General features: G+C 42.6%; 1 protein-coding gene and 1 long non-coding RNA gene across 4 annotated transcripts; one reads left to right on the top strand and one right to left on the bottom strand.

Moving 5' to 3' along the window:
- Positions 1–23,426: 23,426 nt before the first annotated feature.
- Positions 23,427–62,509, bottom strand: Il33 (interleukin 33). 2 transcript variants are annotated; one of them, XM_038329201.1, is made up of 8 exons: positions 62,342–62,509; positions 34,410–34,517; positions 31,780–31,905; positions 31,171–31,290; positions 29,198–29,326; positions 28,635–28,685; positions 27,092–27,189; positions 23,427–25,502 (listed from the first exon to the last, which is right to left on the bottom strand). In XM_038329201.1, the coding sequence occupies exons 2-8, from the start codon at positions 34,504–34,506 to the stop codon at positions 25,314–25,316; spliced, it is 810 nt and encodes a 269-aa protein (XP_038185129.1). In that variant the 5' UTR covers positions 34,507–34,517; positions 62,342–62,509; the 3' UTR covers positions 23,427–25,313. The 2 variants fall into 2 exon arrangements, with proteins under 2 accessions (XP_038185129.1, XP_038185128.1); XM_038329200.1 differs by lacking the exon at positions 62,342–62,509 and adding an exon at positions 38,403–38,555.
- LOC119813980 lies at positions 35,383–51,346 on the top strand. Of its 2 annotated transcripts, XR_005285345.1 has the most exons (3): positions 35,383–35,521; positions 46,440–49,722; positions 50,992–51,346. It is a non-coding gene; the product is annotated as an uncharacterized LOC119813980 (long non-coding RNA). The 2 variants fall into 2 exon arrangements; XR_005285344.1 differs by lacking the exon at positions 50,992–51,346 and having other exon boundaries at positions 46,440–50,694.
- Positions 62,510–72,089: the final 9,580 nt, after the last annotated feature.

Raw genomic sequence — 72,089 nt, 5'->3', positions numbered from 1 at the left:
ATTGTCAAAGAAGGAATGTTTCTGTGCTTTTTTTTTTTTTTAAATAAAGACCACTAGAAAGAAACATCATTTAAAAAACTAAGGTAGGTTGCCAAATGGCTCAACAGGTAAAAACACTTGCTGCCAAGCCTGAAGACCTGAGTTTGATCTCTGAGCCCTACATAATGGAAGGAGAGATTTGACTCCAGTGAGTTATCCTCTGACACCACCCCCCATGCTGTGGCACATGCCACCCTCCACAAAGTAAATAGATAAAATGTAGCCGGGCGGTGGTGGCGCACACCTTTAATCCCAGCACTCAGGAGGCAGAGGCAGGCGGATCTCTGAGTTCGAGGCCAGCCTGAGCTACAAGAGCTAGTTCCAGGACAGGCTCTAGAAACTGCAGGGAAACCCTGTCTCGAAGAAACCAAAAAAAAAAAAAAAAAGATAAAATGTAATGTTAGTGATAATAATAAAAAATGAAAGGGGGCTGGAGAGGTGGCTCAATGGATAAGATCTTTTGCTACTTAAGTATGAGGAACTGAATTTGAATTCCTGGCTCACACATAAAAAGCCAGATATGATGTGCAAGCCTGTAACCAGCTCTGTCGACGGCAGGGGCAGGAAGATTGTTGAGGCTTGCTGCTACCAGCCTATCTCTGAGAGACCCTGTCTCTTGGGAATAGAGTGGAGAGCCATAGAATTGCCTTCCTCTGGCTTCTGTGTGCACTCTCATGGGGGTGCACACCTGGACACGCATGTGAGCATACCACACACACACAGAATGAAAAGTGCTAGAAGCTGTATCAAAGGTTTAAAAAAAAGTCTTCCTGAATGGTAAAGTGAAAGTTATTAAATAATCCTCTCTTTTTGCTAAACCATAGCCTGCATCTGCCCTCATGCCTCCTGCCTTCTCAATGCATCTTGGTGCTTGACTGAAATAAAAGTTTCCTGAACATGAGGAGTTCAATAACTCAAAGCTGTTTTGTTCACAGTTACGTACGTACCTTCCCAGTGCCTGCGACAAAGCATTTGAAAAACTAATGGTGCCTGGAGAGAGATGAGCTGCCCAGGACAGGCAGCAGTCCTGTAATTCCTCTTGTGCTATAAGCAAGCTATGAATCAAGAGAGAGCTCAGGCCACCCAACAGTGTCAGGTGGAAGTCAAGTGGGTCCCAGCCAGTGGAGCCCTGAACTAGAGCTTCTTGTGGTTTTAGCATCTGGGGCCTAGGAAGAGGGCTCAGGTAGGAACCGCACAAGTGCTGGAGTGCTGTCAGAGTGGAGAGAAGGGTCCTCAGGCATGCCTCCCTGTAGGGAACTGGGAAAAGCTGCTGTTGGTTGAGGTGCCCCCCACTGCAAAAGAGGTGTCTACAAAAGAGGTGTCTGAGCAAGGAAGGATTTGCAGAAGGGGCCCAGCTGGCCAATGGGAGCCGAGTCCTTTGATGTGAGAGGTCCTTCTGTCTATGTGTTGCTTTTATTGGTTAATGAATAAAGAAACTGTCTTGGCCTGTGATGGGGTAAAAGAATAGAGCTGGGTGGGGAAAACTAAAGTGAATGCTGGGAGGAAGGAGGCAGGGTCAGGGAGACACCATGGAGCTACCACCAGAATCAGACATGCTGAAACTTTGCTGGTAAGCCACTGCCACGTGGCGACACACAGATTAATGGAGATGGATTAAATTAAGATGTAAGAGTTAGCCAATAAGAAGCTAGAACTAATGGGCCAAGCAGTGATTTAATTAATACAGTTTCTTTGTGGTTATTTCAGTTCCGGGCAGCTAGGACGAACTGGCGGCTCCTTGCAACATCCTTGACAGTGACTCCTGTCTGAGATCACAGTACCTTGGCTGTGCTCCAGATCTGGCGTGGGAGGCCAGATATTTTCCCATATGTTCTGTAATTGCCTGTGGTCAGGCCTGAGAGCTCACACACAGGTTTCTGGGTAGAGGTCAACCTCCTCCCTAAGATTAGAAACAAATGTTCTCACTAGGGTATTGACTATGGCAAACCCGTGCAGTGTTTTACAGTATAGTAGAGAAACCTGAGTCTGTGACGCATGGTCAGGAGCCTCGCCAGAAATAGATGATTTACTTGAAATGAGTGATTGAAGAGAGGGTCCAAGGGCTTAAGGGATGCGGTGTCAGCAGGGCTAGCAGCGTGGAGGCCGTTACTGTTCCTAGATTGAACTTGAGCCAGGAGAGACGGACTGGTGAGAGAAGTTTCTTAAGGGGTGTGTGGTTCAGTAGATGAAGGTAACTGCTTCCCAGCTACAGCCCAACAAGGTGCCTGGGCTGTGAGTACTCAGAGGGGAGACTCCACAAAGAAACCATCTGTCCTTTGCTCGTGCTGTTTATCTGCTTCACCCCACTGAAACCAGAGGGCCAGGAAACCTGTTTGATGTGGTCTGTAATGAAGTAGGACATAAGAAGTGGAGGAAGAAGAGATGGTTGAAGTTGCAGGGCAAACAGACTGTCCAGTTCAGCGGTGCCACTATATGCACGCTCAATTTGGTATCTGTTATGCATTTAGTTTGCTTGCACATATACCTTTTGCTCACTATTAAGCCATTTGATTAATTATCCTCATGCCTTTTCTACTTTCCATAAGGTGGATGGAGAAGAGTGGCTAATAGAACCTCCAAAAAGCTAACACTAACTGCATGTGGACCAGCTTGTCTTCCTGTGCCTTCGTTAACTCGAAGTATAATTATTGATCTTTGCCATTTTAATAGAGGGAAATCCTGACTTGCTGTTTTAACCAGCATGTCTTTGACTTCAAGTTTTACATAAAAAATACAAGAACAAGTTGTTTTTGGCATACCGCATCCCATATAACACTGGAGCATCTCAGCTGAAAAGGGCCTCCTGATATATCTAATGGGGAAGCCTACGGCTCACCTAATATCTAATGGGGAAGCCCACAGCTCAGAGCTTTGCATAAATGTTCTAGATTCTCACTTTTATTTGAGGAAAGCTGTATGAAAAGAAAGGTAACAAAACACAGAGACAAAAAATAGTTTTGAGGGTTGGAAATACGCTGAGTGAACAGAGGCTCTTGTCACCAAGTCTAAGGACCTGAATTTAACCCTCAATACCAACATGGTAGAAGGAGCTAAAGCGCTGACCTCCACACATGTGAGTTGTCTATCCCAAAATAAATAAATAAATAGACAGACATTTAAAATGACTTGGAGTAGACATCGCACGGGACTGACGAGATGATAGCTCAGTTGGTATGTAAGCATGAGGACTTGAGTTTGATCCCCAGCACCCGTGTAAAAAGTCAGGAATGATAGGACATTCCTGTAATTCCAGTATTGATGAGGCAGAGTCAGGTGGTTCCTGGAACTCCCTGGCCACCCAGCTTAGCCTTCCTAGTGGGCTCCAGGTCCCGGTGAAAAACTCCATCTCAAAACAGACAAACAAAGAAGATAAAAGCAAAGTAGCTGGCTCTCCAGGAATGGTTGACTTCTGGCATCCACAAGCACACACACACACATGCATGTGATGCATATGTACCCATATGTGCATCCCACATACATGCAAACTTACCTTCATGTATCCATCCCATTCCCTCACCAAAGACAATTCGAACCTTGCATTTTCATCTCTGTATTAGGGTTGAGTCCTTGAGACCTGTGCAAAGGAGTGCTGTAGTTGGGATGTAACGGAAGATCTACGCTTAGCTTTTCTGAGGATTCTTCATGCTGACTTCCATCATGACTGCACCAGTTTGCAATTAAAACAAGAGTGAGTAAGGGTTCTTTCTAGGCCTCCTCTCCAGCATTTGTTGTTATTTGTCTTCTTGACCCTAGCCATTCTGACTGGGGTGAGATGGAATCTCAAAGTGCTTTTAATTTCCATTACTCTAATTGCTAAGGATAGTAAACACTATTTTTTCCCAAACATGTCACATAATTTATTGTACTTTCCAGAGAATGGAGAGCTATTTTCATTCTTTTTTCAATTAATTAATTAAAAATGATTTTTTTCTGATTTCACATACCTATCCCAGTCCCACTTTTTTCCCTCCTCCAGCTCCCCTTGCCTTCCCCCACCCCACTCCCTACTCACTCCTCAGACAGTAGGGAAGGTCTCCCATGGGGAGCCAATAAAGTCTGACACATCACTTTGAGGCAGGACCAAGGCCCTCCCCTCTATATTTAGACTGAGCAAGGTATCCCTCCAAAAAGAATGGGCTCCAAAAAGCCAGTTCATGTACTAGGGATAAATCCTGGTACTACTGCCAGTGGCCCCACAGACTGTCCCAGCCATACAACTGTTACCCACATTCAGAGGGCCTAGTTTGGTCCTATGTAGGTTCCTCCACTGTCAGTCTGGAGTCAGTGAGCTCCCACTAGCCCAGGTAAGCTGTTTCTGTGGGTATCCACATCATGGTCTTGACCCCTTGCTCATATTATCTCTCCTCCCTCACAGACTGATCTCTGGAAGATGTACATCTGAAGATGGTGACAGTTTGCTTCTTGGTGAAAACCTCCCTGCTGGCTTGGTGCCCTCTCATCGTGTCCTCGTACGGCCAGAGTTCCCTGGTGTCTCTTCCCCACCCCTATGACCTCATGTGTAAGTCAAACTTTTCAACACCGTGACAAAAACTGGGAGAACAATTTTAGACGAAGAAAGCTAGCCGGTTGGTGGTGGTGCTCACCTTTAATTCCAGCACTCGGGAAGCAGAGGCAGGCGAATCTCTGTGAGTTCAAGGCTAGCCTGGTCTACAAGAGTTAGTTCCAGGTCAGCTAGGGCTGTTACACAGAGAAACCCTGTCTTGAAAAAGACAAACAAAAAACAGATGGAGTAGAGGAAGAAGAAAGCTTTATTTGGGGTCATGGCTTCAGAGGTTTCTAAGGTTGCCCAGATTCTTTGTTTTAGACCCGAGACAAGGGAGCACAGCAGGAAAGTAGGGGCACATGGCAGGGAAGGTTGCCACCTTCTAGAAACAAGGAAGCAGACAGTGATAGGAAGGGACCTTCAAAAGTGTGCCACCAGAAACTCATTTTCTCTTATTATACCTTACCTCCTAAATATGCTGCCACATCCCACAGTAGTGCACCAGCTGGGGGCTAAACCTCAAATACATGATGAACATATCAGGAACATTTCATACTAAGACAGTAATGCTTTATTGAAATGAAAAGAAAGAAGCCATTAAACTGAGCTCCTTAAGGCTCTGCGTCCAAAGACATTACAAAAAAGGGGTTTCGACTTAGTAATTTGGGGAGCTCATTGAAGTCCTTGCCCAGCCTAAGTTCCATGCGAAACTTCAGTCACTGGCCAATTATTTCATGTCTAACATTTGTAAAACATTTGAAGAGCGATATCTCTTAAACACTAACATACATGCAGCCAGCCTGGGAGCAGCATCTGTGTGATGAAGATAACTCAGATCTTACGTAGAGCTTAAGAAGACCACCCTCCTGTCTTCCTCGCATGCGGCTGAGAGCAAACAATGGGCCTTACAAGCACTCTACCTCTGAGTATCTCTTTTGAGATAGAGTCCCAGACTGACCAGGAACTTGCTTTATAGTCTCGAAGGGCCTCAACTTCACGACCCTCTTGTCTGCACTACTGGAGTACTCAAACACTGGGATTACAAGTATGAACTGCCATGGCTGGGGAGAATCTGTTTCTAACCTTCTGTGATAAGGACTGTCTAAGGGCTGTGTTTCCAGTAGCTATGGTACAGACCTGGAATACTCAGAAGCATTGATTTGGAAATTTAGTAGAAAAAAGTTTTGGGCTTTGTTTATAAACACCACTTCATACATATACATAAATTACATATCTCAGAGGTAGAGTGTAAAAAAGTAATGACTGTTAAATATGACTTAATATGTTAAGGAATCATAATTGGGTTCAAATAGAATGCCAGGTGTTGTAGATCTTAGTCCCAAACATCCCAAGCACTTCCGCTGCCTGATTCTCTTTAGATATTCTAGCGCTATCCTCCTGAGATGGGAATGAACAAAGATTCTCTCTTTAGGGAAGAAGCTCGGAGCTAGAAGATAAAGACAGATGTCGGTAGGCATGGATCAGCCTCACTTTTTTTCAAAAACTGTATTGTGCCAGATATGGTAGTACATGCCTGTGATCCACGCACTTGGAAGGTTCAGATTCAAGGTCATCCTTGGCTATGTAGTGAGTCTGGGCTACATAAGACATCGTCTCAAAAACCAAACATTCTGAACAGTGAAAATACTTCTCATGCTCTAGCATCTATAACAACCTCATAGGACGCTTGCGGACACTGCAGATGACTGGGCTGTGCTCTGATGTGTTAGGACTAGCAATGGCAGAGGCAAAAGACTAAGGGGGCACTCCAGGTGAGTCTGACAAGTTGGCCCTGGACCCTGTTTTGAGAAACATGGATTTTCCAGACTGGCAGTCACCTCTGGAGAAGTATAAGAAAACTGGCAAATATTCCCATCTGGTCAATTGTAGTTTTTGAGTTTTAGTAAGAGAAAAATAAAAGAGCCCCCCCCCCCAACATCAGCAGACAGACTGCCAGTCATCTCTCTGTAAACTTTCCAAATGCAAATCAACATCACCCCAAATCCACAAGAACCCAGGACTATAGATCTGTAGCCTCCAATGTTTCCTCCCTCATTTCTGTATGATCCATGTAAATGAGCACGTTCTACATGGGGTCCCAGGAAGTATACACCTAGAGGGCACGTTCCTAGTGTACACACCACACACATACACACACACACCACATATATACAGATACACAAACACCACATACATATACACACACACCACATATACACACATACAATACACCACATACACATATATATATATAATATATATACACATCACACACACACGCCACGCCACCCCCCACACCACATACACATATATACACACATACATCATACCCACACATAACACACGTCTCTCTCACACACACAGAAGCAGAGGTTTAATCAGAAATTGTAACACTGACTTTGTGGTGGTTACACTCAGATGTTTCACTGCCAGGAAATGAGCCATGACATGGGGTCTGTGACTAGTGTGCTGAACTCATTCCTTCGGAAGCACTAACGTCACAATGTCACAAGCTCAGGGCAGTAATAAGACTCATCTAAGACCATGTAGCGTTAAATAGTGGACCTCTAAGCTAGCACTCAGACATTATACTCTTTATTCAGTGGTAAGTCCACCATGGCCTGATTCTGTAACAAAATGTTTGTTTCATAGAGCCCAGCCAGTTTTCTCCCAGGTCAGGGGATCTATTTGTAGTGGCTTGCCTCTTGAATTATTTTGAAGGGCACAAACGTCTTTTCCCTAAACAAGCCACTAGATGGTGGTGTAAACCTCCAGACAGTGGGCCTATTAGTTGAGTTTAGCTGGGATAAATTCAGGTTTGGATTCTGTATTTGTACCCATGTTCCGTGGCTTTCCAAATTGGTAGTCCTTTGCGGGGAAGCTGAGAATCATTCCCACCCAGAGAGACAGTGACATAATAATTTCTTTTAGCATAGAAAGTCCAAGGAGTTAAACACATTCGTAGTAGCTTTATACTTATCATCTTCAAAGAAATACTCTGCTTAGGAGAAATAACCCAATTTTAAAAATGGGCTACAGAATTCAGCAGAGAGTTCTCAAAAGTTAAAACACAAATGGCTGAGAAACACATAAAGAAATGATCAATATGCTTAGACATCAGGGAAATTCAAATAAAAACTACTTTGCGATTTTTATCTTACACCAGTCAGAATGACTAACATCAGCAAATGACAGCTCATGCTGGAGAAGATGTAGGGAAGGGAGAGCACTTACTCATTGCTGGTGGGAGTGCAAACTTGTCCAGCTACTATGGAATGTTGGTTCCCTGGGAAACTGGAAATAGAGCTACTTCAAGATCCAGCTATACCGCTTTGGGCCTGTACTCAAAGGACTCTACATCCTGCTACAGAGACACTTGCTCATCCATTTTTTGATGCTTTATTCACAATAGCCAGAAATTGGAAACAACTTAGATGTCCATCAGCTGATGAATGGATAATGAAAATGTGGTACATTTGCATAATGAACTATTACTCAGCTGTTACAAAAATTATAATATTTGAAATTTGCAGGCAATTGGATGGAGTTAGAATCATTCTGAGTGAGATGAACCCAGACATAAAAAGACATGATTTCCCTTATATCTGGATATTAGCTATCTACATGTAGCATGCTGCAGTCTATATAACCGTAGAAGTTAGGTAACTAGTAAGGAACTAGGGGAGGGGGTCTTCTAAAGAAGGAGAAATAGAATATAGTGTTATAAAAAGACAGGAGTGGGGGCTGGAGTGGGAGGATTAAATGGGGAAGGGAGAGAAAGGAGATTTGTTGGTTTGAATGAGAATGATCCCCATAGGCTCATATGTTTGAATGAATGGTCTTTTGGGGAAAGATTAGGAGGTATGGCCTTGTTGGAGTAAGTATGGCCTTGTTGGAAGAAGTGTGTCACTGGGAGTGAGTTTTGAGGTTTCGAAAGCCCATGGCAGGTCCAATTCCTATTTCTATGCCTGATACCTGTGGATCAGGATGTAAAACTCTCAACTACTGCTCCAGTGCCATGCGTGTTGCCATGATGCTCATGGACTAACCCTCAAAACTCGTAAGTAAGCCCCCAATGAAAGGTTTTCCTGTTTAAGAGTTGCTTTGGTTATGGTATCTCTTCACAGCAATAGAACAATAACTAAGATTGGGTGGGGTAAAAGAGGGACTATAGGGAGGGACAACTAACACTAAGGATTATTTGAGGACCATATGAAAACCTACTATTGTAGATGCATCCTAAAATATATACATATATAAAAGAAATCTAAATGGAGTCACCAAACAATGTCAGAGACAATGCACCAAGTGAAGCCTCCACTGCCATGAATAGGTGCATCTAGTTAGATTTTATACCAAAAGGGCATCAGGAAAACCCCAAATATCTTGGGCATTTGCCAAGACTCTTGGTTGTGCTCTACAAACTGATGGTAATGCCCTATTGCTGAAGACAACATTTGCATATCTCACTGAATACAGAGAGGTCAAGCTGGCATGTAACTAGGGACTTTGCCCCTGCTGACTGTTGTTCACTGTACTGTAAGGAACCCTGCACCCGATCAGAGGAGAAAGGTAACCATCAACTCAGCTTCAAACCCCGAGATGTACAGTGGTGACCTTCCTGCAAGGGATGGTGCTGGTGGAATACTGGCACACTGGGAGTAACCAACTACTCTCTGATTGGATTTGAGACCCACTCTATGAGGTAGAACCTATCCCAGACACTGCTCTAGTGGCTAAAAACTTGAGACTAGGTAGGCCATGGATCTAGGGGAAACCAAGTACTACTGTTTCACTAGAGGAACATAGCAACAAGATGACTCCTGATGATATTCTGTTAGACCCACAGATCAATGCCTCACTCAGCCATTCTCAAAGACGCTCCTTCTCGTGGTAGGTGGGAATTAGCCCAGAGGCCCACAACAGGACAACACACACACACAGTGTATTCTGAACTACTCAGTCCTAAAGGGGATGTTCCGGGGAACTCTGCAGAAGAGGAGTCAAAGAGATTTTAAGAGTGAGAGAGGCCGGGCGGTGGTGGCGCACGCCTTTAATCCCAGCACTCGGGAGGCAGAGGCAGGCGGATCTCTGTGAGTTCGAGACCAGCCTGGTCTACAAGAGCTAGCTCCAGGACAGGCTCTACAAACTACAGGGAAACCCTGTCTCGAAAAACAAAACAAAACAAAACAAAAAAAAAGAGTGGGAGAGGGTGGCTGACACCAAGGAAACAGTGTTCTTCCAACACAACAGGGCTGATGCACACTTGAACTCACAGAGACTGTGGCAGCATGCACAGATCTTGCACATGTTCAAGCCAGATGGGGTACCAGCCCTCAGATGGGGAACCAAGAATAAGCTATTTGCAATTGATGCCCTCTTTCAGAGGAAAATTAGTTTCTCCAATGGAATCTGACTGGGTATGTTAGCCACATTTCAGATGGGCCCTGTGCTAAGCAGTAGATAGTCAACACAAAATGAACTCAATGATATTTTTGTCAATTTTTTGGTCTCATATTGCTTTATTTGGAAATTTTTGTCTTATTGGACTTCTGCTTATGTATTTCGGTTTTCCTTTTGTGGGGAGTCATGAGTTTCTTATTATTTTTGTTATTTTTTAAACACATGAAGGCATGGAGTTGGGTGTCTAGGGAGGTAGATAAATAGGAGGAGTTGGGGGAAGGGGAAAGTTTGATCACAATATATTGTATGAAAATTTTCTTCAATTAAGATTTTTTTAAAGAATAATAAAAAGAGAAATGTTCTGCTTTGTATTATTTTTTTCTTAGCTGCATTAAGGGTAGAAGCATGACCTATGCATGTACCACTAGCTAGTGATCCCTCTCTCTCTGTCTGTTGCTCTCTTCTATTTCTTTATTTCTATCTCCTTTCCTCATTCTCTCTTCCTCTCTCTTTCTCCATATACTGTTCACTCCTTTTCTTTGAAGAAACCTGATAAATACAACTAACAAGGGGATAGGTACAATAGGCTACTTTAAAACAATCGATTTAGCATACGAAAAAGGAACTGAGTTAAGGTAAATGGAAAGATAACTAGGAAGCAGTGCTGCATTCCCCACCCCAGCCGCACTTCTCTGACGCCTTGTGAAAGGAGGTGCCCATCTGTGACCCGCACTGTTGTGTGTCTGCTGCTGCCACAGCTTTACCGCATCTGTGACCTGCACTGTTGTCTCTACTGCTGGCCACAGCTTTACCACATCTGTGACCTGCACTGTTGTCTCTACTGCTGGCCACAGCTTTACCACATCTGTGACCTGCACTGTTGTGTGTCTGCTGCTGACCACAGCTTTACCGCATCTGTGACCCACACTGTTGTGTGTCTGCTGCTGACCACAGCTTTTACTACATCATGAGCACTTGATAATAGTTTTTAGTTGAATGAGTGAGCACTTTTGAAGTCTTACGAACAGAAGAAAAGATGAGCACATAGTGTCATAGGATCAGGAAAAAGTTATGACAACCATATACTCAGCAAAAGGTCAGTATCCAAGATCTGCACATGAGTTCTACATCCTAGCTTTAAAAAGTTCAATAGAAAGATAAACATGGCGACAGGACAATACCAGCACAGGAAAGCTAATCAGCTCATTAACCCCTTAAACTTTATTAAAACAGGAACAGAATGACATGAGACTGTCAAAAAAGTTGCTATCCTAACAATAAAGTATGACTAAGAATATGAAGTAAAAGAATTCATACATTATGCGTGTGAGTGTAAATTGGTACAACCACTTTAGAAAAACAATGTAGCATAAAAGACTCTTCTACCCAGGAGTCTTCAGCCCCACTATATTAGTTCCATTGGCAAAAGCAACATCAGGGAGAAAGATTTAATTTTGGTTCACAGTCCATCATGACAAGAAGATTTGGCAGCAAGAGTGGCGCAGGGCTGGAACAGTGGAAGCATGAGGTGGCTACTTACATGGTAGCAACCTGGAAGCCACATGTTCATCTCGAATGGAACCCTATCTTTATGCCCTTGTGAAGATGGAAGTTTTTGTCTTGCCTGGTTCCATAGCTGTTCAGTCCCGTAGAAAAACACAGAGGCATATATTAATTATAAACTTATATATATATATATATATATATATATATATATACATACATATATATATATATAACTGTTTGTTAATTATAAACTATTTGCTCAAGCTTATTATTAACTAGCCCTTACAACTTAAATTAACCCATGATTCTTGTCTATGTTCAGCCACATGGCTTGGTACCTTTTCTCAGTAAGGCATTCTCATCCTGCTTCCTCTGCATCTGGTTGGTTACTGTGTCACTACCTTTCCCCTTCCCAGAATTCTCCTAGTGTGGTAGCCCTGCCGATACTTCTTACCTTGCTACCGGCCAATCAACATTTTATTAAACCAATATAAGTGACAAATCTTTATAGTGTACAAGATCATTATCCCACAGTACCCCTGCAGCTCAGTCCCATATCCAAAAGGTTCTACTACCTCCAAACAACACCAAATGGGGACCAGGTATTCAGATCCACTAATCCATGGAGGACATTTTTATAAAAACCACAGCGTATTCCTAGAGAAACCCTTGCACATCCATCATGGGAAACATGAGAAAAGTATGGGAATGTTCAGAGCAGTACAGCTTAGCATGCAAAGAGACAGAAACTTGATCAGATATCTATCGGCAGGTATGTCTAATTATTGATGAGCAAAGAAGGAAGGTGGCGTGACAATGCCAACTATGGTATAGTCCCTGAACAATATCTTTTATGCTATCCAACCAGAAAATGCAGAATAAATAATTTCTTAAACTCAAGCAATGTAGTTCAGCATGTCCTTTCATTTTCCTTCCACTTTCAAAATGATTTATAAGGCAGATGTGGTGACTTTAATCCTTGCTTTAAGTCCCTTGGAAGGCAGGCAAAAGCTGTGAGTTCCAGGCCAACCTGGTCTACTTAGAGAGGGTGATATAGTGAGACCCTGTCTACAAACAAACTAAAAAATCAAACCCAAACAAAAACTCACAGTAGGAAGTATGGCTGTAAAAGAGAAATAATTTGCCAAGTTGAAACTCTGACTTTAGAAAGTCTGCAGTGCGAGCGTACAAAAAAAAAAATACTTTAAAAAACAATTTCATGACCAACTTTGGAATGTTTGTTAGTCTCTGACTTGCACACTGCCTTTGTTTTCATTTTGAAACCTACTTATACCCTAATAAAATGATTCAGAAAAGCCATGGGGAGGGTGTGGTCAGTTCCTTTTGCAATAGTAATGACCTAATGCCTGAGAGAACTGCCCTTTCCTCATAGCTGAGGCCACTTCAGCCACTGATGAGAACAGCAGATGCTGCAGGCCGTGTCCCCTCCTGCTCAGCAGATGCTAATGGCTCTCTCATTGAAGGCAGCAGTGCCAAGGAATCTGTTTACTCTGCTAAGCCCAGTTATGAGAATCCCAAATGTGCCCTCAAGAAAAGCAACAGCAGGGTTAAGAATTGAATTCCATCTCTCAGGAACAGAAGGAGGGGGTGGAGGAAGAAGAAAAACCCTCTCAGAAAGCAATAGACTCAGTTGATATGCTACGAGAGGAAAATGTTATTGAATTCATATATAATCTTATTATATAAAACAATAAGCTCCGAGCAAAGAGTGAGAAGATTAGAGGGGTCAGACACATTTAGCTCCTAGTGCTGGTTATTGCTAACTAGTCAAACTCTGTTATATAGTTTGAGAAAGCGGCCTAAAATGTTAAGTCCTGGCTCCTTTATTTGTAGACTAGACAAAATAGAAGAGTCACCTTGCGGATTTCTGAGAACATAATAATGTCCATTTCTTTTGTAGCTTTTTCCGTGGAAGGCACACAACGGCCTTAAGAGGGACTTCTGGGTTGATTTCAGTGGCTTGTTTTATTTATCAAAGGTTGCTTTAGAAGTCTCTTAAGGGGTCTTTATACTGACAAGTTCATGTGTTGTATTTAAGCCACAAGTTCAAGATGCCTATCCTGAAGGTACAATGACAATGTAAATCTACCACTAGAAGTGGATTAGGTAGCAGATTTTATCTCTGTGAGTGACACCTCGAGGCGCCACGGTCCTACCCAGAAGAACTTGTTTGACATCTACATGTGGTGTGTTAGGCCTTTCTAGCCTAACTCGTTCAAACTGGAGCTCTTCCATCGATGAGTTGGTTCTCTCCATCTCAGTAAACTATGTTGTACATCCAGATGCTCAAGCCGGAAATCTTTGAATTATTTCCAAGTCATGCCATCCCTTCTAAAAATAATATTTTTTAAATCTTTGAGAATGTCTAACAATGTATTTTGATCACATACACTCATCCCCCAACTCCTAGATCCATCCTTACCCCATCCACCCAATTTCTAGTTTTCTTCTTTTCTTTTTGTTTTTTTTTTTAACTCCTGATTTCAGTTTGTGTTACCCAACTACTCTTGCGAGTGGGACCTGCCTTGGAATGTGGTCAATCCTATCATGGATCACACCATCTAAGAAAACTGACTCTCCTTATTCCAGCAACTATCAAATGCCAATAGTTTTTAAGTTAGTGGTGAAATTCCATGTCCACCCTAACCCTTCCCACAATGGTATTTTGGGTCTTGTGTATGCTGTCACAATCGCTGTGAGTTTTTATGTGCAATTGCCCTGTGTGTCCAGAAAGTAGTTTTCTTGAAGTTATCTATCACCTCTGGCTAGTGCAGTCTTTCCATTCGCTTTCCTTTGGAGATCCTTGAGCTTGAGTGGAGGGGTCTGATATGTAAATCCCATTTCGGGCTGAACACTGCAGGGTTTCTTATTGTCTGCATGATGACCAGTTGAGGGTCCCAGTCTCCTGCTAATTGTCATCTACTACAAGCAAAAACTTCCCTATATTTATCTCTTTTTTAAAACAGTTTTTCATATTAGAAAGTCAGTGGTATATAAACAAATCCTAACTAAAGAAGTTCGATAATGAAGGTAACTTTATTTACAGGTGAATTTCCCATCTGGTCTTTGCTTTCTCTTGATTTGTTTTGTGTGTCACTTAATGAGTCTACTTCCCTGAGAGTTCTCTATAAGCCCTTCTTCCCCTGTATATGCCCATGCATGGCTTCCAGGGTCGTTTCTTCTATTCCATTCTTCGCTGGAGCTAGGTGCATCTCCCTTTGTTTAGCATTCCCAGGACCTCTGCTCTGGCGTCTCTACATCATGATAAAGCTTCTGCTCTTCCTTCTTCTTCCAGGTCCCTTCTTCTCCAGGCCATGCTGATGGCTTCCAATAGTTGATGGCTCTCATAGTAAGAATGGCTCCATCCCTTATTCTCCCCAGAACTGTCTTAGTTTTTGAAACCTAGACTTGGGGCAATGGAGATGTAGTTTAGTGGTAGAACACTTCCCTAGCATGGGTGAGGCCTTGTGTTGAGCCCTTGGTACTAAGAAGGGAAGGGGGCATAGTGAGGGAAGAATTTTCCTTGGTTCTTCTATTCCTTACCTCTAGAAAGTTCTTTATAAAGATTTCTTTCTTACAAACTTGTCCTCTTCAGAGTCACTGTTATTTCCTGAATAGTTGTTTTTCTTTCCTTTCTTCAGTTCTGTATTTTCTTTGTGTCCTGAAATCTCAGAAGAGAAAGAGGGAGGAAGGAAGAGAAGGATTTTTTAAATGAGTATTGTGTGAGTTTAATTCTGCTGCTTTGCAAACTTTTCTTTTTAATATACCTCCTTTCCCCTCCACCCTCTCCCTTCCTCTCCTCTCCCTTTTCCTTTCCTCCCTTCCCATCCCCGCTCCTCTCCTGTCCCCTCCTCTTTTCTTTCCAAGTTTATCCAATTTACTGAGAAGTTCTGCATTTGTCTGGTTGATAGTAGCTTTAAGAATCCAACTAGGCAGGTCCTCGTCACCCTAGTGGCAACGTTCTCCTGTAATGAGCCTTTTGTAGCCCTTTATCTCTGCTAATGCAGTACAAACCCACTGTTTCTCCTCTCTCCCATCGAGCTGTGTTGACATGACACATCTGGGACAGGAATGTGCTGCCCATTTTGAACCTGAACGATTAACTAAGTGCCAATCCCAGATGTCTGTGTTACCTATGGCATATTTTTGGGGGGAATTTCCATTCTGCCCTTCTAATTTGTTTTATGTTTTAGTTCCTGATAGGGCTTCAGACAGGAAATTTAGGCCATTCTTTCCTTATTCATCTCCCAGGAGCTTGATAATCATGAGATGGTTCTTATTCATCAAACAACAGCTGCACCACTTTTTTTTTTATCCTTCAGTATTTTCTGTTCTGCCATCTACATCGTTCTGATTCTGATTTTTCAGATAGGATGAAAGTCCTTTTTGTCCATGGGACTGATGATGGCATTTTCCATCCTGGGGTCAGAGCTGGGAAGGGCAGTGGCTATGACCACTGTGAGCAACATGACCAAATCCTACTGCCCATCAGAACTTCCTGTCCATCACTTCTTAACCTGGCATGGTATTTGGGAATTTCCAAGAATTTGGAGCATACTTCCTCAGAACTGTGAATAAAGGCCAACCAAATCCCCCATCTCTGTTTATGTATCCTGAGATGAAATCATGCTTTTAAATATTTTAATAGCATAAACATCTGCTTTTCTGCATTCCAGAGCATGCTGGTGTTCAGAAGGGTGGTTTACAGCTAGGGGAACTTGAAATCTGTCAACAAATCTCATCTGAAACCCTGACGTGAGACGAATGGGATAAGGGTGCAAGTGAAATTAGAGAGCTGCTCATAGCAGACGCACAGTGGAAGCAGTCTTCCTATGTAACCCTGGTGAAACCTTAACACACCGCTGAAAACCAAAATGAACTCTCTCCTTCTTGTATTATGTATATATGTAAACACACACACACTCTCACACACTTAGTCTCACTGTATGGCCCTGGCTAGCCAAACTTGCTATCTAGACTAGGCTGGCCTTGAACTTACAGAGATTGTCCTCCTGTCTCTGTCTTTTGGGTGCTTAGATTTAGTTTATAAATGCCCAGCTTGTATAATATTTTTCATGAAGTGCTTCACCCAGTTAGCCAAGCGCCTTTACATATATAATCATATGTGGGATTTACAAGAGATGTATGTAGGCTAAAATGAGCAGTCTCCCGTTTTACAAAGCAGGTAAGGTAAGCAAGGTTGAGAGCAGTTAGTGATTTGCCACTGGGTGGAACCCACAAGACAAACTCTGCTGTCCACTTTGACGGACTGCTTTAACCTTCTTCAGTACTCTATGCCAGCACGGATGCCACTGACCCAGTAATAGCGTGACTTAAAGTGGATTTATAAACATTAGTGATGAATGCCTAAAATTTATCTCTACCCTGAGGCAAGAGTTATTGTGAAATAAGAGTTAAGAAACTGTTACGTAATGAAAATAAATATCCGGGCTTCTACCATAGTTATTGTGCATAGCTCCTTAAACACTTGGTAAGAGTATCTTTTGTATGCTAACAAAAGAGTTGGTGCCTTAAAGGGCTCTTAGGGAACTTCCGATGAAAGGAAAAGACTAGATCCTAAGTGGGCACCTGGCACTCGCTCACTAGTGCCTCAGACCGTGTGCCTAACCCACAGGACAGGGTGAAGGGGTGAAGTAGGGTCAGCCACTAGTGGCAATGATTATTCGGTATCTCTGTAATGGCATCAGCCTGAAAAATCTCTGAGAGACCTCAAAGGGCTTCCTAGTGGGTGAACACACATGAAAAGTGGCATTCCCAGAGAGATGGGTAACCTCAATACCCCTGCCCATACCTCTTTCTTCTTACTGTTCCCAGGCCATATCCTTTATAATAAAATGGCAATGGCAGGCAGAGTGGTTTTTGACTTCTGTGGATCACTATAGCAATTATCACAGGGTGTTCCAGGAACCCCTGAAATTAACCAGATTGGAGGACCAAGGATGGGGTTTAGGATATAGCTCAGTTGGCAAGGCATTTGCTTGGTATACACAAGACCCTGGGCTCCGTTTTGAGGACTTGGGGTAGAGGAAGATAAGGAGAGTGCCGGCATTAACTGTGGACTTGTGTGTAGAATATATGAGGTAGGGGTGGTTTTGTAAATCTGAGCTTCTATGTCAGAATTAAACTGTAGAATAGACACTCAGTATCTGGAGAGCTGGAGAAGCGGCTGGTGAGAGAATGCATTATCAGCAGCATTGTGGGTCGCAGCAGTTGGGGATGCTGCTTGTGCTTGTGGGTAGAGAGAAATTCCGTGGTTTACATAGGTCCTGGAACCTTGGTCTTATTTAGACCTCCGTTGTTATCACACAATCTCCTATAAGATAAAGACCCTCAACAATAATAAGAAATCATGAGGAAAGTAAACTTGGGTATTGAAGTGTTATATGTTGAAAACAGGGAGCCAAAAGATGAAATAAGTAAACACCTGTCTTACTTTAATTGAATTTCCACCACACACACGCACACACACACACACACACACACACACACACAGACAGACAGGGTTTTTCTGTGTAGCTTTAGAGCCTGTCCTAGAACTTGCTCAGTATAGCAGGCTGGTCTCAAACTCGCAGAGGTCTGCTTACCTCCACCTCCCGAGTACTGGGGTTGAAGGTGTGTGCCACTACCGCCCGACTTCATTTAAATTTGTTATGGAGTATTTTCTTTCTCTCAGGAAAACACTGACAAATATTTATATTCGAGCACTGTATTTGTAGCCTACTGTGCTGATAACGTATGACCCATGGTGCCCCGCACCGCACCCCCGTGTCTGTGCTCTGTGCGCTTGAACCCTGTTACCGAGCTTCGGGCAAGGGGGCTGGAGGTTAAAATACACAGACACACACAGACAGAGAGACAGCGACATGGGTTATCCTTGAATTCCCCAAGAATGCCCCCTTTATTGTGTTCAGGGGCAGATTATATAGAGATAGCCATCCCCCCCCCCCCCCAACCCACCAGAAACCACTCTCCTGCCATCAGGAACTCCTGAAGGTTTCGTGCTCAGAGCAGCTGTAGGCCCTCAGATCAGGGGAAAACAAGTTGTTAACAAGAAATTCAGGATCTGGGGGCTCACTGCTCCCAACACCATGGGGTCCTTGGTGTCTCAGAGGAACAAAGGATCAGTACAGTTACTAAGAAAACAAACCGAAGGGCTAGGGAGATGGCCCAGCAGTTAAGAGCATTAACTGTTCTTGCCGAGGACCTGGGTTTTGTTTCCAGCACCCACAGGATGGCTCACAACCATCTGCAGCTCCAACTCCAGGAGTTTATCTGGCCTTCACAGGCACTGGGCAGGCGCATGGTGTACGTACATGCACACATCTGAAAAAAAGTAAATGAACTGAAAATCCGCAGATTCTCTTATGACGCGGAGACGGACTGGAGGGAAGGGGTCATCCGTGTCACCCCCCCCCCTTGCCTGATACATGTGGATGTTTCTGTTGTCCGCCTGAGCGGGAGTGTCTTAGATGTTGTCTCAAATGAATTCTTCAAGAGAGGGACTTCCTGAAGGACTCAAAGGAATGTTACAGCTCTAGATGCAGTGCAGTGGAGCCTGGTCAGGGTGAGGGGCTTCAGAAGCTCTTAAAGGTGGAAAAGGAAACAGGAGCTGGAGTTAGTTACCTGCTGGTAGGTAGATCTGCCACACAAGCATGGGGACCTGAGCTTGGGTCCCCAGCACCGACATAAAAAGATGGTCATGATGGTGTAAATTTGTTAACCGGGCGTGGGGGTGGGGGATAAGTGGATCCCTGGAGCTCACTGACCAGCCTACCCAATTAATGAGCTCCAGGTTCAGTAAGCAATTCTGTTCCCCAAAATGCGGAGAGTGGTTGAGAAGGACACCTCATGATGACCTCTGACCTCCATATGTATGTGCTCATATGCACACACATGAATACATAAACATACACATGAAGATGAAGACAGAAGAAAAGGAGGAGGAGAAGAATGTCAGTCATGACCCAAATGTGAACCAAGGTTCTGAGACACTTTATTCTAGAGCTGGACCATTTTCACCCATGAATTTAACCATGCTGTTAATGCTTTCTTTGTGTTCCTGGAAGAGATAGTAATAATAATAAATAATAATAGGATGAGAGCACAGTTTATACCTCAGGGCATTTGATAATTAGCTGACCTTCAGGGAAGCATCTTAAACTGCAGCTTTGTTATGGTTTTGCAGTAGATACTTAAATTAGATTCTTATGTACGGAAAACACTGGTTCCAGAAATTGTTGCTACATACACCGAAGATAGATTTATTTTATTTATATATCACTATATTTCTTAAACAGATACATTTGGACTGTCTTCTACATTCTTAAGTTCTGCTGAGTACTAAGGATAAAATGATAAATATGATCGCCTCAGGGTCAGAGAGAAATGCCTTCTGGCGAGGAAGAGGCAGCACACTGTCCCGCTGATAGGTGGGTGCCCAATCAAGGTGAGAGGGCAGTGAGGATGGTCAGGATTCTTGGCCTTTGCTGGTAATTTTCCTTAAAGACATGATACCTTAAAAAAAATCAGTGACAAATATAATCCTCAAAGTTGACCTTTACTGGTTGTGACTCGGGCAGAATTTCTTGCCGAATTTCTCCAGAAGTAGAGGAAGTGACTTGGGTGACAAATGACAGATTCTGCAGAGTCACAGTCCAGCTAAGGATTTAGCTTGGTGTTAAGGGTTGGGCCCAGTGTCCCTTCAAAGCTTGCCAAATTTCTTCCTTCCAAGAATCACACAGAGGAAACGGGAGGACCTACTAGGGAGTCATGGGGCAAGTCAAAGGTGCCATTAGCCATGTTAGTTTATTATTTACATATTTACATAGTAAACAGTTGAACAAAACAGCTCAGTTTAGCAACAGCAGCCTAAGACCAAGGCTAAATTTTTTTAGAAGTTTTTAAGTAATGGCAGCATAGCTTTGTTTTAACACATTATTTTTTCATTAATTTTTAGTGAGCACAGACAACAATAAGTTTTTTATGACTTTTTTCTGTGTGTGTATGCGCGCTCGCGTGCTGGCACTCATGTGTGTGCATCGTGCACAGAGGTCAGAGATCAGCCTCAAGTGTCGCTCTTCATGAGTCAGTCACACAGCTTGTTTTTGGAGACAGGATCTTTCACATGTGTGTTTCAATAGGAATAAGCACAGAGGCTAGGTAGCTCAGAAAGGACCAGTGGGGAGGAGAAGACCTTCAGTGAAGGGGGTGTAGAATCTCGTGCTGCAAAGAGAGACAGGGGAACCTAGGAAAGGAGGAGTAAATGCAAAAGAGAACAAGAGGGCAGGTAAGGGAGAGAATATGAAGATAGACAACTAACAGTAAAGAATTTTTGGAAAAACCATGTGGAAACTGACTGCCATGGGCACTTCCTAAAACTTATACACATGTGAAAGGAATTTAAATGGAGTCACAGTATCATGAGGCAGACAGTGTCCCAAGAGGACATCTTATACCACCAAGTAAAGCCTCCACTGACAAGAAAGAGTTAAATCTTGCTGAGCGGTTGACCAAAGGTGTTCCATAGGTTACTCCCAAACCTCAGAAGCTCTTGCTAAGGCTATTGGTTACTCTCTATAACCTGAGAGTAAGGCCCTACTACTGAAGACACAGTTTCTTTATGTCATCAAATGTGGAGAAATTCAGCTGGTGCCCAACTGAAAGTTTCACCCCTACTGTCTAGGTCCTTCTGTCCACGTGCAGCTTTCATTGATTAATGAATAAAGAAACTCCCCTGGCCTGTTGATAGGGCAGAACTTAGGTAGGCAGGAAAGATGGAACTGAATTCTGGGAGGAAGAAAGCGGAGTCAGAGAGACACCATAGATCCACTGAAAACAGATGCTAGGAATTTTACCCGGTAAGCCACTGCCACGTGGTGTTACACAGATTAATAAAAATTGGTTAAATTAAAATGTAAGAATTAGCCAATAGGAAACTAGAGCTAATGGGCCAAGCAGTGATTTAATTAATACAGCTTCTGTGTCGTTATTTAGGGGCTAAGCTAGTCAGGCAGCCAGGATGAACAAGTAGGCCCTTTCTCCCTGCAACAACTGTCAAGTACTCATGGTTCTGGAAGGTACTTTGCAGACTAGAGGGGGAAAGTGATTATCAAGTTTCACCCACTGCAAGATGTACTGGTATAATAGTGGCACAAATGTTACAGAGTAACCAACCGCTTTTTCAAATTTGATTTAAGGCATGCTCCATGAGATGGAACCCAGCCCTGATACTGCTAAGGTGGCCAAAGACCTAGGAATAGAGAGGTCATAGGCCTAGGGGAAAACCTACTGTTTTCTGCTAAGGGAACATAGCAATAAAATTATTCTTAATGACATATTGCTATACCCATAGAGCGGAATATCACTTAGCCTTCGTCAGAGATGCATCTTCTTGCAAGTAGATGGGAATTAACAAAGAAATCCACAGTAAGACAGATTGCATAGTGGGAGACTTTGGAGCACTTAGCCCTAAAGGGGTGTCTTTATCAAACTCCTCCCGTCAAAGGCTAGGGATCTACATGGAAGAGGAGAGAGAAAGATTGTAAAAGCCAGAGGTGGTGGATGACTCCAAGGAAACGTCTTTCAGACACAACAGTGCTGATAGGCATGCGGACCCACAGAGATGGTGACAGCATGTCCCAGACCTGCACTGGTTCAACCCATACAGAATCCCAGCATTTAGAGGGGAAGTGGACATAAAGTACTGCCTCTAGCCAAGAAGCTATTCATAACTGATACCTGCTGGGAGGGGACAATCAGTTTGTCCCCCAGTGGAGTGTCACTGGGTATGTCAATCACACTCCAGGGCAGGACCCATGCCCAGGAGCAGCGGGGGCAACACAAAATAGACACTGTGCCTTTATGTACCCTTTTGGTTTGGATTTGAAATATTTTTTTTTGCCCTAGCTTCTTTTTTTAGTTTGTTTTGATTTTCATTTTTTTTTTTTGCTGTTTTGTTGATTCCTTTTTTTTTTTCTTTAGAGAAAGAGATCAAGAAAAAAAGGAAGTGGAGTGTAGGGAGGTATGGGGGAATCTGAGAGGAGTCAGGGAAGGGAAAATAAAAAATTGTAATTGGAAAACAAAACCCCCCAAATACACAGAAACATAAAGAATATAAATAAAATTACACAATTGTAAATTTTGAGATGGCTATCAAATAAAATTATCATTTCTGATATAATTGAATGGACAAATTACTTTCAGTAACATGTATTAAGAGCCATCAAAGCAATGCAAGTAAGACAAAATGTCAGTACACATTTGAATATTTTAAGCATGTAACACTGATTGTAATAATGTGGGAAATATGTATGTGTGTGAGAAGTGTGCATGTGTACGTGTGTAGAGGCCAGAGGTCAACATCAGGTTTCCTCCCCTATTGCTCCTGTGTATTTGAAAACAGTCTCAGAATCAGGAGCGCATCCATTTGGCTGGGCCAGCAGGCCAGCAGCACTCCAGGATGAGCCTGTCTCTGCCCTTCTCCTAGCACTAGGGTTTACAGTCACTCTTGGCTTCCATGTGGGTGCTGAAGATCTGGACTCTGTTCCTCTTGCTTGCTTAAAAGTCTCCTCAGCTCTGAAAATATCTTTTAAAAGAAAACAAAACAGAAAATCAGACAACCGAGAGAAAGACACCTGAGTAAGGAGTTGGAAATTTTAGGTTAATTTCTGATGCAGGAACTTGCGGGTGTGTGTTTGGGATGGAGCAAAAGTCAAAAGTCACTTGGGGGAGGGGAGGAGGTCTACCACAGTGGACACTAGGATGATGAAGCAAAGCAGACATAATCCTTTGCTGGGAAATTTGAGTTTTAAATAACCTGATTTGTGAAACAACCTGCTCAGTTCCCTTGTCAATAGTGATGGACTGGAGCATGCCCGTTTTCATTTAAGACTCAGAACACTGGAACATTCTGTGATAAAGTCATGGTCACACGTGATTTTGATAAATAGTTTATTCAAGGTTATAAACAATGTCATGGACATATCTGACTACTTAATTATTATTTTAAGTATATTGTACAAAGTCATATAGTTAATATGGAGGTTTACAGGGAGATGACATAGATTCTGGTTTCACTTTCGTCTCTATAGTAAAACAGTAAAAAATTAATGAAGCAGTTATATCATGCTCTAATTGTATGATCGTATACAGCAATCCCCAGCCTCTTTTTTCATACATCCAACCAGGTATTATATATAATAGCTTTCATCACTTGAAATTAAAAGCTTGTACTTTTAGAAGTATGTTTTCTGTTATTATCTTTTGCATTTACTGTAAATTTTAAGCCAATAAAAATGTAGTAGAAATTGCTATTGTCTAAATAATCCAGCTACTCCTTTAGTATCTTAAAACATTACTGTATGGTTGAATATAAATCTCACTACTTCAGTAACAGTAAAACACACAAAAATGTTTAGTGAACAACTTTGTAACTAGTCAGTATATATAAAATTCTAGAGCGTAAAGTAGAAAAGCAGGATCAAAGTGTTCGTACATAGGCGTCAGAGAAAACAAAAATGAAGTTTAGGGAGTAGGAGATATGTTAAAGATACGTTGGTCAAAAGAACCAGAGAAAGGGAGAAAGTTAAGCTAACATATCCTCCAGTGAACAGTGCTACTGTGAACCCAAGCAACAAAAGAATTTGTGTGTGAGAAAAGCAAGCCATAGAGAAATTCCCTCCAAGTTGATGCGCACATTTATAGTGATAGCTCTTTGGAAACAGGCGAGAAGGACACAGCGTGCCACAAACCATAGGCCATAGCCAGCTATTGAGAATGTGAAGTCAGTTCGGTGTCTTCCTAGTAGGAGGACTTCTGACTGCCCTGTGAGGTCCCATCCTACGTGGATGCCCTAATTCATGGCCTGGTCAGTACTCAAAGAAGAGTTTAAGTTTATTAAAGGTAGCCAATGATTTCAACCACAGTTGTGAACTAAAATGTGTTCCTTTCTTTAACATAAACTTGGCTTGCTCAAACTTAAACTGTGTTACCTTAAAAAGATATCAGAATTTTCAAAAGGAAACAGAGCTGGGTGGTGGTGGCACACACCTTTAATCCCAGCACTTGGGAGGCAGAGGCAGGTGGATCTCTGTGAGTTCGAGGCCAGCCTGATCTACAAAGCAAGTTCCAGGACAGCCAGGGCTACACAGAGAAACCCTGTCCCCAACCCCCTGCCCCAAGGAAAGAAGTAGAGGTAACATTATTCCATTTTACAAATACTGGCTTTCTTTTTCTTTATTTTTTTTTTCAGTTATCCTGCGTTTTCACAGATTTATCTTAACCTGTCTAGGTAGGTAGGCATTTGGAGCACTGGGTTTCTTGACAGAAAGAGCTGGTCTGAGGGTTGCCCCAGGGGCAGCTGCCGATACATTTGGTGTTCTGTTCTAATTGAGACATGGTCAGTTTGTGCAGCAGCTGGTCCTCCACTGGCTACGCTAGGATTTCAACCTTCTGTTTAGAACCAGGGAGAAACCACGTATTCTTTTTAACGCTTTTAAAATGAACCCTTGTCGAAAGCATAGCATGAGCTATGGTGCTTGCTCGTCTGAAGAAATCTGGAAGTGTGAATTCGTTCAGGTCTTGGAGCAGACAAACGTAGAAGCCAAGGCTGAATGTCTCTCAGTTTCTTTACCAATGCCCTGTGCTACATATGCACGTTCTTATTGAATGTGTAGTGGTACAGAGAAAAAGAAAAGAATTTTTATATATAAAAGATAACATTCCACAGCATCTTAAGCCATTCCCTTAGATGTCTATTGCTTTCTCTCATCCTTTCTTTGATGGTAACATTAAGTCGTTCGACCCAGGACCTACAAGCTTCTTATTTAGAAAGCTTAAACATAATATTTTCATCGTCATTTTTCTCTCCTTCTAGTAGAGCCAGCTGGTTATCTTTCACTCCTATGTATGTCCCAGGCTGATTCTTACATTCAAATGAGACATAGTCGGAGGTCTTTTGGTGAACGACGAAAAAGACTGCTGGTGGCAGTGGAGCTTGACACTTTTCAAGCTGAGGAAAGGAGAGAAAAAGCCAATATGTAAATAGGAAGTCCAGGGCTAACGCTGCCCCCCAGGTTAGAACCCATGGGAGAAGTGTCATTTATAGCTTGGTCTGTCTAGCAGGTCTGTTTACTGAGTTGAGGAGGGAGGGGGGAACGGCAGAGGGCAAAGGATGTGTGTGGCACCAGTGGAAGTGATTGACAGGGGGCTGATGCATTTAGAGAAGCTGCTTGGTGTAGACTGAGCAGATCTGTATGCGGCCCCTCTGGATTTGTGCCGCTCTTCCGCTATGCATTGTCTCTAATACAAAGAACATGCTGCTTTATCTAGCAAACCTTGACTTTTCAGTCGAACCACCGCTCCCTACAGATTGGTTCATTTCCACTTTAACTACAGGCATATTTTTATTTAATTTTAATTAGATTAACTTCTTTAATCAAATCATTAATGACAGACAAATTATGTTTATTATTTATGTTATCTTTAAGGGTTTATCTTATTTTAAATTATAGACGTGGATACGTCTCTGTGTGGGTGTGTGCACATGAATGTCGATGCCCAGGGGGGGCAGAGGCATTTGACCATCTTGGTGCTGGAGTTACGGGTGGTTGTGAGTCACCTGACAGTTAATACTGGGGACCCAACTCAGGTCTTCAGTATAAGCTCTCAATCACTATGGACCTATGAACAATTATTATTTTAATCCATTGAGTTTTGAGACAGTTTGTTGCACAACAGCAATAGATGACCAGTGTAATTATTCCATTACGAACTTGCTTTAGGGGTTAAAAGAGGCAGGGCTGGTGGGCATCAAGCAAGGACGTGAGATGCCATGGCACTCTGCTTTTATTTTTTATCATATATGCTAGAGCTTGCATTATATACACACGAGAATATTCTCTGGAGCAGAATGCTGACCACTGCCCACTGTTTATGTTGATGTTATGTTTATGTGATGAGTGAATCACTTAAATTTTGTCTGTTTATAGAAACTGTCTTCTTTATTATGCTGTTCTGTTTTCCTCCTAACTTATTGCTCTGGCTCCTTTTGCTCTTTGACCTGCTCATAATTTTTTTGTCATGACCGATGTACACCTGCCATTGACTAAATAAGAATGGATCAGATGCAGAATTTTGTGCTGTTAATAACTGGTGATGTATGAACACGCTTGCTGTCCTCTCCCTGACAGACTTGGAGCCAGAAGTTATTATACACACAGAAAACAATTTCTGGAAGAACAGAGGCAAACGGAAAGGATGTGAGATCATTCTGTGTTATCTCTCAAACTGGAGTGAAGTGGTGAAGCTCCCGAGGGACTGTTCAGAGCTTAGTTCTGATCCAGTTGTGGGGGAGTCTGAAATCCTGCTTTCTAGCAAGTTCCCCGGTATTCTGTGCTGTTATTGGAGACCAGACTTGTGGTACAAGGCCACACATCACACTTCTCTCCTTTCCTCCCTCCCGAGCAAGTGCTTAGAAGTAACTGGCTGTGTTTCCTTTACAATAGTATGCACACAACTCTGTCTTCACAATTCCCCTAACATCTAACTACACATAAACAGAATAAGTGCACGGCCGTTACCCAGTTATAGTTCTGTTACCTTCACACAGTGGTTCTGCTTATTGGCATGCAGCCTGATGTCTGTGTCTTTCGCAGGACTCATGTCCACCATCAGCAACTTACCATCCACACCATCACCTTGCAATGAAAAACGATAGCATGTGAGGCAATGCATTTGCCATTTGGCTGCATTCTACCATTCTACAAGACAGAGAGACAACAGCTACTTCAAAAGCTCCTGGTGGGGGCTGGAGAGATGCTTCTGTGGTTAAGAGCACCTGATGATACTCTTGCAGAGGACCTGGATTCAGTTCCCAGAACCCATAGAGTGGCTCACTTACAAAAGGTTCATTGCTCCCTGCTGCCTTCCTCAAATACTGCACATACATGGTATACTTACATACATACACATAAAATAAAAATAAAAAATTTTAAAAGTCCCCTATTGTACATGATTAATACAATTTACCTGTCAATTAAAAAGAACAAAACAAATTATAAATAAAAAACCCTAAGTCTTGTAACTCATCTTAATTTAATTTAACCCAAAGAATCCAGAAAAATAGTTCATTAATTTCCTTCCTTCCTTCCTTCCTTCCTTCCTTCCTTCCTCCCTCCCTCCCTCCCTCCCTCTCTCCCTCCCTCCTTTCCTTTCCTTCCCTTCTCATCCCTCCCCTCCCCTCTCCTCCCCTCTCTCCTCCTCCTCCTCCTCCCTCCCTCCCTCCCTCCCTCCCTCCCTCCATCCTTCTCTCCCTCCTTCCCTTCCTTCCTTCCTTCCTTCTTCTCCTCTTTCTTTTCTTATTTTTTTTTTTTTTTTTGAGGCAAGGTTTCTTCGTTTAACAGCCCTGGCTATCCTGGAACTTTTTCAGGTCAGGCTGGTCTTGAATTTAGAGATTGGCCTGCCTCTGCCCACTGAGTGCTGGGATTAAAGGTGTGTGCCACCAAGCCTGACCCAAGGGTCTTTCTAAATTCCTCAGAGGAGGAGCTTAGGTTTTAAATTTCTGTTGTTGCTTTGATCTATTCTAATTGAATTGATTCCAGTGGACACTGCTCTGAACATCAGCTTCCCTGTGTGCATGTGAAGCCACTGAGTTGTCTTTTAATAGCTGTCATTTTCCTGCCTGTGTTCTCATGGTTTAGTGTTGCTTTTAGGCTAAGTTCTGACCAACTGAAGATGAGCAGACATGTGATGTGTAGCTTCTAGCTGTGCCCTCAAAGGAAAAAGGAATGTATTACCTGTCTTCCTCTCTCTTGCTGATTGGGCATAATGATAAAGCATTCAACACAGACAGAAAGATGATAGAGAAGGAACTGCCTCTGGACAACCTTTGAGCACAATCTTTCTAGCTGTGTCTGAGGAGGGCTGTATTATTATAAGTACTATATGTATCTAAGCCTTTATCCTATTAATTCAGAAAGAGATGAGGTGGAATAAGTGCTCTAAGAAACTAAGATCTTACATTACAGTGAGCATGGGGTTGAAGATAATCTTTTGAGCCTCTCTTTATTATGGGCTATTTTAGATTCATCTTTGTTCTGAATGAGAATTCAAACAACACCCCTCCACCCTGCCTCCACAATACCTGATTCACTTGAGGACTCCGTAGACTCATAGTAACGTAGCAGCATCTTGTCTGAAAGACAGCAGGGTATCACTTGGTGAGAGGCAATTGTATCTGAAGGTTTCAGTTCCATCATACACAGGGCCAGAAAACCTTGCCCTAAACCTTGTCATATTTCAATAAAAGCAAAACTTTGAAAGTTCCTACAAAAATCTCAAAATATATCATTATGCTCTGATGAGTTCCCTAATATGGCTGTTGTTGTTTATGGCAGAGAAATACTCTTTCACATAAGACTTATGCTATGGTGGCAATGAAAATGTTGGAAAGATCTAGTGAGTACTCAGCATTAATACACACATATGGCTTCTCTGTCCATATTTTTCAATAGTTGTTTCTCAACATCTGACTATGTTGAATTCTTCTTAACACCAGAAGGACTGGAATTAGTAGAGATGATTAAACCCATTGCTGTTGAATATCTCAGTTCATCATCCATTGCTGATAATTTGGTAGATTTTTTTTAACCTTGCTAGTCATCATTACTAAATATAGACATGAAGAAATAGTCTTGAATTGTCTACCGTTTTCTTGGAGCTTTCCGGAATCTTCAACATTGATCACATAGCGTCCGTCCTTCAAAACTTTGAAACTAACAGATTGGTCATTGAATGTGCTCAGGGAGGCATGAGATTGTGTAACAGGTGAAATCCCTGTCAACAAGACAACACACAAATTTGTCAGTAAACATATTATCCTATGAACAAATTTCTTGGCTATGTTTTGAAGTAATTCCTCAGAAGAATTTTGTTTTTTAACAAAACATATACTTCGTCATTGTAACATAAGCAAAACTCATGTACCATAGTTGGTACCAGGGTGGGATTAAAGGTGCTAGCTTCCTGCCATGGTGAATCTGGGAGTGAGGTAGAGGACAACTCCATATTTGCCTTCCTACAGTCTAGGGGACTGTGGAAAAGAATGGTCATATATTGGAAGACATAGGTAAACGTATGTCCCTTTATAAAGCATGCCTGCTTCTTGATTTCCAACATGCTAGGGCAGTGGTTCTCAACCTGTGGGTGGCAACCCTTTTGGGAATTGAATAATTCTTTCACAGGGGTCAAATATAAAATATCCTGCACATCAGATATTTACACTACAATCCATAACAGTAGCAAATTTATAATTATGAAGTAGCAACAAGAATAATTTTATGGCTGGGGGTCAGCACAACATGAAGAACTATATTAAAAGGTCATGGCATCAGTAAGGTTGAGAACAATGGCTCTAGGGGGATGCAGAGGTCATACCTTTGCCTGAGACACAAACAGAGCTCATGATAATGTTTAGAAAGCATATGTGGAGAAATTGAAGCAGGCTTGGACCATATGAGGATCCTACTTTAAAATTTATCTTCTATAGGTTATTGAGTTTTGCAACTAAAAATAATATACAAAATAAGCATTTGTATGTGAACATCTAAAGCAAAGTAATTTAAAAAGTTTGTGAGAAATGAATATTAATTAGAAGCTTAATATTATTTGTATTAAATATATACTAAATACATACTATATATGATACATACTAAATTGCTTCATATAATATCCTTTATATAGAAAATAAAACATATTAAAATAACAACATGTGATTCTTAATCAAGTTTCCTTACTGGTGGGGTTTTCACTTATTAAATTAATTGATTAATTTGGGGTTTGTTTATTTGTTTGTATGGTTTTTTTTTTTTTTGTTTTTTGAGACAGGGTTTCCTTGTAGTTTCTAGAGGCTGTCCTGGAACTAGCTCTTGTAGACCAGGCTGGCCTCGAACTCATAAAGATCCACCTGCCCCTGCCTCCGGAGTGCTGGGATTAAAGGCGTGTGCCACCACCGCCCGGCTGTATGTTTGTTTCTGAGACACCGTCTGACTATACAGTTCTGGCTGCCCTGGGACTCACTATGGAGCCCAGACAAACCCGAGCCCACAGAAATTCACCTGCTTCCCAAACGCTGGGATTAAAGGCACATGCCGCTATGGCCAGGACTCACTTTTATTTTTCTCCCACATTGGTAGAGATTAAACGCAGAGCCTTGCACGCGAGGCCAGTGTTCTACCACTAACCCACATTTCCTGGATTCTCTTCTGTTCTCGATTACCGCCATTTTATTTGGAACTTTGCACAAATGGCAAAAACTTAAGACGAGACTACCCTTCAAGCCATATCGTACTAAAAGGTACTTTAAAAGATAATAGTTCTTTATCCTCTTTTATGGTCAACATTTTGAAATTTGGGGATTCATGCAGTTTTTTTTCCTCTCGAAGGATAATTCCTCTAGCAGGATTAATGCGGACATGATTGCAAGCTACAGCAAATATTCTAAAAATATCAGTGGAGCGCTAACCAGAGATGGCATGGGCACAGCTACGCGGCACCCAATTTGGATGCCACTGAGCCGGCACACGGCACACGAGCAGGAAACAAGTTTCTGAGTCGCACTTGCCGAGGCCCCATGTGTTAGCTCACACCTCACCCCCACACGGCTCTGCGATCAGGCACACCTTTGATACTCTCTATGTCAAGTCGTCTGGCACCTTCTTTAGAACTGGCACCTTTCAAACCGATTACACCAGGCTGTTTGTTCTTCACAGCAGCAGAGCGGTCCCTTTCGTGCTTTTTACCTGCAAGACAACAGTAGGAGTTGGGGTGAGCTCTCCATTTTCATTCTGCAAAGACGCCATCCATATGGCAACAGTGGTGAGTGATCCCAAGTTGGTGGTCACCCAATGGTCTAATGGGATCAGTACCTCCTTGATGCTGAGGTCTTCATGTTAAAACCGTTTTCCCATTCACATTCCAGCAGGGCACACCAAGAGGAAGAAAACTATTCGCACGCGTGCAACACTCAAAAGCAGCCACTGTGAACCATTTACTTTACTTCCTCCATAATAAAAATATCACCCCAAGTGATTACAGTTCTTATTTAAAATCTTGTATCAACTGTTTTCACTCACCATTGTACCCATTTCTCCCATGTCACTAAAACCCCTCTCTAAAACGGCCAACATGTTTTCCTCGAGGAGAACTTGGGTGAGGAAAACAGCTGTATATATAAATTTGGAAAGGAAAAGCTGCTAGGTGCCCATCGGTCTGTCCAGGAACGAACTTACATGATTTTTGCGGATACTTTTTGATGGATTCTTTCTCAAAGTAACAGGTCTCCTTTCTTATGATGAGGCCAGAACGGAGCTTCATTTCGTAGATGTGGCAAATTTCTCTGGTCTTCTGCTGGGACTCTAACAATAGAGAAACAGTGTAGATTTATGTAGGTTATATCCTATAAATATACCCAGCACCTCCAACAGAGAGTAGAGCAGTAGCACTACTGCTGGCTCGACTAATTTTATAGTGAATCATAGGATGTGGTAGGCAAAATGAAATGAAGTCTTGTATTAGTTACTTTTCTCGTTATTGTGATCAAATTTTTGACAAGAAGCAACTAAGAGGAGAAAGTGTTCGTTTTGCTCAAGTTTCAGATCCTTTGTAAAGGGAAAGAGGCAGCGAGAGGCTACCTGCTCACATCTCAGCAGACCAAGGAGAATGGAGAATGCTGCTGCTTAGCTGTCTTTATCTGGATCTCTTTTAATTGGTTCTGGATCCGGACCATGAGATGTTGCAGCTGCCCATTTTCAGGGTGGGTCAAAATTAATCCTTTCTGGAAAATGCTGTCCTAGGCATACCCAAAGATATGCCTCAGTAATGCAATCAAGTTGACATTTGAAATTAACCATCACGGATCTTGGGATTTAACAGACAATAGGCTGGGGTTGTATTCTGCTGCCAAATGAGTTGTTAAAACATTTAGGTCTTTAGAAATATTTTTATTGTTGTTTTCAGAATGCCATTTGAGGGATCATAGCTCTACATTCAGTAGGCATTAGCCGTTGTCTACCTGAGGGGACTGTTGACATCCTTATAGATTGGAACTGTTTTTCTGCTCATCTAGAATAAACTTTTAATAATTTTTGGAGGATGACTGAAAACTCTAAAGGGTGTTGATACTAAAACAACTGCCCTTATCCAAGAATCAGCATCAGGCCATTGCTCTGCTATATTTCACTTTATGTGCCTTTTAACTTAGCCACTCATAATAATCTTGCAAAGTATTATTATCATAGTTTTACAGACTTTTAGGAAACACAACATTGTCCAAGGTTACATGGCTCATGAGTTCTGTTAAGAAGTGTGTTCAATGTCCCCACAGACTCTTGTTCTTGAACACTTGGTTCTCCCTGGTGACACTGTTTGGGAGGTTACAGAAACTCTGGGTGTAGGACACCTGCTGATGAGCCCACACCATAGGGGCCAGTCTCAGAAGACAATAGCCTGGTCCTTCAGTTTTCTCCTCCTGGCTGGTGCCATAGGAGAAGCTGCTGCAAGCTATGACTGCCAGAGATCAAACTGATCCTGCTGCCATCCATATCATGATGGACTGTACATTCCAAGACATGAAGCAAAATGAATCGCTGCCTTAAGTCACGTCTGTAAGCTTTTGGCCATAGAGATATAAAAATAATTAATGCAGTATGTTTAATAACAAAGCTCTTCATTAGGTTTTACCTCCACTGACAAAAAATGACCACAGGCCAGATGTGGTCACACCTCTAGTCCTAGCCCTCAAGAGATTAAAGGAGGGGGGTCGGGAATTCCCAAATAAGTCTGAGCTACATAGAGTCTTGTTTGTCTGGGGTGGAATCTGCCCTGTAGCCTAGGACTAACCAAATACAAATTCTATCAACTGAACTAAAAAAAAAAATCAGCCAGTTATTCAGTAATCTTCATTTTGCTTAGCCAAAGAAAAATTTATCTCCTGCAGAAAATCTCATTTGTGTCTTGGACATCATAAATAGTCTTTCAGGGTCAGGTTGTAATAAAGACCGTAACATGTAAGTTGTAAGATCTCAATATTCAAAGTGAGCTCTGGCACCAATGCCAGAAATTCTGGCATGTCTACTCTGTAGCGCGGTGTCTATGAAGGGCCTCATTTTCTGGATACTAAGACAGCACATTCTTTAATATGAGGAAAACTGGAAACATCAGGTCATTTCTACTGAGTCAGTATTTCTGCACATAACTACAGATGAAAGGATCAATTAAACTGGGATTTCCTGACCATTCAGAAACCATTGTCAAATTGGTTTTTAAAATCCTGATTACCAAAGAAGCGTGTGGATGGTTCAGAGTCACGGGGAGAAGAGAAGAGGCATTGCTTTCTCGTTAGGCCATTCTTCATGGATCTCTAGTTCCCTCCCAGTCCACCAGAGCTCTGTTAGCCTTCTTGGTGTTGCTGTTCCAGTATAAAAAGCATGCTGCAGGTATTAATGATTCCTTCCTGTATTGTGGATTTTAAGACTCAAGGATCCTTATAGCCCCTTCTCGTCAGAGGTATACCTATAATTTAACTTCATTTCTCTTTCATCGAATTCCAAACATTCTAGTTTTTGATGGCAGGAGCTGTGAGAAGTGTGAGGGGGATTGATATAAAAAAAAAAAAAACCGTATTTCACTAAGTCAAAGGCAGAATGATCTAAGCTAGCACTGTCTTGTGCTCTACCCAGTAACAGCAGTGACTATAAACTCTTCAAACACAAGGCTTCCGTATCCTCAGGAGCCACCTCTTTTTTTTTTTTTTTTACATTCTTAGGTGTTTTGGTAAGGTGGCATGTCTGGACACTGGCATAGTAAGTGTTTGACGACAGATTTGCAGTAGTGTGTAAAACAGGAATGCAGACGCTCTTACTTGGTAGCTTGTGAGTTTTTACCAGGGTTTTGCCTGTTGCCTTGTTCAGCTTGGCCGGGGAAATTTTGGAGGTTGAATATTTTATTTTAGGTCCCATTTTTCAAGTTTCTGTGGGATTAAAATATAGCATTAGTCCAGCTATATGTATCTGAAATCACCAGAAACAGTCTTGGCTAACTCGACATGAAATCCTTAGTCATACAGGAAAAGTAAATAAGGAAATTTGAGCATAGCATTCTGGCTGTGCACTTTTGCTAGAATCTAGCCATAGAGTAATAATAAATAAAGCACAGAAAAAAAGTCTCAAGCTGAGTAGACTTATTGTTAGTGGCAATATTTATATTGAAACCTTAGGGTTGTTTTGTTGTACTACATAGCAAAAAAATTTAAGTAGTCATCCGAATGTTGCATGATTTTCACCGTAGGGGAAAAGAAACACAAATACATAAAATCCTTGTAATATTAAATATGAGTCAATGTTAAAGGAATGCCCAGCAGTGTGTGTACATAATTTCTAAATATTTTCTCCACTTAAAAGAATCAAGACTCCAGATATGGGGCCAGGAGAGTCATAATGAGCATGAAACATGTCATGGCAGAAAAGATTAATGAGGTTGTCGCAAAGCATTATAGCCACCTTGGAGTTTCTGCCTATCAGATCTGGCACCCACTCGATATTCGAAAGAGTCATGGTGGTGAGCAAGAACAAGCTTCATTTCTCAGGAACAAATGAAGGGAGTAAGATTGCTGGTTTTCTCAGCGCACTCCCAAGAAGATCAGGGTGACAAGAGAGAAACTAACTGTATTCCAAGGAGACAGAGTGAAAGATCACTGGGAATCAAGGGGGATGGGTAGCTAAAACGCTTGGACAAACAAAAAGATAACGCGGAGAAATGGGAAGCAGTACAAAACCGGCTCCCTGCACGGGTGGAGGATGGGGAGAGGGGCTGGGAGGGGTCAGGAGGGAGGGAAGCAGCAATCACGTGGTTAGCCTGGGTTTGGGTGACCATCGTGAGAACAGAGGAGCCGTGGTAGCAACGGGGGAGAAGAAGCCCAGGATTGACAACACAGTTCTCACAAGCGTTAAACCCAGGGCAGGAATTTGGTCCGAGGTGAGTCCTCTCTCACTGCTGACTAGCGTTAAGGAACCATTTCCTCACTCCCGGTAACTTAGAGCGTTGCGAACAGGAGCTAACTTCAAAGGGGGGGCTACTGTTGAGACTGAGTAACCCTGGAGATTAGAAAACACAGGCAGGTGACCAGTCAGGGTGCTTGGGAACACTCTGCCACAGTGACTGTCCAGGAGAAAACCCCGTAAGGAGAGGGGATGGCAGATCCACTGTGAAGTTTCAGTAACCCGGAGCCTGGGCTGTGCAAAGCACAGTGATCAGAAGTCCTGCACTCTAGTGGCGAGGATTGGGACCTGTAGCCTGAGGTTGTCTGCGGAGACAGGCCTCCAAGCCGGCAACTGGAGGTTTCTGAGAAACCAAGGCAGATTGATTATCCTCACAACAATCACCTGGTAAACCAGGTGAACTTTGCCATATCGAGGACTGCAGACCGAGGCTCCCTGGAGTGAATGGGAACCTGCCCAGTCTACCGGACGTAGAGATCAGCGTGGGGTGCAAAGGCCCCACAAATGCAAAGGGAGAAAGCCTCTATCTAGACTTCTATTAGCGTCTAGTTTAAGCACAGCCCTGATGCAGATGACTCGTCCCCCACTGGCCTCACGTAATGCCAGCTTGCTTAGCGGGAGTAAACGCAAACCCACGACCCTCCCTACACAGACCTGGAAAAGTACTTCTGCCCCCTTTTCATTTTCCTTTCATTTAAAACAATTATTTATTATTTTGAGTTTTTATTTTTTATTCCTCTTCTAATTTTATCTACTTCTTTTATATTTGAGTTTTAAATCTCTTATCTTCCTTACATCGTTTCAATCTTAACATGTCTTTTTTCTTTCTAAATTTTGTAAAAAGTAAAAATATGATTATATTATTATTTAGGCAAATAGAACCATCTAGTTCTTGACAGAGGTATCAAAAATTCTCAGCTTGGTTGATCACCTTCCTGGACCTGGGGGGAGTTGGGAGGACCTTGGTCTTATCATAGAGTAGGGAACCCCGATGGCTCCTTGGCCTGGAGGGGGAGGTATGGGTGGAGGGGAGGGGAGGGAAGGGAGAGGAGGAGAGGAGGAGATGGAAATTTTTAAATATAAAAAAATAAATAAATCATATTAAATAAAAAAAAACAAAAACAAATATTGGAAAAATATAGCCTTTAACACTTTTACTGGGAAAGCTGGATATCTACATGTAGAAGGATGTAAACAGAAATCTCTATCTTATCCTGTACAAAATAAATCCCTCGAAACTCAAAATGTTGCCTAGTCCCCCCTTCATTACCGTCCTATCTCCTTTTTCTGTTCAGACGGATTAAAAATTAACTACTCTATAAAAGTTACAACCCTAAATTAAAGGAAATAATTTATTCTGAGCCAGCAACGATGACTGTTCCTGACTCAGGAGCATGGATTCAGGTTATTCAAAAGGATACATTCCCAAGCGAAGGCGTGATTACATGAAGGTTTGTGGCAGCAGACAAAGGAAGTCTTAAAGCCCATACATTCAACCACTGCATCAGTTAATAACCGTGGGGAGGGGTCGGGGTTAAGTCAGAACTTGGAATTTTGTTTTAAACAGTCTGCCCTTCTTATACTCAAAGCAAATACGCAGCTTCTTTGAAATAGAAATAATAAATCTTTGAAGATGTTAGCATAAGGCAGAGTTCCCCGAGGAAGCTGTGTCTGTCTCAGTCACCCCACACACTCGTCATACAAGGATTGACTGAGTAAAATATTGTGGTTGTGGCGAGGTGTAAATTATCTCAGGCTGCCTTAGACTCTTTGTGCAAGAAGCCACTTTTTTTAAAAAAAATAATAATGCCATCTGATTTGATGCCCTCAGAATGTGCTGTTTATGCTTAGCACAAAGCTAACAAACTCTAAGATAACATACAAAACCTACAAGAAATATTTCCTCATCGTTCTGTGTCTACTGTTTGTTGAATATGTTACTTATGACCAAGGCAGCTATTGAATGTATCGGCTTATGATTTCTTTTGTTTGTGGCCTGCAAACATTCATGGAACCACTTTTGCTCAGGAATGCATCATTTAGGGTAACCGGCATCCATGCTCCTGAACTATAAGTCACCTTTGCCAGTTTAGGAGAATTGATTTCCTTTAAAACAGAGCGGTAACTTTTACAGAATAGTCAATCCTTAACCCTTATGCATGAGATAATTGAGGTAGGTACACATATTAAGGTTAGATTTTCAGTTGACAGAAAATAGTTTAAATAGTAGCCAGTGGGAATTAAGGTAGCATGGGCAGACTGAACCTTACCCTTCTGAACAGCTTCAAAAACAGCGACAGGTTTTGTTTGCTCTTTTACCCAAGGCTACACGAGTGAAACAACGTTTTCTGGTCATAAAAATTGTCATTTAAATAAATCAGTTTGTTCCCGTCTATAGCCCGTCTTCTTGGAGAATTAGAATTCATGTTAGCATAGCAAAGACGCTGTATGTCACCCCCTCACTGAAGCATTGTGCCCGGCTTTGCTTTTCTTTATTCCCAGTGGCTATCATAACCTCCTCCTCCCTTCCTGACTCCCATGGACTAGCTTGAGCAAATACCTGTGGAAGACCTCTGTTCTACAGAACCGTTTGCTTGCGTGGTTGAACGAGATAAGACACTAAGAAATAGACGTTTATGACGGAGTCATCAGCAGCAGCATCATAATTACAAATCTAAACTCTATAATCCAGAACTGTGTTCAGATCCCATTCTCAAAGACAAACCACTTTATTCAGTAACAAGTCCTTTATCTTTTAATATCAGAATTGTTAGAGAGCTTAGAAGAGATCCTGTTCTCTCCCCCACGCCCCTCAACAACAGAGGGCAAATATTCTGGTAGACTGGTGTGGCACTCACCTCGGCAGGGACAGGGAATTGCTGGTCCTGGATGCTGTGCGCTCCTGCTATCAGCACTTTGCTGATAGCCAGTGCGCTTACCCTCCGGATCTATTTATATGGTAGCTCAGATTAAGCAATGTAGGTGTCGGTAGCTGATGCACGAGCTATGCAAATAGAGCCAGCTATCTGAAGGGATTAGAACGTGTGGGTGTGTAGCCGATCCCTACAGACAAATCCCAACAGAGCACTGCTTTCAGAGTTACACTTAATTGCTAATTTTTATAAAGGTATGATCTTTGAAACAGATGCTCAGAGGTGCCTGTTCTGGAATATAGACTATACAGGAACAGATTGTCTTTCCTGGAGAAAGTTGGGTTTTCTTTTTCTAGTTAATTTTTTTTTCTAAGTGTAAAACTGACATAGGTGCCCTTAGAAAAATATATAAACATCTGGAAAGCGTCAGTGCCATCAACATTTCCCCTCAATGCACCTATTTTTAATTAGACTGTAGAATCATGCTGCACACATTTTGTGAGCCAACTTTTTCAGTCTCTAAAATCAGCACTGCATCCTGGGTGTTCTCTGCTTTCAGTCCCTATGAATTGATCTTTAACCAACCCCTTCTTGATTAACACATTGGCTGTTTTCAGCACCCCCCCCACATTTTCCTAATGTTAGTGTCTTGGTGTTTCCAGCTGAAGGGGAGGGCGCATGTGCGTGATTCCTAGAAAACTTTGGAAGTTTATCAGTAACATGAATTTCATAATAGTGGAATTTACCCTTGGATCACGAGGTGGTTGTATGTGTGTGTGTGTGTATGCATGTATGTATCTGTATCTATTTCCACTTGACTTCCAAGAGCCTGTGTTGGTCTGTAGTTAGTCAGCACTCTGACTGGGTTTCCTTACCCCTGGCCCTGAAGCAGCAATAGTTGCTGTCACCTTTGACACGTTTGCCTTTCTGAAGAACAGGAATATTTTACGTCATAACTATATGTGTCAGGGTCTTGGACCTACTGAAAAAGAGAAAATGAGCCACACACCAGTATCCACAGCTTTCTGCTTGCTGGGTGTGGACACCATGCGACCAGCTACTCAGTGTTCTTGTGGCCATGTGTTCTCCGTCCTGACGAGAGGACAGACTGTGAGCCAAAATAAACCCTTTCCTCAGAAGTCACTTCTGTCAGGAGTTTGTCACAATAATGAGACACACACACACACACACACACACACACACACACACACTATAAGCTAAGAAATTAAACCCCTGTCAGTGATGCTTGTTAAAATGCTGTCCTGTAGTGTTATTTATCAGATTTTTAAATGATATTTTAATCCATATGGTTTTTAAATATCATGTGGAAATGTTTAATCAGAATTTTCATTTAAAAACTTCTGGGTTAGCCGGGCGGTGGTGGCGCACGCCTTTAATCCCAGCACTCGGGAGGCAGAGGCAGGCGGATCTCTGAGTTCGAGACCAGCCTGGTCTACAAGAGCTAGATCCAGGACAGGCTCTAGAAACTACAGGGAAACCCTGTCTCGAAAAACAAACAAACAAACAAAAAAAAAAAAACCTTCTGGGTTTTGTGTCTTAAGACATCTTTCTTATCTATGACGGAAAGCAAATTTACTTGTGTTATTTTCTAAAATTTTATTCTTTAATGTTTTATGCTTGGATCTTTGATTGATTGATTCACTATCACTATTAGCATAGAAATGTAAGTTATGGCTAGACATAGTGGCACACGCCTTTAATCCCAGCACTCTGGAAGCAGAGGCAGAGGGATCTTTCTGAATGAGGCCATTCTCAAATCTCTCTCTCTCTCTCTCTCTCTCTCTCTCTCTCTCTCTCTCTCTCTCACACACACACACACACACACACACACACACACACACACACACACACACGCTGTTGCTGCTGCTGTTGTTTTTCAGCTGCTTGTCCCAGTTACATCATCTGTGACTGTGACCCCGTGCAGACAAAGTGAAGCTTTAGTGTGTTAGGTTGGGCTCAGTATGTACAGGGTTGTAATGGAGTAAGGAGAACTAAAAGCCAGAAACTTTTAAAATCTACTTATTTTTGTCTTTGAAGCAGGATCTTAGTATATAGCCCTGGATGGCCTGGACTTCTCCATGTAAACTAGGCTGGTTTTGAACTCACAGAGATCTTTCTACCTCTGCCTCCAAGTGCTGAGATCAAAGTGTGCATCACCGTGCCTGGCTGACAGCAGGAAGTTTTTAAAAAACATTGAGAAATGTTCAGTGTGTTTTGTGAGCATAATTTCCTGAATATGTAAAATCCCCAAAGAAAAGAGCGGAAAGAAGATCAGGTCTACGGCCAATAAAAATACTCCAGACACAAAGAAGTGAACGAAGAGCCGGGGTCATGTTAGTAGGACCAACACAAAGTGTACGGAGCTGAATGTGGGCTACCCACACGCTTCCCAGAGTCCTTGAGCGTCAGTGTGAGGAACTCCACAAACTGAGTCTCCAACCAAACAAGTGTGAACTGTAATCCATTCTAAAGTGCAAATGCGGAGGGTGGCCTCTTTGGCTTATAGAAAGCTACATTTAACAAATATTGTATTCCCATTTTAGGCCAGGGACCATGTATTTCATCAGCATGAGCCCACGGACACTACATGACATTTTCTTTTCACGTTGTTGTATTATCTACATCTGGTCAACCACCAAACTTTTTCCTGAAACACCTATGTTCTCCTGGGTACCAGGCGATTCCCTCCGCCGATCAGTGAAGATGATGTATTGCCAATGTTAACCTGACTGCTGACCTTTTCTTTTCTTAGTGAGAATATTACTTTGAAAACTTGTCGAGTCAGATCAATTTGCTATAACTGATATCGTTAAAATGCAAGATTCTTAAGAAAATTTTTATTAAACGTGCCTTCTCAGCTTGGAAGATCTGGATAATACTAAAAAGAGGAAATTCAACCTTTGACACTCAAGAAAGTAATTTAGTGCTTTGAAAATCATTTTAAGAGAAGCCTAACTCGCCTGAGGTCCCGGGTCACAGCGGTGATACTGGGATGTGTTTACAGAGGGCCACCTCCTGATAATAACAGTAATAAGTCAAACACTTTGTTGCTAGGCTGGGTACTGGGGATGCGGTAGTGAACCAAATCAAAGTTCTGCTCTCTTTAAGTTTACTCCCCATTGCGGAGGTAACCACTGAGTAATATTCACACAACAAATACATTCCTGAACGCTGACGTCAGAAGCAAGAGTGGAGCAGTACTGAGGAAGTGTGGCCACAGCCTTATGTCTAAGGTCCATCCAAAAGGTGCAAAGAACGTGGGGAAGGGAGGGGCAGAAGTGCCTTCTAGGCAAAAATCTCCAGGACAAGGCACTCAATTCAAGACAGACACAATCTGCTTCAAGAACAGGAGGAGTCTGGTCAAAGCACAGGAGGCGACCAGGAACATAGTACAATAGCACAGAGATGGTAGAGGCTGGAGGCAGGTTTGGCTGGGCTCAAGAAACCAACGGAAGTAGCTTGGCTTCTATTTAAAATACAGAGGGAGCCAAAGAAAAAATTTTAAGTAATATGGATGTTATTTTCTTTTTCTTTTTTCATTATTTAATTTAATTTTATTTTTTTTCATTTCCTCCCTTCCTTCCTTTCCCACTCCTCCTCTTCTAGACAAAAATTCATGTATCCAAGACTGGCATCAAGGTTATTGTACAGAGGACTTTATAAAATTACATTTATTTATTCATTCATATGCCATGGCACCAGAGGACAGTTTGCAGGAGCCACTATTCTCCTTTCACTATGTGGGCCCCAAGCTTTGAACACAGGTGAGCATCCTTAGCCACTGTACCATCTTAGTGACTCGGCCTTGGACTTCCATCCTCCCAACTCTATGTCACAAGTGCTGGGAGGGCAGTCTGCCACCATGCCCAGTTGTGGGATGCTGGGATTTATACCCAGGACTCTGTGGTTGCTGAACAAGGTCCCTACCACCTGAGCTGTGGGTCCTGGCCTTTCCAAAAACAAACAAACAAACGAACAAACAAAAACCCAAAACTATGACTGCAACACTAGAAACATCTAAAGGACAAGAATTAAAAAATACTTATTTTTAAAATTAATGTGCATGTGCCTGTGTGGACTTAAGTTCTCTCTCTCCCTCTCTCTCTGGGAGTGTGTGTGTGTGTGTATGTGTGTGTGCGCGTGCATGTGCATATGTGTCCCTAGAATCTAGAAGAGGGTGTCAGATACCCTGGCACCAGATTTACAGTGGTTGTGAGTTGCCAGATGTGAGTGCTGGGAGCCAAGCCCAGGTCCTCTGCAAGAACAGTGTGTACTCTTGACTGCTGAGCCAGCTCTAGCCCTTAGATCAGACTCTTGAGGGGGTGAGGACAGCGATGGTGATAGCAGCTGCATGGCTTTGGCCACTGAAGGCTTTTCTAGTAGTTGGTTGGAAATGATTATCTTCCTCTTATAGGTGAGTGAATAGCTCAGAGGGATAGTCTGGCAAAGGCTACATTGATAATAGTAACTGAAGCCAGATCTGATGTCAAGATCTTTTCCTTAGGATATGGGGAACAGTGATAGAATGGGGTGATGCCAAAGTCCAGGGCCTCAAGTTCCAGTTCACTATTTTGCCAAGCTTTGTTGCTCTGTCATGGGAAGGAAGATGCACAAGTCCGCAATAGGATCTTAAAAACCCGTTGCTAGTTCACAGAAAAAGACAGTGTCCCCCGACAAATGGCCCATCCGAGTCTTATTTGTAAAGCTGTGATGAAATATTCCCACAAAAAGCAACCTGGGGAAACAATGGTTTTCCTTCAGCTCACACTTCCAGGACATAGAGGTCCATCACTGTGGGGAAGTCAAAGCAGGAACTTCCAACAGCTCTTCACATCCATCCCACAGCCAGGAGAAGAAAAACGAATGCTTGCATATTTGCTTGCTTGTACTCAGCTCAGTTCCTCCACTCCTGTACCTGTCCAGGACACCCTGCTAGGGAATTGTGCCACCCACAGTGGGCTACATCCTTTTACATCCGTTAATACAACCGCGACCATCTGCCATAGACATCCATCCAGTCTGGCCCACTGCACACAATCCCTTATTTAGGTTCTTTTCAGAATGGTTGTGGGTTGTGTCAAATAGAAGCCATCACATGGTCCTAGCTGGGAGAAAGGAGAAGAAACTGGGACCATGGCTGTTTTCTCACACAGTGTGACATCATTGCAGGACTGTAATGACGCAGAGTGGCCTCTCACACAGCCCTCTGCTCTCTGGGATATAGTAGTTTCACTTCTTTTCTAGTAGAAGACGGAATAGAAGATGTATGGGATGGGAAGACTGAGGTGAAAGCAAGCTTTCTCTTTCCTTTCTCCCACCGCTCTGAAATTTCCCTCTCCCAGGGAAAGGAAATGCTCCCTGGAGAAAGCAGACAAATCAGAGCATCAAGAAGATCCACTCAGAGAGGGCCCAGTGGCCATACAACTGGGAAGATTTCTTTAAAGCCTTTAAAGTGGGGTGGAGAGGTGGTGGCATGCACCTTTAATCCCCAACACTCCAGAGGCAGAAGCAGCTGGGTCTCTGTGAGTTCGAGGCCAGCCTGGTCTAAAGAGCCAGTTCTAGGACAGGTTTCAAAGCTACACAGAGAAACCTTGTCTCAAAAAACCAAAAGAAAAAAGAGAGAGAGAAAGAAAGAAAGAGAGAAGGAAAGAAAGAAAGGAAGGAAGGAAGAGCCTTTAAATTGAGAGACAGTGTTTTTTAAATTATCTTTTTACACACACACACACACTGTCTCTCCCTCCTTCCCCCCCCCCGTCTCTCTCTCTCGCACACACGTGTAGACTACCTGTGTATGAGTACCCAAGGAAGTCAGAAGAGGGCATCATCAGTTCTTCTAGAGCTGGAGTTACAGGCAGTTGCGAGCTGCCTTACATAGATCCTGGGAACTGAACTCGGGGCCTCTGGAAGAGTGACAAGTGCTTTTGACCACTGAGCCATCTCTCCAGCCCCAGCCCTTTCCATTTGTGAATCTCTGCTGTGCTTTTCTGTTCTCTGGATCCGGGGTTCCCAACTTGCTGTCACACCTGCCAGGATGGGTTCCGCCAGCTTGTATCAGTCCCCTCCACACCCTCTCCCTCTGACAGGACAGACTGGTTTTCCTCATTGTCCAGCTGCTCTCACACCTGTACACCTTTGCACACCTGCTCCTGCCTGAACATTTCAATTTGACCCTTGGAGCATAATTCAGACGTTTATCTCCCTAACAGCCCACAATTTCTTACTTGCTTATCTGCCCCTTTCGTTGGACGGTTAACTCATTGGGAGCCGGGGCTGTGCTGGCGCCATCGTCATTTTCCAGGGAACGATCGTAGTAGGTACTTAGTACATATTCTGTTGTTTGGACCATTGCTTGCAAAAATCTCCATGAACTGCTTAAAGCAGTTATCACCTACCGAAGATCGATAGACACCACCTAAACCACAAAGGTCTACAGAGCAGGGCAGATGGAAGTTGGGGTTGAAGCTGTACCAACCTGGCTCCACTATGCTATTTTTGACCTGTAGAGTGATGATTTTATCCATCTTAGCCTAATGGAACTCAAACTTCTTGTTCTTGGGTAACAGTTCTTCCTAAAAAGTATTTAAAGTGGCTGACCTTCTGACTGGACCATGTTCTGCGATGTTAGGTAGACCATTCAAATTATTCAGTTCAGGACGTTCCTTTATTTCTCGTCTTCCCCTCGAGCCCCACCCTATATGCTTTATGTTGGATGTTCCCTATGTGGTGGGTGCATTAAGTCTGTAGTTATTTTGAATCCCTCTCTCCCCCCATGCACCACTGCCCCCTCTTGGTCCTTTCAGCGTTTCTGTTAGGTTTCCCATCTTAAAAGTGAGGCAAGTGCATTTCACGATGTGTGCCTTGCTTCCTGTCTCCCAGAATCCCCTTTCATACCTGCCCCCGCCCCTCTCTCATCCTAAAGATGTCATCCTGGTCCTCTTCCATCCACTATTAGCTCCTGCACACAGGAGGAGGCAGGCGACTCCACAGTGGTGTTTGCTTTCTTTTGTTTTTATGTGATCAGAAAGCTGTCCATCCTGGAAGAGAGTTGTGTGTAATGGCACGAAGGGTATGTGTGTGTGTAACAAAAAGATCTTTGGCTTTCGTTTAAGTCTGAAGGACAAAGCCAGTTTTTCTTCTATATTTAGAATAGGTTTTAAATAAAACTTAAGTAAATACATAAAATGACTTATAAAAATTCAAAATGAATATGAAAGATACAGTGAATACCATTTTTCTGTGTTTGTATCAGTCATTGTCTCTCTTTTTCCATGCTCAACCAGGAACACATTTTAAAATCTACACAATAGAAATATAATTAACACTTGAATAAGCACCGTGGGACAAGTGTGCTTTACATGGTTAGCTATATAATATATATAATCAACACTTGGATAAGTATTGTGTGACAAGCACTTTGCTGAGTGCTTAACATAGTTAACTTGGTTATCATAGCAATCTCACCGGGAATGAAGAAAACGAAGCACAGACCTGTAAGTCATTTGCCCAAGGTACAATGGTTAAAAGCCCAAGCAAATGCTTTAAGGAAATGGGTGGAGTGACCCAACCCTGTTACAATCCTGATATCCCTCACCACCTGCACACCTCAGCAAACTTCCTCTTCCAGTCTGGGTTTATGCTTTTCTAGGTAGCAAAGAAAACAAAAACTGGAAGTTTGGAAGGGTGGCATTAGATCAGTGTCACCTGGATCATTTGACCCCATGAGTGAGGGTCATAGTCAAGATTCAGGGGATCATGGGGTCTAGTCTCGGTAGAGAGCAGATTTAGCAGTCTATGAAGAGAAATCTGTGCGCTGTGGTTAGAAGAGGGAACTCTCAAGCTATTTCAAGGCAGAAAACCTCTTTCTGGAAAAAGTAACATTTCGTAGAACCCTAGTGGATAAACAAATAGCAGGAGCATTGATTTATTAATAAGTGTGTGGTTTCTAAGTTTAAATTCATGTTTGGTCAGTATAAATTCAACTAGGCAAAATTTTGTTTCCAGCACAATAGTGAATTAGTTACCATGGAAACCGTCCTGACGAGAGTGCTCAAACTAAAACGCACAATCAGGCCTGGGAGATGACTTGGCGGTGAAGAGCACACACTGGGAGATGACTTGGTGGTGAAGAGCACACACTGGGAGATGACTTGGCGGTGAAGAGCACACACTGGGAGATGACTTGGTGGTGAAGAGCACGCACTGGGAGATGACTTGGTGGTGAAGAACACGCACTGGGAGATGACTTGGTGGTGAAGAGCACGCACTGGCAGATGACTTGGTGGTAAAGAGCACGCACTGCCTTTGCGGGGGCTCTGGGTCAGTTCCTGGTACCCACATGTGGATACACAACTACCAGTAACTCCAGTTCCTGGGGACCTAACACCCTTCTGTTCTCCAAAGGCACCAGATATGTATGTGGTACATATACATACATGCAAATAAAACATTCATACACATAACGTAAAAAAAAGAAGAATCAAAGAAAGAGTCAAAGGCTGTAGTGGTGCACAATCTCAGAACTCTGGGAGAGGGAGCCGGAGGATCTCAAATTTGAGGCTAGTCTGGGCTGTAGTGTCCAGAACAATGGCGAGCAGATAAGCTCGGTGTCTTCTAAACTCATCTTTTATGTCCCAGAGAAAAGCTAGTGCCAAGGTTGGGGGATAAGGCCCAGGACGTGCCTAAGATGGAGCTTCTAACAGGAAGTTCATGCCTAGAACAAGAGTTCTCAAGCGACTGCATTCAGATCAAAGACTGAAATAGATAAAGCCAGAACAATAAGGGGACAGCTAGGAAGCCTGTCTCAACCACATCCCTTTGAAAATTTGTTTTCTCCTGATGAGTCAGGCCCCACATGAGTGTTTATTCTGACATCATGCTGCCTCTGTGCTTCCAAAATATTAAATTAGAGAATTAAATGCAAAGCAGTTTTAGTATAGCAGTGTCCTAAAACAAATGGGAACAGCAAAGGCAGCACTAAAGACATTAGCCAGGCTGAAAACCACCGGTCCATAGGAGTTCCGGGACAAGTGGATATTCTATAGTCCACATTTACAAAGTAAGAGTTCTGATGACTGTGAGAGCCCACAGAGAAAAGAAGCTGAGAACAACCACAAACGCCTCATTCATTGGAACAGTCTGGAAAGTCATGCAAACATAACTGGTCTTAATCTGTTTATCAAGTATTCTCAAAGAAATAGGAAACAGGAACTTGGAGTCTTGAAATAAAAGCGGCACCAAAGCTAACACTGTGTCAGTTAGGAAGCAGATCCGACACAGGTGAAGCAAGTCCACGACCTAGGAAACAGATGAAAGCGTTTGATCAAATACAATCCAGAGGCCCCATCAGATGGGGAATGTGCAAGAGAGCGTAGGAAGTTTGGAGGGTAGATGAGACCATCTAACGTGCAACCAAAGGAGCAATATTGAAGATAGAATGAATGAGAACGTTTCAGAACTTTTCGAAGGCAACAAATTCACAGAACCAAAGATCCCAAAGGATCTTGAGAGGAGAGGAAGGGGGAGGAAGGACTCCATAGCTTCTTTCTGTTGTTGTTACTGTTGTTTTTTTTGTTTGTTTTGTTTTGTTTTGTTTTGTTTTTCAAGGCAGGGTTTCTCTGTGTAGCCCTGGCTGTCCTGGAGCTCACAGAGGTCTGCCTACCTCTGCCTCCCGAATGCTGGGATTAAAGGTGTGCACCACCACTGCCCAGCCCATAGCTTGATTTATTACTTGTGAACCTGATGAACATTAAAAAAAAAAGAGAGAGATTCTAAGATTAGTTCTCAAAGTCAATGGAAATATTTGTAAGAGCATAAAGTCTACAGCAGGCTTTTTTTTTCTGGGTGGGTGATTATGACTTGTGTTAGCCCTGAACCTTAATGCTAACACCCTATAGTTGCAGAAGCACTGTCTAGTAAACACGACCGAGGCTGCAGCAATGGCCTGAACACCATGTTTTACTGAAGAGGCACACAACACAGCGAGCTAGAGTCTGCTGGACCAGGGCCAGGACTCAGGTCGTTCAACTCAGCTCCAAGGGCAGTCAGTCGTTGGAAATATTTTGCTCTTATTCTAGTGGTATTTCTTTAGTATGTTTAGCAAAAGCAAAGAAAAAACAAAATGTGAGGAACATTACAGTTTAATCTGTCAGGACATTTTTTGGGGGGGTGCCATTCTTATTTCGTGTATGGGATTTAATACTTGGCCACATTACTAGTCTCTAGGAAGACTGGGCTCAGCTGCTCACCCTGTTCCTGGTGAAAGGGAGAGAAGCCTTGACTCATTTCCTTCTAGTGTGGAAGAAGGTATGAGGTAGAAGAGGAAGGTTGTAGACTCGTGTTTAAAGCTCAGGCACAGAGAGTTTGGCACAACATTGGCTGGAAGGCAACAGAGGACAGGCAGGAGACACCTCAGTATATCCAAAGGCTTTGCTGGGAACTAAATATACAGGGAAAGGGGAGCCAAGCCATAGCGTGGCCTTTGACTCAGACAGCTCAGGAGAGGTGGTAGGGGCCATCCGACTTGCTTTACTTCAGCTCATGTCAGAACTGGTGTGGCCTGCTGACTAAAATGTTTACGTCAAAGACCCACAAGGAAGACAGTTTACAGGGGAAAGGAACGGTGACTTCAAGATGTATCACTCTGCTTCTTCACGAAGAGAAAGTCTCATATGCGCTCACCACAAAGTGTTTCTTGTTCTCAGCTAATGTACCGCAGAGATAGCCCTACCGGGTTTGAAAACATCGGCAGCTGGCAGCAATACAGTCAAAAGAGATTGCTTAACTGAGGAGGAGAAGTTGCTCGCTGATGTGAGCCTGGACACGGTACAGAAATCAAACAAAGCCTTAGATGGTTTCTGCAGAATGTACAGTTCTCAATCCTCACTAGAATAGCTTTCCTGGCACGGCCCTGACTTCCATCAGCTGGTTTGTTGTTTGTTTTTGAAGGGAAGCATGAGATTTTCCAGACTGCAACACTTTGGATTTGGAAGCTCGGCCTCAAAGTAAAGCATACTGTCTCTTTAAACCGATTCTCTCGGAAAGGAGCAGGCTTGTCTGTGCCCGATGCATTCATTTCTCAGTGACACAAAACACTAAATAAAAAGAAGTTTGTTTTTCTCAGGACACCACGGGCTTATGTTTAGAGCCAGTAAAAGTATCACTAACTCCATTCTTGGTGTACAGGATGCTCCAAGACGCTTCTAGAACAGACCCTATGCACTCGTAGGTATCATTTAAAGGCAACCGTAGAAAACAATAAGCACCAGCAAGAGGAGTCTGTGAAAAGGTAAGGCATGTGTTTGTAGAAATGAGGAAAGAAGGTTCTAGACTTTAGCATTTAAGACCCAAAGAAGGAAGCTCAAAGTAGTAAATACAATAGCAAAATTGCCCTGGTGGAAATGTGCCAACAGCATTTAAAAAGTTTATATAAATATATCACATGCCTTTCTCTGTTTTCAAGCCAGGCAGATTAGTTCACATCTGTGACCCCAACATTCAAGAGGTTTAGGCAAGAGGATTGCCACAAGTTCAAGGCTAGCATGGGCTACATAGTGAATTCTGAACCAGCCTGGGTTACATAGAGAGACATTGTTTCAAAGATAAAGCAAATATGTGTGTGTGTATTCTGATGTAAATGTGTGAGTTTTCAAGAAAGGACGTCAACTGCAGTGCTTGCTAGTTAACTAAAAGCAAGGTTCAAAAATGGGCTTTGCCTAAACTTTTAAGAAAGAATTTATCATTTAATGTGTATGTTTTATGTGTACCACATGCACACAGCGCCTGAGATTCATGTACATCACATGCAGGCAGTGTCTGTGGAAGCCAGAAGTAGGGACCAGATACCCAGGGAATTGAGTTATAAACAGTTGTGATTTGTCATATGGGTGCTGGGAACCCAACCCAGGTCCTTTGCAAGTCAGCCAGTGTTTGTAACACCGGGCATCTCTCTACCCCAGTGCCTAAACTTGCTATCCTGAGGATAACACGCCCAGCAAGAGGTGAAGCTGTCCTTGATGGGGTGTGAGGGAGAAAGTTGGCTAGCTGGCTGTCCGGACTCACTCTATAACCAGCCAGTCAGCTTGAGGTGCTTAAGTGTCACATGTGTGATTTGGTTTATCAAATGTGGTAAACAAAGCAAACATTTATTAAATAAATTTCATATCACCTCAACAGTATCACAACTGTGAAAATTAGTGGGGCAGATTATGATCGATTTGTTACTACTTGACAATAACCCTAACTAGATTTTCTTAACGTATGATACCTTCAAAAGTCTAAACATTCATTGTTCTTGTTTTTTTTTTTAAATTGTGGGATTAGATTAACCCTCTTCTTTTTTAAATTTATTTTTATTTATTCTTTGTGTCTTTCACATCATGCCTCCCCAGTCCCAGCTTTCTCCCTCCCTACCCCAGAATGAACCAAATTACGACTTAAGAGAGAAAATGTGGGAGAGGGAGAGGTGGTGAGAAATGGAAAATCAGGTCATGGAAGCGTCAGTGTGACACAGTGAGTCACGCAGTAAATCTCTTTATCTGTACATTTTTACATGCAGCTGTTTATCGCGAAGAATCAGTGCTGTGGTTGCAGGTCCCTGGCCTCTGCTCCACCTCCGACACTGGGCCCTCACTGGGACTCACCCTGGACATCCATGGAGATCCTGCAGCCCTCTTAACTCTCTTCTTTAAAAAGAAAATCCTACTCCAGGAGAACATTTGAGCGAGGGGTTATGCCAAGATCTCACTGTGTGGCCCGGGGTGACTTTCAGCCTCCTGTTCCCACCCCCCAAGTGCTGGGATTAAAACCCTGCCACCACACCCAGAAAGAGAACGTTTTTTTAAAGTGCTTTGATCAACTGTGTTTCCCTCTGAAACACAGGCACAATGTGGGAGCTAGCTTCTTTCGGTAATGTTTTCTTCCCGTATTAAGATTTTTGTCTCGAAAAACCAAAAAAAAAAAACCAAAAAACAAAAAAAGATTGCTTTGCAACTAGGCCATGGTGCAGGAGTGCTCTGTACCCAAGCTCAATTCTAGGGGAGACTTTCTTTTCTTTTTTTTCTTTAAAGTGTGTTTAATGCAAGTCTGGGATGTGTGTTAAGGGGGAAGCCAAACAATATTCCTCAGACTGGCCGAACATGTTTTCAGGCAAGGTATCAGAATAAGTAAAATGAGATAGATAGGGGAAAAAAAACCCACAAGCATTGACAAGTTTGGGTGGGGTAGAGCTGGCATTTTTATGTATGACTATAGAAGTACAAATTGCCACATCGTCTATGGAAAGCAGTGTGGCGTTTTCCAACAATGCTCAACAAATGCACCGTTCTGGCCCCGAAGCTCCACTGGAAGGTATGCACTCAACACTGAGGCCCAAAAAACGTTCACCAGAAGGTCCACAGGAACGCTGTGAGCAGTCTAAGTAGGGAATAGCACATCTGTCCATTCATGTTGTGACTGATATTCTGTGCTGCATTTATTTAGGGGAATTCTAATCAGTTATGTGAAGTTAAAAGCTTCTGCTACCAAGCTGGGTGGTGATGGCGCACGCCTTTAATCCCACACTCGGGAGGCAGAGGCAGGCGGATCTCTGAGTTCGAGGCCAGCCTGGTCTACAAGAGCTAGTGCCAGGACAGGCTCCAGAACTACTGAGAACCCTGTCTCGAAAAACAAACAAATAAACAAGCTTCTGCTACTTGAACAAAAAACAAACTGCATGTTAGAAACATGATGTTGAGGGAAAGGCAGGATACAAAGTACGTATTGTTCAAAACTACAGATGTAATACTGTTGTATATTGCTTAGTTATGGGGACACATCACAAGTACATCACTGTGTAACTATTGTAGGGTGTAGTCACACAAACTGAGATGGCTTGTGTACCACAGTGGCACTATAATCGTATAGGATCACTGTTGTGGTCTGTCATTGACTGAAGCGTCATTGTGCACAGAGGACCATATATGACATCGGGAAATATGATAATGGTTACCTTTGAGATGGAATATTAGAGGGGTGGATGGGGAGACTTGGGGTGCAGTAGTCGTTATAAAATTACATAGGTCTGTGTAGTTCATGACAGTTCATTAAACATACAATATGTTCAATTTTGTGCTTATTCTGTATATTTGTTAAAAATTATTAAAATGCCAGTTTATTGTTGTTGTCGTTAAGGGAGCAAGAACGTTAGCAGATTTTAAAATACATGGGTTCCATACTCATGGTTTTCTTGGTTAGAATCAATAAGAAAAATTAAAGTAATTCTTAAGAATTATTATTTAGTTAACATCAATTAAGTAACTTAAAATAAATTTTAAATTAAGGGAACTATCTGAACCAATGATAGGAAATAGTTGAAAGGAAAAAAAAAAACCCTTTCTTCTATTAGACCAAAGGTGAGCTTGTTATATACTTGATAAACACTAAGTTATCTGTCCTTAGAGAACTGAAAGTTAATCATATTTAAGGGAATAGCTGAGGTGTCTATTAGGCTATGGCAGAATCCTTGGAGCAGCTTTCAAAGGCTTCAGCTGCTCTTCTTAGGTGTAGACATGAAGCCACCAAAAACCGAAAGCAAGGTTGGAGAGCTGGCTCAGTAGGTTGAGGACCTCTGTTGTGCAAACATGCAAGGACCTGAGTTTGTATTCCTGGCAGTCAGAAAAGACCAAGTGAGGTCACTTGTTCCTGTAACTCCAACACCATGGGGGACAGAGGTAGGAGAATTCCTGGGGCTTGTGGCTGCCAGCATAACTCTAGGGTCACGTCAGGGTATAGTGATATTTTGTTTGTGTTTTAACAAATAAAGCTTGTCTGAAGATCAGAATGCAGCGCCAAGCCACTAGAGGCCCAGGAGTGGTGGCACTTACCTTTAATCCCAGGATTTGGGAGACAGAGGCAGAGGGATCTGTGTTGGATCAGGGCCACCCTGAGCTACACGGAGATTTGATGGAGGATTCTCATTGTGCCTGCTGATGGAGGATTCCCATTGGCTAATAAAGAAACTGCCTGGCCCATTTGATTGGCCAACATTTAGGTGGGCGGAATAGACAGAACAGGAAAAAGGAAGTGAGGTAGATGGCTCAGAAAATTGCCCAGCCTCTCCTCTCTGAGGCAGACCGCCATGCCTCTCCTCAGAGAGAGACGCGATGAAGCTCCAGCCCAAGATGGACGTACGCTAGAAACTTCCCGGTAAGGCACCACTTCGTGGTGCTACACAGATTATTAGATATGGGTTAATCAAGATGTGAGTAAGAGGCTGAAATAATGGGCCAGGCAGTCTTTAAAAGAATACAATTTGTGTGATGTTATTTTGGGGCATAAGCTAGCCGGCCGCCAGGAGCCTGGCGGGATGAAAAGCAGGCCTGCCCGCCAAGCTCCACACTACAGAGATTGAATTTGTCTAAAAGAGAAACAGCTCACACAAAGGTGATCCCAGCACTTGGGATCCCATGTCCTTAATCCCAGCACTAGAGAGACAGGAGTGATATGGCTGGGCAGAGAAATGAATATAAGGTCGGGGAGACAAGCGCTCAAGGCAGTCTGCGGTTTGGTGGAGACAGTTGCTGTCTGAGGTGCAGTCTGAGGTTTGGTGAAAACAGTTGCTGTCTGAGGTGCAGTCTGAGCTTTGGTAAAAACAGTTGCTGTCTGAGATGCAGTCTGAGGTTTGGTAGAGACAGTTGCTGTCTGAGGTGCAGTCTGAGGTTTGGTGAAAACAGTTGCTGTCTGAGGTGCAGTCTGAGGTTTGGTAGAGACAGTTGCTGTCTGAGATGCAGTCTGAGGTTTGGTGAAAACAGTTGCTGTCTGAGATGCAGTCTGAGGTTTGGTGGAGACAGTTGCTGTCTGAGATGCAGTCTGAGGTTTGGTGGAGACAGCTACAGTCTGAGGATGGCTCCCCCTTCAGTCTGAAGAGGCAGTCTGAGCACAGGATCACCCCTTTGGTCTATGAATTCAGAAGAGGTCTCTCTTGTGACTGGCTGCTCTGCTTCTCTGATCTCTCAGTTTCACCCCCTAATATCTGACTCTGGGTTTTTATTAACAGCAGTTAGAATTTGGCGCTACATCAGGGCATCAGGCAGAGTGATAGAGTTGGGTACCCCTGGCCTCCATGTGCATGTACCCCTCATGTACATGCATACCACACATACACATTCATGTGTGCATGCAGTCACTACAATTTCTCAAATAAATCAGATAATTTTGAGAGTTGCAGAGATTAAAAAAGATCTCTTTTCAAATATACACTATTTATGGCCATCTCATTTTTAGCAGTCAACAGTGGGTCTAAGCCAGGTAGGATGGACAATTCTGTAAACCCTGCACTTGAGTGGCTGAGGCAGGAAGAGTGTCATGGGTTTCGCATGAGCTTGGGCTACACAGTGAGCTCCAGGCCATCCTGGGGCACAAAGCAAGACCCTATCTCAAAAGAAACAACAGCAAAACAGCAACAAAGAATGCTACAACAATAGCATAAGATCCCAGTGAGTGTAAGCACAGACATCGTACCCATACCTGACCAACAATGGGAAAGGACCTTCACCTGCAATTGCAGAAGTTCCATCCCCGTGTGATAGGCAGCACCACTTTGTTATTATGGGATAGTAAAATACCAGTCAGCATATTCACCGAGAACTTCTATATAGGTTTATATAAAATGATTATTAAAACGGGCATCCCATGTATATAAATCAAGCATGTAGTAGTTATACATGAACAGATAGTGACAAAATGACTTTTCAAGGCTTTGAGCTGGAGATGACGGTCCCTGTGGTACCAGCACTTGAGGGGGCTGAGGCAGGAGAATCATGAATCCAAGGGTCAGCCTAGGCATTATAGCAATAACCTGCTCCCTCCCCCCAAAAGACTTTAAAAATCAAATTTCATACAGCCATGAAGGAAAAGAGGGAGTGATAAACACAAAACTCACTTCCTCTGGAGGGAAAGAAGCTGTTTTCAGATAACTGCATAGGAGGATTTTTTTAAAAGTATTAGCAACATTTTTTGTTGTTGTTTAAAAATGTTGTTTTATTATTTTTAAATTTTGCATGTGTGTCTGTTTCTGTGTATGTCTATCTCTCTGTGTATCTGTCTGTCTGCGTTTCTGTCTGTCTGTCTATGGCACAGTGTTCTTGTAAAGGTCAGAGGACAATTTTGGGAGTCGCTTTTCTCCTCCCACTTTGTTTCAGAGGCGAGGTCTTTCTTGTGTCTACCACTTTGTGGCCTAAGGAAACACTCGGTGGCTCTCTTGTCTTCATCTCCCACCTCGCCCTGAGATTGCTAGGATTACAAATTGGAAGCACCACATCCAGCTTTCTGTGTGGGTTCCAGGGATTGGAATAGGTTGTCCGGCTTGCGTGTCTTCTCACTGGTCCCGCTAGCATTCTTTTTTATGCTGAGTGAAAAATACATTTTACTGTAGTTTTTCTTCAGAATTTATATTGACATATATATTGGTTTTTAATCTATGAAACGTTTCCTCATTTAAAGGCTTCAGTTAAACATTTTGCTCATATACTGAGCTGTTAAGCAGACATTCCATCTCCCCCAGGGGCTAATGTAACTCCCATGTTAAAAGAAAAACTGTAAGTACAACCACTGTTAAGGGCAGGAGAGATGGCTCAGTGGTTAAGAGCACTGGTTGCTCTTGCAGAGGACCTAGGTTTGATTTCCAGCAGCAACATGGCATGTCACAACTATCTTTGACTCCACTTCTAAGGGATCTGATGCCCCTCTTCAGGTCTCCTCCTGCATAAGACATACACATGGAATACATACACAAAGGAGACAACCACTCAGACCATAAGATAAATCTAAACACATCTTTAAAAAAAAGCCCAACATCTGGGCGGTTGGACGGTGGTAGCATGCGCCTTTAATCCCAATACTCAGGAGGCAGCGTGAGTTTGAGGCCAGCCTGGTCTGCAGAGCTAGTTCCAGGACAGTCAACTCTACCCAAGGAAACTCTGTCTTGAAAAACCAAGAACCTAGTTACTGGGATTGCTGTGAGAACTGCTGCGGGGAGAAGACTGTTGGGAACCTCTCTTCTCAAAGACGTCATGGAGAAGAGCTTCCCTGTTGTCTTAGAATACTTACAGCCTTACGCTGTGTCTGAGTCTGCTCCCATGTGTGCAACACTGAGCAGAAAGCCTTCCACTTGATTAATGAAGAAGATAATAGTCAGGTGTCCAGCCTGACCGTCACATCCTAGGCACGGCACTCTCCAAACAGTTAAGCTGTTTGCATTCTTTGAGTTAAGAGAGCTCAGTTTATTATATCAAATGTTTACTACATAATGAAAATTCCGTTTTCCACAAAACATACTATTAGATCAGTGAAGAAAAAAATGTGTGCTTTATTTAATAAAAACAAATCTATTTATTCATCCAATAATAGGGACTTTTTGTTAAGGAAGTCAAAACAGGAAGCTAAAGACTGTCATAAGTCAGAATCAATATCTGTACCAGTTTCTCTGGCTGAAACTTTCAAAAATATTTGAGATAATTAGTGTTAATGAAAGCTTAGCACTACTAGTAATAATTTGCCAATATTAAGACATTATATAGAGATCTGGTGAAGTGTGTTTTTGCTTCTGCTTTGAAACAGGGTCTCACTATGGAGCCCTGGCTGGCCTGGAACTTGTTATTTAAACCTGAGAAGAACTTACAGAGCTATGTATGCTTCTGTCTGTCCAGTGCTTTGATTAAAGGCATTATCCCACACCTGGCTGCAAAGTATTTTTGCACACACATGATTGGTGTGAACATGGATGGGTCATATACATTATGTATAAAAGATAACAGAAAATACAACCCCAAGGAGGAGAAATCAAACTAATAAATTCAGGTTTGAAGAAGTTATGTTTGGTTCTGAAAAGCTCCAAGTGAGAACAAGTGATGAAAAGCATATCATCCTTTATGAAAAACAAAACAAAACATGCATGGTGGCTCATGCCTGTAATTCTAACACTTGAGAGACTGAGGCTGAAGGATTGCCATGAGTTCCAAGCTAGCCTGGGCTACAGTGTGAGACATTGTCTTAATACACCAAAACTTTCTTTAAAAAGGAAAAGGAATGGGGCTGTCAAGAGAGCTCAGCTGGTTAGAGCATTTACTATGCAAGTCCAAGGACCTGAGTTCAACCCCCAGAACCAACATAAAGGTGGAAGGAGAGAAGAGACTATACAGAGTTGTTCTGTGACCTACACACACACACACACACACACACACACACACTCATGAGAAAGTATAGCTTACTTAAATATCATTTTAAAAATATCTGTCATTAACAAGTCAACAAGCTAAAACTGGTTGAGACTGAGCAGTGTAGCCATACACAACTACGAAGTTCTGTTAAACTCCTCACAAAAACGCCAAGTCCCTGTTAGGATTCCATGGAAATTAATGAGCAAAACACTCTTCTGATCATATTTATTTTCATGCTTTCTCAGATGAACTCAAACTGTGAAAGATTTTTTTTTTGGTAATCATTTGATTTATGAGGTGTTGGAAGTAGAAGAGAATTAGATGCACGTAGCCAAGTTTGTGGGTGAACCTGTCTAATTCCTAGCAACAAGAATAGCAAGAGAAAAAGAAGGTATGGTAGTTGGTGAAAACTTCTCGCTCGGGTAACAGCGGGTTAAGCCCTGCCCAAATAAGTCTAAGACTCGAGTGTTTTTTCACTAATGTTTTACATTAGAAAACTATGGGGATTTTAAATCAAAAGCATTCCTCCCCAGAGACACTTAGAGACATCTATGACATTGGTCTAGAAGCATGCTTACTTCTTTTTCTTTTTTTCTTAATGAAAGTTAGGCTTGGATTTTAATCTCCAACCTGAAATTCACCAACTTTGCCATTTGGGATAAGTATGGTCTTTCCTACTCTCACTTTCTGGTTTTCACAAATCAAGATGGTAACATTTACGTCACAGAGGTACTGCAATAACTTGAGATAATCTCACATTCAGTAGATGCTCAGAGGTAGAATCATAACTTCTGACAATCACTTTCAACTGTGGAGCCAGTCACAGAACTTCTCTTGAGTAGGGTTTTAATGATGTTTATTTGATAGTGTTGTGTTGTTTCACATTTCACACCAGAGGGGGCAAAATTAGATACGGAATATTGAGAAAGCTCTAAATTCATATAGCTAACAAGTGGTAGCTAGCTAGCCCCATAATAGCTCCCTCAATCAAAATGTCTCTTTCCTTGCTCTCATCTCTGTCCGTCCTCCATCTTGACTATCCCATTCCTTCAAGTTCTTCTCCCCTCTCCCCTTCTCCCCTCCTGTTCCTCTTCTGCCCTCACTTCTTCCCCCACCTCCATGCTCCCAATTTTGTCAGGCGATCTTATCTATTTCCCCTTTCCTGGGGATCTATGCATGTTTATCTTAGGTTCACCTTGTTACTTAGCTTCTCTAGGATCATGGACTATAGGCTCAGTATCCTTTGCTTTACAGCCAGTGTCCACTTATGAGTGAGTACATACCATGCTCATCTTTCTGGGTCTGGGTTACCTCACTCAGGATGATTTTTTTCTAGTTCTATCCAAAACCTTACACTAGAAAAATCCACAAGGATGACCCCAGCTACGACCCTAAGCAATAGAGGAGAGGGTGCCTGAACTGGCCTTGTCCTGTAGTCAGATTGATGAACATCTTAAATGTCACCATAGAATGAACATCTAGCAACTGATGGAACAGAGGAAGAGACCCGCAGTGGAGCACTAGGCTAAACTCCTAAAGTGCAGTTGAAGAGTGAGAGGAGGGAGAATATGGTCAAGACCATGATGGAGACACCCACTGAAACATTTACTTGAGCTAATGGGAGCTCACCAACTCTAGCCAGATGGGGAAGGAGCAAGCATAGGACCAAACTAGACCCTCTGAATGTGGGTGACGGTTACATGGCTGGGACAGACTGAGGGGCCACTGGCAGTGGCACCAGGATTTATTCCTAATACTTGTAATTTTTTTTGGAACCCATTCTTTTTGGATGGATACCTTGCTCAGTCTAGATATAGTAGGGAGGGCCTTGGACCTTCCCAAAGCAATGTGCCTTACCCTCTCTGAGGACTGGATGGAGGTGGGGTGGGAGGGTATGTGGAAGGAATGGGGGAGAGTGGGAACTGGTATTGGTATGTAAAATGAAAAAAAGATAGTTTGTTTTCTTTTTTAAAAAATAAAATAAATTATAAAAAAGAAAAGGTAGCTAGAAGATGGACTTGAAGCTGCCACCAGAAGCTCTCTCTCTCTCTCTGTGTGTGTGTGTATGTGTGTGTGTGTGTGTGTGTGTTTCTATTATATTACATTACATGTTTCCCTAAACAAAAGAAAAAAGCCTCAGGGTATAACCTACCAATGTCAAAAGCAGTATTGCCAGGAGTCTGAAGCAAGAAGAAGGTGCAGTAAACTTCCCACACCCATTGGTCCCCTCCCATCATGAGATTTGCCTGCCCTGTATGAGATGTTCCCTTAGATATGCCTTTTGTGGGGTATTCTATCACACTGTGAACCCCAAGTTTGCCTTTGGGTTAGTTAAATAAAATCTACTTTGTGTCAGGAGACTGGGTTAGCAACTAGTTGACAGAATGTAATCATAGAGGGTCTCTATAAGATGATAAAGAAATGCGTAGGAAGTAGTAGGGAGAGACTTAGTTAGCATGAGTTCTCTTATTTTGACAAAGCAGAAGAAAGCTCTCTTTTAGAGAGAAGTCAGCTAGTTGCTACTCAGCCTCTCTGAGCTAGCAGGTTTTCACCCCAGCCTTTGACTCCCAAGTCAATAATTATTAATAAAATAAATAGAACAATAAAGATTTAATTAAAAGCTATATTTGGCAGCAGTGACTTAGTCGGTGCCTGTGGGAACAGAATTTCCACTAGACTGCAGCCTGAGTGGCCCGGCTGCTGGCGGCGGCTTAAAGCGCAACTTCTGTGCCAACAGAAAAACAAGTGCCTGTCATAGGCTACAGAGAGAGTTCAGCGGTAGGGTGTTTACCCCTGTGTCCAAAGCCTTGGCATTAAGTCAGAGCACCAGAAAATAAACAAAAAGATGCTCCCTTTGACCCAGACACCAGTACCAGAGAAGTGGTACGGAACAGATGAGGCCAGCAGTTCTAGCACAATTTCCTGATGTCTGTGAACCAACCATCTTTTTGTGTTGTTCCACAGAATTTCGGTTCCTTTCTCTACTGATGGAGTTCACATGTGACCTCATAGTATCTAACTGTCCCTTCAGCAAACTGGTGCTTGGAGGGGAACTTCTGTCCCCTACCTTTGGACTCACCTCACAGGGTTTGCAAACATGTCAACGGTCGCATAAAAGATGCATCGATCTTTGGCAAAGTCATACTCAGGTTGTTGAAAACAAAATAAAATACTCATTATTGGACTTCCTCAGCAGAACTATTCCCAATTACAAATTTATCTCCTCACAGCGCTGCTTTTTTACTGCTTCCTTTTGACTCGATTTCTGGATTGAATGTGACGCTAGACAATTCCAGGATGCGTCTCATAACCCTCTTTTCCTGTAAACCTTGGCAGACGCTGAAGAGAAATCCTCATTATTTACTGCTTTAAATTCGCTCCCAACCCTATTTCATCCTGTGCATGAAAGTTAAAGTTGACCATGGAACTGGTTTTTTTTTTTTCTGCAATGTAAAGTAAATGCCGTAAGTTAACAGAGATCCAAAGAAACAGCATTTAGGTGGCTGAGGAAATCAGAGCTCACCTTTGCATGGGAGATGGCAGAACTTCTCAGAGAGGGTGGGGGTGGGGGGATGTGAAATTTGAACCAGAGAACCAGTGCAGTCTGCATGGCATGTTTATTAACTGTTCAAGGGACCTTGCTCACTGTGAGATAAATTTCAGAGGCCCCCTAAGTCTGAGAAATTAGGGGGATCTGAGATGTTTGAAATGTAGAACTGTGTATCATCTGGGAGGAAACCAGAAGGGGAGCATCGAGGACAAACATGCAAAGCAGCTGTCCAGGGTGTTGGGCTCAGCGCTGGACCACAGCATCAAGCAAGGATGAGGCCAGGAAGCAGGCACATGTGGAAAACAAGTGCAGCTGGGGAAGGCAGCCATGTGCATGCTCTGGCTCCCGTGTGACCACAGTGTACGGCATGTCAGGCTGTGCTCCTTACTAAAACAGTCTGAAGGGCAGACATGCATCTAGATCAGTTTCTCAACCTGTGGGTCGTGACCCCTTTGGGAGGGTCACACGACCCTTTCACAAAAGTCATATATCAGACATACTGCATACCAGATGTTTACATTACAAGCCAAAACAGTAGCAAAATTACAGTTATGAAGTGGCAATGAAATAATTTTATGGTTGGGGACCACCACAACTGTTTTAAAGGATCAGAGGACCAGGAAGGTTGAAGCCCACCGATGTACAGAGAGGTAAAGTAGAGAAAAATATGAGGAAAGATTGTCAGGAGCATAAAGGACAAGCAGCCTTCAGAAGGGAGTCTCTTAGGTGAACGGTAGCAAAATGGGTAAGTTTTTAAAATGGATCCATTTAGGTAATCAGTTCCTTATGCGCCCCCTCCCCCAATTCTGTATTCTCAGTTTTCCTGTGATCTTCCCTTCACTGAGAGCCACTTGCAAGCAATTGCTAAACATAAAAGCAGGAAGTCAAATTATCATCTTGCTTGGGAAAGTTTCACAGTGGGAAGGGATTTAAATGCTAACATTGTCCAGTGAGACAATTTATCAATAATTTTAAAAATCATTTGCCAGAAGGAAAGCAGACGGTGTTCATGAGTTAGTAGTGGCAATCTCTCATGGGCTTTACTTCTGTTAGCAACGACTTCTCTCTCAGAATTAGGGAGGGAGGGAGAGCTCCATAGTTCCTAAGGTTTCTCCTTGCAAAACCTGACTAAAACCTTCGCACGATTTTGGTCTCCGTCTTACCTTGGTGATCTTGTCCCGATTTCTCTCTTGAGCAGCTGCAGCTTCTCCTCCGTGCAGAGCGACTCACGCTCTTTTCATTACCCAGGATTTGGCAGAGAACCAGGCGGTCTTCGAAGGGAGATGTGGGAGGCAGGAGCTGGGCCAATTTTTCTCACTTCTTTTCAAAAAGCTAAGAGCGTTATTGTTGTCAACATCTGTGGTTCACTGATTTCTGCCTCCCCTTCTGCCTTTTCTTTTTATGTCGATTTGTATGTGGGGGTCAGGGAGGGCAGTGAGAGACAAGGTCTTGCTAGCTAACCTTGGCTGGACTTTAATTCAGGATAGTCCTGCCTTGGCCTCCAGGGCTAGAACTACAAGGTCGTCACATTTGCATTCTTCTCTGCCTTGATGTTAAGTTTGAATTGCCAACAAAGGATTTTCTGTGTCCCCCGCCTTTCTCTCTCCACCCCTTCTTCCAGACCTCATGCTAGAGTTATCCCACATGCACCCCTCCTCCCATCTCCATGCCCCAATTCTTTCTCTGCCCCCACCCTTTACAATTTGGCTCATGAATTCCAAACTTCTAAGTTAAACTCCTTAGTGTTACATTATCAGAAATATGCAGCTTATCTACACAAAAAAAAAAAAAGCTCTCAGAGCTCCATGTATCTCAACATAGCTGATCTGCCTCCATACTCTGACCACAGCGATTAACTGGCAATGATAATGATGATGATAATAGAAAAGAAAGCAAACACCAGCCATTTGAAGAATCCATACCAGGAGAGAAGAAAAAGATCCTTCAGGCTAGCTAGACTAAGGCGATTATTTCCTAGGCTGTAAAGTTACCATTAAGACAATAAAAATCTGTGGTTCCCACACAGACCAAACAAGCTAGCTTGAAGAAAAAAAAAAAAAACCAAAAAACAAAGACACGTTTCTAGGAATAAGTAGTGTTTACCTTCTTGCATAAAGATACTGATCTGGAGTTGAAGGAAAGCCAACTTCCTTGTACTTTCCAAGGGACCCATATACCCTTTCCTCAGTCACTAAGCAGTACCAGGAACAGGTCCCTAGAGACAGCCAGTCAGAGCCTCAGACGACAGCTAGCCAGGCTGGATGAGCCCAGAGGAACATGCTCTGTGTGGTGGCAAGGGCAGGGTGGTATTTTTTAAGAAAGGAACCGCAATGCCAGGCCACCACACCTTCAGCTCTGTGAGACGTGTCTGGAGGAGAGGGCAGGGAAGAGAGCAGCTGAAGGATAGATGGTTGATTTTTCTCAGAGTGCCTACTCTCCCCACATAGGAGGTGGAGGAGGATATGCCCCACAACTTAATTCTAAAAACCAACGTTTGGTGCATTCTCTATTAAGAAAACAGTTAGTGAAATCTTTCCTGGTTTGCTCACTAACGAACCACGAAAAAAATCCATAAGTGAATGGAGATGGCTTCCAGCAGAAGTGCCCCCATTAGCTGTTATTCTTCAGGTAGTCTTCAACCTACTGAGTAATGGGTTAGTGACCACCAGACAGCTACCCGTCTTGGGAAGTCTTCAAGGTAAGACGTGGCATCATTCCCAACATCTTTGCTAGTTCCTTTTTTTTCTGTGACAAGAAAAGGGGCCGCTGACCACAATGGGTGGGTTCAAGCTCACTGATCAGCCCAGTGTTTGCCCTGTGGAAGTCACTGACTTGTCTCAAGGTCCCTCTCTCAGTTCTCCACATTAGGGCCTAGAAAATAATCTGCAATTCACAGTCACTCAGAAGCAGGAGGCATTAGTGGCAGCAGGAGCCTAGTCTGGTGCCTCTGGCTACAGCCTGAGGTGACTTAGGGACTTGGGGGTGGGGGTGGGGGGACTTAGGGACCCCACCTTTCTGTGATTGAGATCTTGAGTTACCCTGTAGGAAAGAATTCATTACAAACAAAGTTGGATTTTTTAAGGATAAGAGAAAGTGATAACATTCATTTTAGATATAAACACAGGCATTTGGAGTGACAGATATGACTTAACAATAGCACTCTGGATTATTTTACAGCTTGTAAAGTCAAATTGTTTAAAGTATGCAATTTCCAGTCAGGGTCAAAGATAAAGCAAAATTTAAAACTTAAGTAACAATTTACCATTGTAATGTTAAGCTTAAAACATGGGCCAGCTGACTGATTTCTCTTTGCATAAGGGATTTCCTTTTGTAAATGAAGTTATGAGGTAGTTGATGAGGTGTGCCATTCAGATCTATGGGTGCCTGTTACGGTCAACTCAAAGGTAACAGTGCATTTTGGCTCTGCGTGAACACAGTTTGATACTAGTGAGCACTATTTTCTAAAGGGAATCTCTTGGAAAAATGAGCACTTCTCTGTAAGCAATCTTCATAACATGGTTTTCAGTTGTGTTTGAATATTTTATTTTCACCAGTGAGAAACCAGATCCAAATGAGACAAAGGACTTTCTTCCCTTCTCACATTCATTTAACTTTTCCAGTGTCTCTGTCCCCTCTTGGGAGAAACTGGATGCCAAATCCCCTGTGTCTTTTAGTTAGACCTCAGACAGTGCTGCCACAGAGAGAAGTCTTTCCATGCATCTGACTAGTTTAGCCAGTCCTGGCAGTTCTCAGAATTTCTGAGAACCATGATGTGGGATTCCCCTCTGTATGCTGTGATTACCATTGGTTAATAAAGAAACTGTTTTTGGCCTGTGATAGGGCAGAAGAGAGGTAGGTGGGGAAAACTAAACTGAATGCTGGGAGAAAGAAGGTGGAGGCAGGAAAAGCCATGTAACCCTGCTGGAGGCAGATGTCAGAGGGAACTTTGCCCAGTAAGATACAGCCACGTGGCAATACACAGATTAATGGAGATGGGTTAGTTTAGGATATAAGAGTTAGCCAGAAATACACTTAACGCTATTGACCAAACAGTATTGCAAATAATATAGTTTCTGAGTGATTATTTCATGGTCTGGGAAGCTGGCTATTATTTTTATAATAAAAATCTCATGCTTTTACATCAGCTGTGGTGTGAGAGATGGTCTCTGGAGGGGGAGAGACTCCTCCATGGTGACTGGACTCTAGGGTACAACAAGATAAAGTCTTAACGAAAACCTTCCAGTATTCTGACCTGTGGGTGTAAAGTCCCAATAGTTGAAGAAACAATCACTATTGTTCAAATCATTTAATCTTGGGAGGCTTTAAGACCCTAGAGTTTTGCAGAAGTGCAAACACTGCCAATCTATCAGGATGTCCTGCTGTGTTCCATAGCTGAGGATGTTCTGAGAGAGGCAGCCTTTTCCATACTTTACTCCTGGAATGATGCAGCGCATCATAGGTCAAGAGAGAAGATAGGTGAAACGTCTCCAAAAACCTGCCTTCCTTGACCACCCTGCTCCCAAATAAATACATAGAGACTTATTCTTACTTATAAATGTTCGGGTTAGCTTGGCTTATTTCTAGCCAGGTTTTCTTACTTAAATTATCCTGTCTCCCTTTTGCCTCTGTGCTTTCCTCTTTCTCTAGTCTATATACCTTTCTTTACTTCTTACTCCGTGGCTGGCTGTGTAGCTGGGTGGCTGACCCCTGATGTCCTCTTCTCCTCCTTTTCTTGGTTCTTCCATCTCCTATTTTTCTTCTCCTATTTATTCTCTCTGCCTGACATCCCTGCCTGTCCTTTCTCCTGCCTAGCTACTGGCCATTCAGCTCTTTATTAGATCAATCAGGTGTTTTAGACAGGCAGAGTAACACAGCTTCCCAGAGTTAAACAAATGCAACATAAAAGAATGCAACACGTCTTTGCATCATTAAGCAAATGTTCCACAGCATAAACAAATGTAACGCAACTTCAGCTAATGTTCCACAACAGGACTGAGTGTTTTGAAGGGTAAGGATCTGTACTCTGGCTGTAGGTACAGCGTCTGAGCCAGCCAGTGCTCTTCCCTCCTGGTCTCTTGTCAATGCAAAGCTTCTTTGGGCAACTTCATCCTCACAACATCATTCACTCTCTTGTCTAGTTTGATTGCTTGCCCATCCCACTCACTCATGCAGACGCATTTCCAACTTCCTCAGTTCATAGTCACAATCACTTATTCCCTGCACAGGCTCTGCTATGCAATTACCATTCTGTCCCACCATAGTGTAAATAATGTTTTATAGAGTGTACAAAATTTGCCTCATGTTCTTATTTTTTTCAATAATTTATGTATATGTGTGCATATGAATGCATGTAGGTGCACCCGTTCAGGAACCTGTGGAAGTTAGAAGAGTTATCAGATTCCCTGGAACTGGAGTTCCAGATGACTGGGAGCCACAGTGTGGGTGCTGACACCTGAACCTGGGTCCTCTCCAAGAGCAGCATTAACTGCATTGTCCTTAACTGCTGAGGCATCTCTCCAGCCCCATCCACGCATTTTCAGTAACGTAGCAGACGGCGCTACCACAGCGCTGCACTGTTTTGAAGTAGGCACCAGATTACTGGAGAGAGTTGTAGTTGTTTTCTCTTCAATCCAGTCCTGTAGCTTGATAACAAAAACCCAGAGACACATACTGTGATTCACCCTGAAGATCAGAAAAGCAAAGCAGCCAGCCACCAGAAAGACCTTTTACCTCTACCAAATCTTCAGGTGATTTGGGTGAGATCCTGTCTCCATGAATCCTCAGACTCCACTCTCCAGTGAGTTCCTGTTTATTCCCCTTTATATTCCTCTCTCTGCCCAGCCATATCGCTCCTGTCTCTATCTCCCTGGTGCTGGAATTAAAGGCATGTGATCCCAAGTACTGGGATCACCTTAGTGTGAGCTCTGTTTCTCTTTTAGACAGATTCAATCTTGTGTAGCCCAGGGTGGCCTTGAACTCACAGAGATCCATCCATCTCTGTCTCTCAAGCCCTGGGATTAAAGGTATACCACCACTCCCTGGCCTGTATGGATGACTAGTATGGCTGCTTTGCCTTCTGATCTTCAGGTAAGCTTTATTTATTAAAACACAAATAATATACCACTATACAGTAACCCCTAAGGTATATCTCCCAAGGCCCACAATTTTCTACATCTAAAACTGGAAAAGAATCATTTTTTATTGCTGTCATAGTGGCTTATCACAAATCCAGTGGCTGAAAAGAACACAAGTTTATTGTCTTATATGTCTAAAGTTCAGAAGTCCCCCACCAGGCTCCTTAGACTAAGTCTGAGGCTTCGCTATGGCTTTATTCCTTTCAAGAATTCCAGGAGTCGAGGCTGTGTCTGAGGACCACAGTTTCAGGAAGTGATTTACAGATGAGAACGGGAACCTACCAACTCAGAGAGACCTGGAAGGAAAGGTTTGGACCTTCCTCCCATCTGATCTGTTCTGAGAGTGACTGACCCCTCAGCTGGAGTCTCTCGATCAGAAGGTGGATCTGCCTAATCTGTGATTTAAACCTATTGACATGTTTTGGAAAGTAGAGCCGATGGGCTTTTCCAGCTCATGCAGGGACAAGCCAGAAGCTTTAACGGAACACCCATAGCATATAAGCAGATGGTGGGTGTCACGCCAAATCAAAGCCCTCTTCAGAGAAAGGCAACTTGCCTGTATGTACTTATGTAGAAAAGCATTTAAAGGGTGAGCACATCCCTGAGTATGTTCATGAACCACATCTTTAAACTGAACATCCCCAAACCGCTAATCAGTAGCTAAAGAGAAAGTCAAAAGAAAAAAGAACTCATTATAAACAAAATTAAACAGAATGTCCAAAGAAATATGTTCACATGGTTCCTAAGTCAAAAGACTTCCAGGGCTCCATTTTTACTTAATACCACCAAGCAATTTAGGAGGAAAAGATGATGATTTACCATAAAGATACAAAATGAAGAAGTCAGGGAAAGAGAGAATCTTTTGGAGACTACATCTGTCAGGAAGATGATTTTTAGGGACTTCTGGGAGGGGTGGGAAGGAGGGAGTCATGTTTAAATGATGAGGAGCTGGAGAGGTGACTCTATGGGTATGAATGGGTACAGTTCCTGCAGAGGACATGGGTTGGGTTCCCAGAACCCAAATCAGATGTTTCACAACCACCTGTACTCCAACTCCAGGAGATCTATTGCCCTCTTCAGTCTTCCTCTAGCTCCTGCACTCATGTGGGCTCTCTCTCGCTCTCTCTCTCTTAAAATTTTTGTTTCCACTGTGTTTGAATTTTTTGCCTGTATGTATGTCTGTGTACTGCGTGTATACTATGCTGGTGGAGGCCAGAAGAGGGCATTAGAGCCCCCTGGAAGTAGAGTTATATATAGTTGGACCTGACATGTGTGTGCCAATCAAGTGCCCCAGAAGAGTAGCCAGCCTTGGGCCCCTCTTAATTTTATAAATAAATAAATAAATAAATAAATAAATAAATAAATAAATAAATAAATAAAATCTTCAAAATATATGGAAAATTACTAAAATAAGTTAAGAAGCTTAGGTAAATTAGGGAAGTTCTTCTGTGCCATTGGGGCATCCATCTTCAGCCTACAGGACCATAGTATCCAGCAGACTTCTCCATGAAGCAGGAAACTTCAAAGACAGGTCTGTCTTTATTTGCCAGTCACTTTCTTCTGTATCCTGCAGAATATCTTGCAGACTCTTTCAGGAAGCAGGAACCCCAAAAGATCATTTCACCTTTAGGCAAGTTCAATAGTCATTTCCCCTGATGGGGAAGAACCTCAAATGGCCAAAAGACACTTAAGGAAATGTTCAACATCCTTAGCCATCAGGGAATTGCAAATCAAAACTTCTCTGAGATTCCATCTTATACCAGTCAGAATGGCTAAGATCAAAAACACCAATGATAGCTTAGTTGGAAAGGATGTGAAATGAGGAAAACACTCCTCCATTGCTGTTGGGAATATAAACTTGTACAGCCATGCTAGAAATCAGTATGGCAGTTTCTCAGAAAATTGGAAATCAACCTACCCCAGGACCCAGCAATACCACTCTTGGGCATATACCCAGTGGATGCCCAATCATACTATAAGTATGTTTGTTCAACTATATTCATAGCAGCATTATTTTTAATAGCCAGAACCTAGAAACAACCTAGGTGCCCCTCAACCGAAGAATGGACAAAGAAAATGTGGTACATTTACACAATGGAGTATACTCAGTGGTTAAAGAAAATGATATCTTGAAATTTGCATGCAAATGGATGGAACTAGAAAAAATAATCCTGAGTGAGGTAACTCAGACCAAGAAAGATGAACATGGTATGTACTCACTCTTAAGTGGATACTAGCTATAAAGCAAAGGATAGCAAGCCTATATTAGTCCATGATCCTAGAGAAGCTAAGTAACAAGGTGAACTCTAAGAAAAACATACATAAATTCCCCTAGGTAGAAGAAATAGACAAGATCACCTGATAAAATTGGGAGCATGGGGATGAGGGGGGAGGCATGAGGGTGGAAGCAGAACAGAAGGGGAGAAGGGGAGGGGGAGGGAGAACTTGAGGGATCGGGATAGACGAGATGGAGGGAGGACAGAGATGAGAGCAAGGAAAGAGACATTTTGATTGAGGGAGCCATTATAGGGTTAGCAAGAGATCTGGCACTAGACAAATTCCCAGGAATCCACAAGGATGACCCCAACCAAGACCCTAAGCAATAGAGGAGAGGGTGCCCTGTAGTCAGATTGATGAATATCTTAATATCACCATAGAACCTTCATCCAGCAACTGATGGAAACAGAGGCAGAGACCTGCAGCCAAGCACTGGGATGAGCTCCCAAAATCCAGTTGAAGAGTGGGAGGAGAAAGAATACAAGCAAAGAGGTCAAGACCAGGATGGGAACACCCACTGAAACAGTTTACCTGAGTTTATGGGAGCTCACAAACTCTGACCAGACAAGAAAGGAATCAGCATAGGATCACATTAGACCCTCTGAATATAGGTGACAGTTTTATGGCTGGGTCAGATGGCAGGGTCACTGGCAGTGGCACCAGGATTTATCCCTAATGCTTGTACTGTTTTTTGGGGAACCCATTCTCTTTGGATGGATACCTTGCTCAGCCTAGATAAGTAGGGAGTGTCTTGGACCTTCTCCAAAGCAATGTGCCTTACTCTCTCTGGGGAATGGATGGGGGGAGGTAGATGGGGAGGTAGGTGGAAGGAATGGGAGGAGGATAGAGAGTGGGAACTGGTATTGGTATGTAAAATGCAAAAAAGATAGTTTGTTTTCTTTTTTAAGAAATAAAAGAAATTATAAAAAAAATAAGAGTTAGTTAATAAAAATTCTAAGTTAATAGGCCTAGCAATGTTTTAATTAGTATAGTTTCGATGTTTATTTTGTGTCTGGGCAGCCAGAAAACAGATGAGCAGCCTCTGCCTACACCTGTGAAACAGCTTTAAGTTGTGAAAAAAGTTAATTAAAGTCTCTGAAAATTGTTCTAAATGCATCCAGCAAATGGTGAAAAGTATATTCAAGAAATCTTTTAAATAATTTTGTTTTTAATCGGGTGCATGAAAATATATGTAATAGAAAATGTGATGTTTTGATATATGTATGTATTGCATGTATTCAAAGCACATTAAAGCTGTCTATCTTCTCAAACGATTGGGATTTCGCAGTGGTGAAATTTTTCAACATCCTTTTTTCTAGCCGTTTGAACTGTCCAGGAAATGACTGCTCTGTGGAGTCATCACACTCCATGCTCCTTGTTCTTACGTAACGGTAATGTAATTCAACAGTCAGCTTTGCCCCCTCTCTCTCCAGCTGCTCTGCTTGGCCTCTGGTGATTTCCACATTGTGAGTTCAATCATGATTATGTAGTGCTTGTCTTTCTAAGACTGGTTTATTTCACTCAACTCAGTGATCTTCAGTTTTATCTACATTGTCACAAATGACAAGATTTCATTATTTGGGAATCAGCTGTGTGAATATAACACATTTTAAAGGAGCAAATGTCGTATGAAGCTGATTTTATATATAAAAACTGGGGGTACAGGAACAGGAGGGTCAGGTGGCGAATGGAAGGGAGAAGAGGGTTGATGGGGAGAACATGGGGAGAGACAGAACTGAGTGGCATTTGAGGGGTGGTAAGGAAACCTAGTGCAATGGAAACTTCCTAAAATATAAGAAAGCTTCATTAGGACTAATAAAGTCTCTAAGGAGTTTGGGAGACAGAACTCCAACTGGAAATCTCTTGTTACCAAATGAAGCTTCTGGTAATGGAACAGGGTTTTATCTAATTGAGTTGTTGGTTAAAGGGATCCTATGGAATTCCCAAACAACTCAGGCTGCTTCCAGGACAGTAAGTTGCTCTCCACAAACTGATAGCAAGGACCTATCAAAATTTAATAATAATAGACTTTTTTAAAAGAAAAATCTGCTAGGCAGTGATGGGCACATACCATTAATCCCAGCACTTGGGAGGCAGAGGCAGGTGAATTTCTGAGTTCAAGGCCAACCTGGTCTACAGAGAAAGCTCCAGAACAACCAAAGCTACCTACACAGAGAAACCTCTCAAAAAAAATAGCCCCAATGATTTATTTTATTTTATGTGTATGAGTGTTTTGCATATATATATATTGCATATATATATATTTTGCATATATATATACATATACATACATATGTGGGGGGGGCCTTTGGAGACTAGAAGGGGGAACCAGATTCTCTGGAACTGGAATTATGGACAATTTAGCCCACGAACCCAGATCCTTTTCAAGAGGAACAGTGTTCTTACCCACTGAGCCATCTCTCCAGCCCATACACCACATTTTTTTTATTCATTTATCATTGATGGGCACTTAAGTTCCTTCCATTTGTTTGCTATTGTG

This window comes from Arvicola amphibius, chromosome 1 (genome assembly GCF_903992535.2).
Source record: "Arvicola amphibius chromosome 1, mArvAmp1.2, whole genome shotgun sequence".
Classification (NCBI taxonomy): Eukaryota; Metazoa; Chordata; class Mammalia; order Rodentia; family Cricetidae; genus Arvicola; species Arvicola amphibius.
Note: the sequence above shows the minus strand (reverse complement) of the source record. Positions and strands in the feature narration are given on the sequence as shown.

Excerpts from the sequence above, each read along its gene's own strand:
- Il33 (XM_038329201.1), bottom strand. The coding sequence starts at position 34,506 with ATGGGACCTAAAATAAAATATTCAACCTCCAAAATTTCCCCGGCCAAG. Across the intron at positions 27,190-28,634 it reads GGAGTCCTCAAGTGAATCAG|GTGATGGTGTGGATGGTAAG; the intron begins GTATTGTGGAGG and ends TTTCATTGCAAG. Across the intron at positions 25,503-27,091 it reads AGCAGAACCACTGTGTGAAG|CTTGAAAAGTGTCAAGCTCC; the intron begins GTAACAGAACTA and ends TCCTTTCCTCAG.